Source organism: Triturus cristatus, chromosome 6, assembly GCF_964204655.1.
Source record: "Triturus cristatus chromosome 6, aTriCri1.1, whole genome shotgun sequence".
Classification (NCBI taxonomy): Eukaryota; Metazoa; Chordata; class Amphibia; order Caudata; family Salamandridae; genus Triturus; species Triturus cristatus.
Genome location: NC_140589.1, coordinates 1301317249 through 1301389337, shown reverse-complemented (window position 1 = coordinate 1301389337; position 72089 = coordinate 1301317249).

The window sequence follows — 72089 nt, the reverse complement described above, 5'->3', positions numbered from 1 at the left end:
TCTAAATCTATATATCTAAATATATGTGTGTGTGTGTCTGTGTGTGTGTGTGTGTATATATATATATTCACTGAAAAAACCATAGGTTTCACACATGTTATAGTTAGCGGAAATTTTACTGATAAAAAACCAATGAAATTCCCCCGTTATAGTTAGTGCAGGAAACTATAACTCACGCGACCGCAATCCTCTGCTGATGCTAATACTGTATTTAGACACTTATTTGCCCATGTCTTCTTCCATAAATTTTTAGCTATACATATATTACAAATATTTTTTTTTCATAAAGACACATATGTCATCAGCAGAAGATTGCGGTCGCGTGAGTTATAGTTTCCTGCACTAACTATAACGGGGGAATTTCATTGGTTTTTTATCAGTAAAATTTCCGCTAACTATAACATGTGTGAAACCTATGGTTTTTTCAGTGAATTTGCAAGGTTTTTTAAATGCTAATTCCTAACTATAACGTGTGTGAAACCTATGGTTTTTTCAGTGAATTTGTACGGTTTTTTAAATGCTAAGTTACTTTACGCCATTCGTGGCGTGCGCGCCCACTTAACGCAGTTCGTTCCGTGCGCGCACGGTGCGCTTTGCGCACCGCGCGCCCACTTTATGCAGTTAGTGCCGTGCACGCACGGTGGGCACGCGGTGCGCTACGCGCACCGCGTGCCCACGTTACGCTAGATGGGCCATGTACGCACATGGAGGACATATTATGCGCTTCCTTGTGATAGGTAATCTGTTGAAATTTTTTTGGGAAATGCTGTGCTCTTATATGCCATGCACAAATGGTGGCCTTCGGCCACCATTTGCACACGGGGTGGAGAGAGTGTTTTTTTTTTTTTTTAATAATTAATAATTATTTACCGTACGCGTACGGTAAGCGTACGGTAAGCGTAATCGGCGAAATTTTCGAAAAATAAAAAATTACCGTTTTTTGCCTTGGGGGATCTTTGAAGACTCAACTAACATGGTTATGTGCATGGGCGCTGTCTAACCAGCCCCTTTATATGTTTTTGGCATTTGTTTATCAGCTCCCCCCTCAGAGTGCGAGAGAGAAAATGGCGGCCGCCGCTTCCTGGTTTCGACCGATTCGAATGTTTACTAAGATCTAAGAGCCAATCAGAATCGCGCTCGCGCACGCCACCGTACGCGTACGGTAAGCGTACCGTAAGCGCACCGTAAGCTGGCTCAGATATATATATTGATTTAAAGGCTATTTTCTCAGAATCTACTGAACAGATTTACACCAAACCTACAAAAGGCACTTCCTTGACCTGAGGACTACCTCTCTGCCAAATTTCTAGTAATTCTGTTCAGCCGTTCGGGCTGTAGCTGTGTCTAAAGGTCCTATGGAAAAATGCATGGGAAAAACGCGTTTTGGGACCCCCCTTTTATCTCAGCCCCCGCTTGACGAATCCCCCCGAGACTTTCAGGGTAGGAGCGGAGCGTAGCGCCCCACCTATTTTGAAAAATTCACGAGGATTCGTCGACCGGCGCAAAAGTTATTCAAAATAGAATGTTGCGGATTTCCTATGGAAACGTGGTCCTAACTATAACTACCTACTGGCGACCGCCAGTAGGTAATATATATATATATATATATATATATATATATATATATATATATATATATATATATTTTCACACCAAGACTGCTTCCGCGAAGAAGAACTATATATAACGCGTCTGTGAACACTGCTGATTAAAAATACATGCTTTTCGTGAGAAACTACACACTAACATTTTTGAACTTTTGCAATTCCTAAAAAACAAAGAAAGAAAAAGGCCCTTTCTCTTACCTTCAGGAACCTTGAAAACGAGGCTAGATAGAGACAGTACCTGGCTGAAAAGTGCACATAACACTATGATAAACGGTATCTCCTGGGCCTTGTTGGAGCTCAACTAACCTCTAAGGCTGTGTTATTGTAAGAGTACAGTGTTTGCATTTTCTCTCTGCCATAATCTAAACAGATCGTCAGATCATCGGGATGCGTTCATTTGTTAATATGTTTTACCTTTTTACTTTCCTCATCTCGGGTCCAATGTTTCTAATCAGCGGCGCGGAGATTTATGGTCTCCCTCGTTTTGTGAGCCTGGTTGTTTGTGCAGGTGGGGTCTCCATTTTCAGTGTCTGGTCGCAGCAGTGATTTATCGGGGGCAGGGCCTGAGGCCTAAATTAGCACGAGATGCTTCCCCGAGTCACAGGGACTTTTCTCTCAAGTTGAAGTCGTTTCTCAGAGAGGAGTTCAAGCTCAAATGCAGATTGCTGCCCATAAAGTATAACCAATGCACTCCAATGATCCTGGAGTTCAATTTAAACAAGCACTGGCAAAGCTAAATAGGTTTGGCATTGGCTGGCAACATTTTGGCTTTGTCAATGCTTGTTTTGTGATTTTTTTTTGTAAAACATATATTATATGGGGAGGTGCTGAGCCCTCTCTGTTATATATAAAAAAAAAAAAATTGGCTAAAAGCAAAAATACGTTTTTTGGTCTCAAAAAGTGGTGCCATAATAGTTCCTGGCACTGTCTGGAAGTACTTAGTGTGCTGATGAGCTCCTTGTGAAAGAAGAAAAATTCTTCACTCACAGTGAACTTAGCCAATTAATGAAGTGTGCTGACTCTTTGCTCTGTGTTATATGCTGTGGTGTAGTGGGTGGGCAGAAAAATGTGATTGACACAACAGACCATTGGTTGAAGAGGGCTTGCTGGAAGCTGCTATAAATAGGTATTTTATATATAAAATGTTAGTAAAATCATAAACTAACGCCAGACCTAAAGATTTTGAAACCTGTGAGAGTGAAATTGATCTGTGTGTTCTGCAATGGGCCCTCAACTGCACAAGCTTTTTTCATGATATGTACCCCCTAGTTGGACCTATAATGAAATGGATTGGATTTTCAATCATGCCGCCACCTCTGGACTCTGGATCAGTTGGATGCTTTAATTGATCCTTCTCCAAACACCACCAAATCTGTTTTTGTTATCTCTCAGGATGTCGGAGGGGCTTGGTAAAAGGAAAGGGATTAAGAATGGGAATTGTGGGGAAGGAAATCCGAATGAATACAGAGATTGGATTAACACACTGGTTTTCCTAAATTCTCAATGCCCCCAACGAAACCTTATGAAATGGCACTTTCCTTAGGTGCCCTTCCTACTAACAATGCAGAGTAATGCCCCAAGGAAACAATTTCACGTCTCCATTCAGATTTGAAATATTTATACTTACAATGCACTGGTGTAACGAAACTTGAGGGCCCCCCCCTACAGAGTACGTGGAGGGGACCCCTCCAGACTCAATCAGGAGCTCTCTGGCCAAAGTACTGTGCTGAGGGGGCCCCTGGAACTTGGGGGCCCCCCTGCACAGCCGGGGCCTGTGTTACGCCACTGTGACAATGGCTTAGACGGGTATTGCCCAGGGCTTTAAGTGGGCCGGGTCCTGACGGTACTCAGCAACGGCAGTTCTTATAAGCAGGTGCTGAGACGGGTCCCTATAGGGCTCTCCATTTTTACCCTCACCATCAGGTGCCAAATAAATCTTAACTCTGCAGCAGTACCACCCTCACTGCCTTTGATGTAACGTCAAAGAGACCTGTTATGGTTCTTTCACAGTCTCATAATTTTAGAACTGAAGCAGTTTCTATATGCTATACAACAACGCCAAAGTTTGTTGCTTATTTATCTTACACTGCTAACAATCATTGACAAAGTCAACAGTCCTGGCTTGTTGTAGGTGTAATGTTACTTGTTGTTTTATATGTGTAGATGCAAGGACTTATGCAGCAAAATACCAGTGGGGCAGCACACTATGCTAAGCACAGATTTTTAGCATATGTGTTTTTACGCCACGCCCTTCATTACATCGGTCAAGCCCATGTCGCCCCCCCCCCCCCACAGTTTTTTCATCTCACTTAAAGCCCCGGTATTGCCTCATCAGCGGTCCCACCAGCTCCATCCAAAACTGTGATGTTTATTCTTGCTGACATGGTACTTCACTATATCTGTACTCTCCAGAGCAAGCTTCGCTCTGCTAAAACTTCTTCCAGGAATGCTACCAATTGCTGAGCAGTGCCATTTTATGCATGGTTCCCTTAAAGCGTGCCCAGCGCAAGATGGCTGCTGAGCACGCCGCCTTGGGACCTATAGCCCCGTAATCTTCGTACCCCCGAATACAATGCCACCAATGTTGGACCAGCCATTGGGCAAAATATTCCCTGCAACCACCTCTTTTTTGACCGGGACGAACTTTCCACTTCATTGTCACTCCTGCACAGGCTGTAGTCTCATTGCCCGACTTCCTGTCAGTGTCAACACCGGTTTATTCCAGTTCTTGACACAAGATAGCTGATGTAACAGAGCGAGAGTGGCTCTACCAATACTTGTAGTATAGTATGATAACATTAAAGTTGTGTGCACGCTTGATGGTTCTCATTAAATGACATTGCACATCATTGTAGCTAGAGCCGGGCTTGTTGCCCCACAAATAGTAAAACAGTTATGCTCTCATACTGCCCAACAAACATGCAAATGGTCGCCACTGACACTCATTACATCATTCGATTCATGCATACATCTTATAGAGTATCCAGAATATCTACCTGGATTTCACGACTGAGTGGGTGGATGCGCCCAGCTGGGGATAAACATCGAACATCTGCTCTTCCTTATGGCCAGCCTGGATCCTTAGCACTGGTTTTGCAAAGTAGAATCCTACTATAATCCTTGCTGATTACTGTCGCGTCTAAAGTGCTCCGAGGCAGGCGGATGCCCCGCAGAAACCGTAAAGAAGTAAGTAAACAAATACATTAAATACATTTGCAGAGAATCAAGGCATTTCAAATAAGAAAATGTTACTGAGGACCGTTTTTTTCAATCTATTGATTTTTTTAAAGCCTGTTTACCACTTTAAGCCCACTCCCTGGAGCTTTGGTGCCAGGGATTAGAGAAGGTTTGAAGAGGCGAGAGACGTAAGGGGCTCGTGGGTCAGACTGATTTGCGCTCGAAGCAATTCCAGACCCGTGCGTGGGTTGGGTGGACTGCAAGCATGTGTTTTTTGGTGTTTAGTGGGTGGCTCTACGCTGCTCCACCTGCAGATCCAGGCTATAAACAATGTGGAACAGGAAGAATTTGAGGCCTGGCCTGATGTTCATGAAGCTCTACTTTGTGTGGAGGCCCTGGGTGTGTGCCTTACACAGGAGGAGTCTTTTGGGCGCAGAGTCCTTCCCTCAAAGTGCTTGATTTCACCCAGTGGAGCCACGAGCTGCTATGGAAAGTGCGCCTGACTAGTTAATAAATATTTATTTGCCTTAAGATGCGCCAACATGTTGGATAGGCCATTTCACACCGCAAAGAGGAAGGTGAAGGGAGGAGGCAAGCAAATCTTTCTTATACTTTCTTATACATTTTGGGAAGCGTTTCATGTGTCCATATTATGTTGCATTACCCAGAAAAGAAATTTAAATTTGCGATAACAAGTCTGTTGATGAAATCGTTGACAGTAAAGGAAGTTGGGCATATCAGTATGGAGTATTAGAATATTATCTCATGAAATACATTGATTACAGTGAGCGCACAGCAGTATTGCCATTATTACATGAAACCTCGTTGTCAGTAATTATTGTCAGAAAAGCACAAATGCATGCTCTGTTAGCCGTTTTAGAAATGGATTCGCAAAAAAGCTCTTTTTGTATTCCAGAAAATGTGACATGAAACAAGCGTCCATGCTTTTCCCGGCCCCTAGGGAAGAACATGTTTAAAGTTAAAGTATAAAGTGTGTATAGATGCCATGTGTCAATATTATATCTTTTTTCTAAGTGGAAACACCCTGGGCATTAGAAAAACAGCAGAGGAACACCAATAATGTAAGCATAGCAGTGGGTAACATAGGCTCCTGCGAGTGTGGGGGGGGGGGCGGTTGAGCTCCAAGGGGCCCCCCACAGCACAGTACCCTGACCTGAGACCTCTTGACTGAGTATGGAAGTGGGCCCCATCCTGTACCTTGCAGGGGGGCCCCCTCAAGTTTCTTAACGCCACTGAAGCATAGTGTATGTTTCCAAACGTTGATGAACAAATGTTTTCTCCAGAGCCAAGCATAGGCCACATTATAAACCTTGCACAAATCTATGTGCACAGCAGTCATCTTTTGTACTACATTACAATGATACACAAAAGTTGCCTATTCTAAGAACTACGGGAATATTTTACACACCAAATACTTCAATAATTCTACTATTTTTTATCTGAAATTAGAATATTCAGTGTCCAGTTCATTAAAAAGGTCAAACATCTGTTTATATTTTGAAATGTGTATGCCCATGTAGACGTTGTTACCAGAATGCTCTGTTGTGAGGAAACGGCCATTAGTTGCGTGGCCTGCACAAGTAACGGGTCCACATTTGCCCTGCACTAAGAAACAAACAGTGCTTGACTCTCATGGTAACGAACCAGAGCAGTCCAACGCCTACTCAAGGGAGATGGTGTGGGTTAGTAAGCACCATTCGCCAGCCCACACCATTCAATAAATAATTGTCCAGTCTGTGCTTTTTCTTTGGAAAAGTAAAAAAAACCTTTATTACACACACTGCTCAATACTACAAAGTAATTTACAAATATACATAAGGTGGTGTAAATACCTTTGGTAACATTACATTTGACCCCATAAAGGGTCATAACCCCAATATTCACAGGACAGCATTTGACCATACATGGGGTGTCCATTTGCATAAGGTCAATGTTGTCCCCTATCAAAATTTAAATCATATGTTGTGGTAATTCGCCATTCCATCACTGACTTCAGTAACCATAATCCCTCTGCACGTATTAAGAATAGTCAAGCATTGCATTCACATGCCCACATTACCAGTCCTAAGGCATGACATCCCTGCATTATCAACAATAAAGAATGACATCCCCTTATGCACTTATAAGTAACCAGGCACTGCAATAAGGTGCTTGCACCACACGTAATAAACATTGCAGCCTATCAGGAATAAGATTTGCTATCAGCATTAGCAACCTTTTGAATAAAGGTTTGTCATTGACATCTTTGAGGAAAGCAATGGTTAATCTCACGGGGGCCCCTGCATCTGGGAGCTGCCACAACAGTAGAAACAGTGGGCTTTTGGTTGGCCCCGCAGGGCATTACCGGGCGCTCCCTCACGAGCGTGACTATGACATTAGCAGCTCCAACCATTTGCTATTGCTGTGCTGAGTGTCCTTTTTCCTCTTTTTTAGTCCTTTTTCTATGTGGTGGTTGCCCAGTCCCACCAGGGCACCCCACATGCGTTTTTAACATTAGGGCAGCCCTGCCGGCTACCCGCACGGACAGCATTTCCTTTACTGCCTGTTGAAGCCAGCAGCACTCCTCTCGCCCTGCCCACTCCTGTGAGAAGGCACTGGTTGTGGTTATGGCTGCCTGCTCCCCCCAAGAAATGGGCACAACCATTGGGGCAGGCCTACCAAGGGTGGAGAAGTATGGCAGCACTCCCCCGTCCTCTTCCTCATGGCCAGGGCTTGGAATTGGAGATTCCAGGCCCCTCTTCCTCCATTCTGGGTAGTGCGACTGAGCAGCGGTACAAATCTGGGCCCGGAGTTGGGGATCCTGGGCCCCTGGCTGGCCTCTCGGGGGTGTTATGGCGCTCCCTGCATTCTTGCAGTGGTGGGAAGCTTGGAGCTGGGGGTCCCAGGCCCCAATAGATGAAATCAGGTCTGAAATTGGGATCTCAAGTCCTTCAAGCTCTGGAGAGGGGGCCCACGCATGCGCCCTCTCAGGGTTCAATAGCAGAGACTGTTCCTCGTACCAACCCTCAGGCTCTGACCTACCCTGGGGGCATGAGATACTCCAGCAGCAGAGCCCAACTTGCTCCAGGTATCGCTGGGGAGGTCACTGGTCAAATACGCCTCCTTCTGATATCTCAGGCCCCATTGGGCCATTTTACATACTGCTGTGCTCATTTTATTCCTAATGGCAGCCCTAGTCACCTGGAAAATTCTCCTCAGGCCTCCTGGCCTCCAAGGTGGCGATCTCAGCAGGGAGCTGGTTGCACTGGCTCCCTGTGCCAGCCTGTCCACTCTTTCTCCTCTGATGCTTGTCTATTCCTGCAGAAGTCCAGTTCTTACACCCAGTTAGTCCTTAGGAGGTGTAAGAGGACCAGCTTTCATGGTCCTGAGGAGGACTCCACTGGCCCTGGGTGCAACTGTGGTCAGAATCCTTAGTCAAGATGGGCATCAGGGGGTTTCTCCTTCCAGTTGTCCATGGCTGCCGCCTCCATTCCTAGTGTCCAGCAGAAAAACACAACTAAGTGAGCTCTCCCTCTTGTGCATGATCATTTAAGTGGGGGCAGAATGTTCTAGAAGCCAAGCACCTCTGACCAATCCTGGGGTGCCATATGACCTCTCTGCACGTGTCCCAACCTTCCTGCACAGGCTGATGGGACAATTCAAAATGTCGTCACCCTGGAGTCAATGCCCACATTCTTTGGGGGCCTCAGCTCCTCCCCTTGCTGACATCAGTGTCAGGGTCTTTCCCACTTAAACCTCAACGGGAAGCCCACGACTGTGTTGAGATCCTTTGTTCAGTGGACATGGGATGACCCATCCCTGGTACAGTGTGATGGCTAATTAATGGATGCAGAGCCTTGAACCCCACCTGTTTCCTGCTCAGGAGCTGAGTGCAACACTGTTAATTGCTTGCCTTTGTGTGAGGTGGCCTTTGTTCCTGTTGCTGGTAAGTAATGTAATAAACTGGCAAGGAAAGTTGGACTGGATTTTGATCCTAAGCTGAGCCAGAGAAATATGGCAACCCTGGTTGACACATAAGCTGTACATATATCTTCTTGGAACTGTCATATTTGGGTTTGGAATACAGATGCCACCCCAATTCGATTCATCACTTTTCTCTGTAGGACAAAGGGAGGCGAAGTGGCACTCTGAGGCAGTCTTTCCCATAGGTATATAATGGAGTGTCACTGCAGATAAGACAATAAACCACCCTAACTTTCCCTATGAGTGTAAACTAACATTATGAGGCCTACCAGGTCAATATCTATACCTGCAGAGTCCTCTCTGTGCCAGGCTATCTGTGCTCAATTACTCAGATGCACGCAACATGAGTCTCACACTTACCCTTACAGCCCTTACCTGTGCACACATGTGTGTGCATACATGCTCACATGTAACCAGCTACGATGCCCGTAATTTTCTGCCTCACAGTGGCTTTATACTAAAAGGGAAAGACTGGCAGTAAGCAGGAGCAGTCCATTTACTGTGAGTTTACCATGGGTGTATCACCAGTTGTGAGGCTCGCCCATGGTAAGAATGCATAAAACCAGGTCATCAAAAAGCAAAAAATGTGGGCGGATTTGATGGGCAGAACCCATCACCATGCATCTATGTTGTGCAATCTCCACTTAAAATATGGGTGTTTATTTATAAATAATCTGAATTTGTTAAGGAAATATTTCACAATTAGCAAGATGAGGTTGACGCTTGGGTAAGGAAGAATGCAAATAGAGGCTGAAGAGTGACTACTGGGATGTTACTGGATCCCTGGAACAGGGGTCCACCTGAAGACATAAGCTGCCTCTTGATCACAGCTGCAGACTCCCCTGAAGCCTGAGGCCTGATTTAGAGTTTGGTGGACTGGTTACTCCATCACATAATTGGTGCCATAGTACAAGTGATTTATATGCTATGACACTTGTGTTAAGGTGGATGGGATATGCTCCATGTTTGTGACAGAGTAACCTGTCCACCAAATTCTAAATCGGCACCAAAGTCTTGTCAGGGGGCAGAATGAGAATGTCCCTAGTTATCTTCTGTTTGACACCACAAAACAATTTACTGGTGAGAATCAGTTTTCATAGCCATATTCCAAAGACTGGTCCTCTGTGTGATGAAGCATAGCATCAAGATTTGTAGACAGTTATGGACATGCATATCTTTTTCACGCATACAGAAATTATCTAAGAGCATCCATATTCACGTCGCTATGCATCAACCTGTCATAGAGGCACGTGCTTTCATATATGAAATGGAGCACTGCCATAGGCTGAGCTGGGTGTATCCTCATTGTTTGTATTTGATGCAGGCTGGGATAGTGCACCATATAACAAACAAAATGTGCTCTCACTAATTCAAGGTGTAAACTCGCAATACACTGATTGGAGAGTAGTACTGAAAGCTGAACTAGCTGTTTGAAACCCCAGAGCCCTTTTTCAATGCAGATGGCCCGTTGGAATTTAAGAAGTGGGCAGGGGTCCACCCACAGGTGGTTACGAGGTTTAATTTCACCCACTTGCAAGTGATGCCACTAGGTCTCTCGGGCAGGGGGGTGGGGTGCAAAAACTCTGCATCGTTTTATATGTAGTGCACCCCCTGTCAGTAATATGGCACTTAGGCAAAGGCATGCGATAATTTACATGGGGCCCTGCCCAAATGCAAATGAGCAATAACTTCAAATGCAATTCAAATTACTGAAAAGGCTGCACAATTATCTGTGGAGCATTCTGTAATACAGTAGTGCCCTGGGGGGGCACAAGCAAAGGAGGCACAAGTACCCATGGCACCCACAGGGCACCTCCATAATACAGCCCCAGAATGTTTGTCAGATTTAAGCCATGTGCACTTCTAGGATATTATTTAACTACATTACCACATTATCTGTAATAATATGTTTGCCATCACAAATCGAATATTCAGGAGATGCTGTCCCCTCCAATTATTGTACAGGTGCTCAGTGCCAGGTGGGGAACAGATTTCTGTGTGTGGCTTTTATGTTAGGTGGAGTTGTATCATCATATACACCCTGCACCTCTTCCCACGTTTTACTGATGTGGTTACCAACTGATCTCTGGTACCAAAGACATTGGGGATCATACTTTGTAGAATGTGCCACAAGTGAAAATGCAGCCTAATACATCAGAAACCGGTTCATTGGCCACTGATGGATGCTAAACATTGATCAAAATTGGGATGCACAAGTGCCTACCCAACTCCGCTTACTTCTCCACAGAATCAGGACTTACTGTAGCTGACTAGAAGAGCCAAGCTCTCAGCAGACCAACCGGTACAGAGGAAGAGCACTCTCCATCAGAGTAACTAACAATTGGAATGCTACTACCAACATGAGCCAGACAGGTTCCAGTCACAATAAATATACAGCTGTTAATAGGGTAAGAGAGCAGGTGAAGATGCGCCCGAGAGGCCTACTTAGTGTAGTACACTACATATGGGGGTATATTCACAAGAACGTGTGATAACTACCGCAAGAGTAGCGTAACGCAACTTTCAATATCGCAGCCTATCGCGGGAAAATAACCCTGTGCCAACGTGGAATTCACAACAAGGCGGTACCGTGCGATAGACACCAGATAACGCGTCAAATGTCAGCGTCAAAATCGACGCCACGCCGCAAAAATGCGAAACGCGAACCCGAAAAATCATGCAATGAGGACAATCGCGGTACACAAATCAGCGAAGACCAGCCACAGGCCTGCAAATCCCACGCGCCTGACGGGAAAAAGCTACATAAAAGCAAGAAAAAAAAGCCAAAAAGACATTTCAAACTGCGTAGCAACATGGATGCACCCGGACCGAGTGCAGAGGACAAGCCGAACACCACAAGCCCCACGGAGGACCAGCCAGGAACCCCACGTTTGTGGAAGGGCAAGGACAAGAGGAAGACGGGGTTCAGTCTGCAGGAAGGCTGGATCCTTGTCATGGAGGTGATCGAACATCATCAACAACTGTTCGGCACCTCCACTGCGGCACTGGAAACCCAAACCGAAATATGGCAGGCCATCGTAACCAACGTCAATGCAGTCGGAGTGTCCAGGAGGTCACTGGAGGAGGTCAAGAGGCGCTGGCATGATCTGAAAAGGCAGACCAAACATAAGCTTGCCGACAACAGGCAACTGCTACTGGAGGTGGGCCTCCTCAGACACAAGAGGTCCTGGATGAGCTGGAGCAAATGGTGGCCACAGTCAGCAGTGAGGAGACGGTGGCAGGATTGGTGTGCCTGTACACAGCACGATACGACCTGACCCAACAGCAACAGGGTGAGTAACGACCAGGGATGGGGGATGGGGGGAGATGGGCACAATGGCACACATGCACAAGTATGCGTAGCACACTGTACACCCACAATGACCGTGGAACATGTCCCTGATTGCCTTGGCACACTGCAGCACACATAGAAACGCCAAGTATGCCCCCATCCACAATGTGCACAGAGGGGCCCCCACTATCACCAATATCACCACCGACCCATGCACATGTGCCGAATCCAGCAAAGCAGCGGCTCTGTGTCCCACACTGACTATGCAAGTAACACTGCATGTCCAATAGCACGGCAGCAGCCAAAAAAACCCCGAAATTTCATGGCCCCCGAATCGACATGGAGTTAGCCCACTGCGGGTCACATCCATAAAGGAGCAGGTCACACTCTGACATATCCATGTGCACCCACAACCCATGCCTTACAATACACGCAGCAGACGAACAATGCACCAGGCCACAAAATCTGTCCGAGAGCACATATGACCCAAGTCAAAAGCAAATCAGGCCCCCAAAAGCACACAATTTAAAGGCACTCCACCTCAAAGGGAGAAGGCCACATGAAATCAGAGCTGCAGGGGCAACTCCCCCACAATGCAGCACACACACATAGCAATCACAGGACATCAGCAATGACGGCAATGTGGTTCAATGTGCAAACCCACAGGACAGAGTCCACAACAGGTTCCGCTCGTGGGTAGTAACAGTCCACTCACATCTGTCATTGCCTGACACAGTGTGATGATAATGAACGGGTACCACCACACATCTGTCATGTATTGGGAAAACACACTGACTGCCATCGAATAGCCAGCGCCCCCAAAACATTCGTAATGTACATTGGCATGCAGTCTGAATATAAACATACGCAAATCAACAACATACATGTGAAACCCTGTTAACCTGCATCTCCCCTTAACATTGCAGAGGGACAATCAACACTTACTGCAGAGCAGAACACAAACCCCATCATTGATGATGTAGAGGACAACCTGCACATATGTCAAGATACCCTCCAATGGATACTGGAGAGCCTCTGCACCCCACCCCCAGGAGCAGGGCAGGCCAGCTGCCTCGAGGTGACACCACCACCTGCACAGATAAAACAGCAGGAAACACACACCACCCCGGCTGTCTCCCAGGACCCCACGACCAATACATAGAGCATATTTTGCACAAACCAACTGTTTTTAATTTGTTTTATGCACTACAGGTCTTATTGTTTACGGGGCATCCTATTTTAACTATTTAGAGTTTCAGAGTTTTGAAGCGGGGGCATTGAAACACAGTGGAGCGAGTGACAGGAAGGGCCGCCATCTTGGTAGTAACACAGGTCAGCGGACCAGTCGCCCGGATTCGCGCATAAAACATAAGCTGGTGCGAGCGCCTAAGGCAAGCCCGTCTGCGCCCGTCCGCACCCGCTCAGCGCCCAGCACCATGGACCCTGGATGTTTCAGTACAGGATCTCTGCCTGTTCTCAGGTATGACAGCGCAATGTTGCTAAAGCTGAGAGGGGCTTCTAATACAAAGGACTGCCCTTGCATACTCCCAATCACCCTACCGTTAGTTGCTCCTTAGATCCGTCCTGGTTGTGGATCTAGTTTACCTAGGATCCTAAACCTATCGATCTCTAATAAGAAGGAGAAGAGGAGAGGGACTGGAATTAAGGAGACTCGATCTATGAAATGCATCCTGGTTAATGCGAGATCTCTAGTCAAGCACAGTTTAGAATGTGCCAGACTCATTGAGGACCATGAGGTTAAGGTGGCCTTCATTACGGAGACCTGGACTGACGCCGCTTTAGGGCCGCACATTGTGAAGGCCACCCCCCCAAGGAATTTTTATGCCATACACTGGATAGGCCGATAAGGAAAGGCGGAGGTTTGGCAGTGATTTATCATCATTCTATCAAGGCAGCCTTCCAGCCAATTCCTATCGATACCTGTGAGGCATTATTCTTCAATTTTACCCTCACCCATCACCACTCCTTTAAGGGGTGTCTACTATATAGGCCGCCTGGAGCTAGAAATTCTTTCCTAACTTCCCTGGGTACCCTATTGGAAGAAGGGACGCTCGCAGAGGCCTTTACAATTTTAGGAGACTTTAACTTTCACTTAGAACTGACAGAGGAAACGGACACTATGGCTCTGAACGACCTGATGCTGACTGTAGACCTGAGGCAGCAGGTAGAAGGTGCCACGCACAGGGGAGGGCATACCCTGGGCGGGATCTTTTCCAACCAACATAATCTCCATTTCCAGGGCATCCTCCCCCTGGTATGGTCGGACCACTCCGCAGTCCAATTTGAGATTCTGTTGCCGGAGTCATATTAGAAAAGCACAGGTCCTAAGGAGTGTATAAGAATAAGAGCCTGGAACAAGGTGGATGGAACCACCTTTAATGAATTGTTATCTTTCTCTGCAACGCAACCGTCTTCCGAAGTGGAAGAGGCCTGTCAAAATAACACAGGCTGGTTGCAGCAGGCCTGTGATAGACTAGCTCCAAGTAAAGTCTTGTGTCCCACGAGAACACACCCCTCCGCCCCCTGGGATTCGGAAGAGCTCAGGAACCAAAAGCTTATCTGTAAGCAGTTTGAAAGAAATTACAAGGAAATTGAGAAAAAACCTTACAAAGCCAGCTTGTTGTCCTATAAATAGGCAATTGTGGCAGCTAAACAGAAATATTTTGCAGCACAGATTACAGAATCTAAAAATTCAGTCAAAGAACTGTTTAAGACGGTTGCCACGCTGGCCTCGCCCAAGCCAGTGGTAGTCCAGCCCAGCCAAGTGCTCTGAGAGGAACTGGCTAAATTCTTCCTGTCCAAGGTGGAAGCTATCTTCACGGTATTTAGCAGTATAAGCATTGGCAACATAGACGGGATTAGGGAGACTCCCACGTCAAATGGGGCTCATTGCCCGATGTTTGATACATTTTTGCCAGTATTTCCTTGTGACATCCAAAAGCTCCTTTTGGAAGTTAATTCGGGATCTCCTTTTGATCCCTGCCCCGCCAAGGTGGCTAAACTGGCCCCGGGTCCGATAGCGGATTCTTTAACGGCCATATTTAATTCAATGTTTGAATCTGGACATTTCCCCAGACAGTGGAAATTGGCCTCCATTTTGCCCCTCTTAAAAAAAACAAATCTTTCCGCTAATGACCCAAATAGTTTTCGTCCTATTTCCAGACTCCCCTTACCGGCGAAACTGGTGGAGAAAATTATGAATAGACAACTTAGTCACTTTCTGGATGAGACTCAAGTGCTTGACCCCACTTGTTAGAAATGGGATTTCTGGTTGGCTAGGGCTTGCGCCAAAGCCAGGCAGAAACCACCACTCTAGTCAGGGCTGGGGAGTTACACGCCAAAGATAACCCCTGCTCAACCCCTTGGTAGCTTGGCACGAGCAGTCAGGCTTATCCCGGAGGCAATGTGTAAAGCGTTTGCGCGCGCACACAGCAACAACACCCAAGGCCCACCACAAAAGAAACTCCACACAAGGTATTATATAAAAATAGCCTTTGTATTATACCAAAACACATTAGATAATATTCACACAATTTACACTGTGCCAACTGGCCCTGGGCGGAATTTTACAAGGGATTATTTACACGGGACAGGGCCACATGGACCACTGTCGGAATCAGCACAAATCACCAATTGTACATGTAGAAAGGTAGAACAAATAATAAATGTAGCGCACAACCAGTAACCACTGGTAACAGGTAATTACCACCTACGCAACCCTAACCACCTTAGGAAAATATTACGCAGGGAATCATGAACACATCAGCATAACCTATCCTAGGTAAAACCCTCTCCTACGCATAGGTACAGCTAGAAATAAACATAGCATAAAGGAAATGCATATTGCGCAAACGCACACAGGTAAAGACAATCATGTACCCTAGGTGAGGGCACAACGCAAGAAAACTGTCCCCAGGCCAACTTGGCCTTTCAGGGGCTCAAACGCCCCTTGTCCAGCAGAGTCAGGGCTAGGCTGCGCAAGCCAAAGCGTAAAGGCCACAACCTAAACGTTGCAGCTGCCCACTAAGTGCTGGGCAGCTGGGGAACTGAGCTTGGGCACCACTGTGCCTTTAACACAAGTATGTCACCCGGGGGAGCCTCGTGGGCTCTAAACAAATGAGGGGGCCAACGTTGGAGTCTCACAGGGCTCTGGACATGCCTAATGCCCCCAAGTGTTGGAGCGTACTCGCGCTCTTAAACCAACAATGCAGTGCACGTTGGGGCCCTCTAGGCTCTTTACAAAGAATGCCCGCCTCGTTGGAGTCCCGCTCGGGGGACTCGTTAACAACCCATTTGCCCCGTAGTTGGAGCCTCCCCAGGCTCTTAAACAAATAATCTGCCCTGTAACGTTGGAGCCTTCTCGGGGCTCTCGGAATAATTGTGCCCGGTTAAGCGTCGGAGTCCCGCTCGGGGGAGTCAGCAAGAGGTCAGGCCCTCGTGGTGGAGCGACCCACCCTCCCTCACTCACCGGGGCTTCGACAGGACTCCTCTCCTCGGACCTCTCTGGGCTCTTCCTGATGCCGCGGTCTCGGCCTCCCTTCTTTCCTCGGGGAAGAGCGGGGTAGGCTCCTGTCCGCTTCCTCCACTCACAGCGCGGCTTCCTGGACGAGCCTCTGGTCACGTGGACGCACTCTCTCCCGCTGGGCCAATCCCAGCGCGGCGGAGAGATGACGTTGTGGAGACTCCGGGCCTGCGGCGGTGATTATTTTCCTCTCTCCTCACACCGAAGCGTGGGGTGGGCTCCCGCCTTCGTTTTAAGATCAAATACACGGGAATAAGCGGGGTGGACACCCGCCAACGAACACCACAATGCGGGGTGGGCACCCGCTGTAACTGGAGGCAACCAGCGGGGGAATCCCTACGTCGGGGTTCCCTCGGAACTATCGCAGCCCAGCGCTGCTGCTCCCAACTACGGCGCTCTTCTGTCCATCCAAATAAAGCGCTTCTCGGCCAGGGAAGACACCGCGCTCTTCCCAGGCAAGGCCCCAGAACAAAGTCTTCTAGGAGGGCAGGGGGGCAAGGGCTGGGCCCAGGGGCCAGCTCACAGGGCCCTCCAGGCAGGGGGGCAGTCCCCAGTGGCGGTCTCTCCTGGCGCCCAGCAACGGCCCCCCAGTTAGGATCAGCAAAGAACCAAAAGGTCCTGAAGGCATCCAGGGGGCAAAGCAGGGCCCAGGGGCCAGCACACAGGGCCCTCCAGCAGGGAGGTAGCCCCCATGGCGGTCCCTCCTGGGCCCCACCAGCAGCAGCAAGCCCCCATCTGTCAGGATCCAAAGGAGAACATTTTGTAAGGGGACACAGCCACTTTTAAGTTTAGAAAGCTTTATTAAATCTCATAAGCCAGGTAAAACATAATTACAGAGAGAAACAAAGGCAATGTAACAAAACAATAGAATAAAATTGAAATCATACAATATTAACAAATGCCAATAGAGAAATAGGGAATATACTTAGGGGAAAAGCATTTTTAAAAGGTTTTGATTAATGGGCAGGGAGGGTAGAGGAGAGAGGGGAAGAGAAGGAAGGGGAAGGAAGGGGAAAAGGCAAACATTGTACAGAGTAAACATCATGTAATTACTGTAAGCTAATAAATACATATATAAAATAGATGAAGCTGTATATTGATCATGAACAAAAAGAGAAATAAAATCAAGCTATTCAAAGGGCAATTTGAGAGAGAAAGTTAGTTAACGGCAACCATAACAAATCCTTTTTGATCAAAAGAGGTACAGTGGTGGCAAAAGCACGATCCAGCCGATGGTGGCGGCATAACAGGTTCCACCATGCATTGTATGAGATCTTTGAAGTGTCTTTCCAGTTGGTCGTAATTATCTGTAGAGAAATGGCTATATACAAGTCTATAAATTTACGCACATTACTAGGAACATTCCATATAGGAGCCACACCACCCAGGAAGATATGAACAATCTCAAAAGTGTGGTCAGTAGCTAATATTTCGTTTAATTTAGACCAAATACGGGACCAAAGGGATTTAACCAACGGGCAGTGAAAAAACATATGAAAAAAGTCACTATTGGCATAAGGGCAAGACCAACATTTTTTAGAGTCAATTAATTTGAAACTATATAAATCAGAAGGGGTAAAAAAAAGTTTATTGTAAAAAAAGTACAAAGTCTGTGTGGTGCTAGCAGAACGTGAAGCAGTGTGCAACTTCGACCACAAGGAATTCCAAACCTGAAGGGGAAACTCTTGGTCTAGATCCGTTTCCCAGGAAAGTTCAAGTTTAGACTTGGTTCTTTCAACAGGAGAACGGGAAAGTAATTTGTAGATAACAGCAGCTTTAAAAGGAATAGAGAAATCCGGCAAAGGGAAAGTGGTTGAGTCAGTAGTAGAGAGGGAAGCACTGTGAGAGATAAAGAGATCTAGAGAGTTTTTAAGCAAGGGATACTGAGAGGAGTGTGCATTGGAAAGATGAAAGGAGGCACGAATGTCAGAGAAGTCGCGCAGGGTATTATTGTTAAGTAAGGAATCGTAAGTAATAATGCCTTTATCAATCCACTCTTTCCAAAAAAGTGCTCTGTGGTTAATTTTAACGGATTTGTTATACCAAATTGGGATTGAGGAATGAAACTCCGACTGCGAGAGGGAAGAGAGAAAGACAGAAAGAGCAAGTGCTTTAGAGTGCTTGAAGGTAGGAGTGAGAAAACGTTGCGGAGGATGAGATAATCGGGTAGCCGTATCAAATGTGAAGGGTGAAAGCTGTGCAAGTTCTATAGCGCTCCAGGCTGTTAGAGGAGGGTCAGACAAATCAGATAGAAAAGGCCAGATTTGTTTCAAAGTAAAGGCCAAGTGAAATCGAGTGAGGTTGGGGAAATTAACTCCACCCAAATCTTTGGGTTGTTGGAGACGGGAGAGAGAAATCCTCGCCTTGCGTTTATTCCATAAGAATGCTGTAAAAATACGGTTGATTTAAAAAAAAAAATAAAGTGGAAGGGAGATTGGAAGCATTGAAAGGTAAAAATTGACAATAGGAAGAAGCATCATTTTAATAGTGGCTAGCCTCCCCCACCAGGATAAGAAAAGGGGGGACCAGCTTTCTATAAGGGAAGAGAGCTTTTTAACTATATCCTTCTGATTAAGCTTAACAGTTTCTCTAATGGTGTTAGCATAAAGAATTCCTAAACATTTAATATTACCAGAATTCCATTCAAAGCCAGAACCCTGGAACATATGAGGAAGGCAGAATTTGTTAAGTGGTAGAACCTCAGATTTATCTATATTGAGTTTATATCCAGAAACCAAAGAATATTCTTGTAACAAGGAAAAGAGTGAAGGTAGAGAAGTGGCCGGGTTAGAAATATAAAGCAAAATATCATCTGCATAGGCCGTAAACTTAATATCAATGTTCTGAAATATGAAACCAGTATATGATGATGAACGTCAAATTTTTTCCAAAAAGGGTTCTAACGCAAGAATAAAAAGAAGAGGAGAGAGAGGACAACCTTGTCTGGTGCCTCTATGCAGTGAAAAATAAGGGGATTGAGACCCATTAACCCAGATGGAAGTGGAGGGAGCAGAATATAACAATTGAACATAGTGAATGATGGGAGGACTAAAGCCATGCCACCTCAACGCACCAAACATAAAATCCCAGCAGACTCTGTCGAAAGCTTTCTCAGCATCTAATATAATGGCAGCGATTGGGGAATCCATCTTTGAGGCCAAGTGAATAATGTTGAGGAAAGTTCTCGAATTGTCAGTAATGGATCTACCTTTAACAAACCCGGATTGCTAAATGTTGGTGAGGTCAGGAATAATTTTATTAATACGAGAGGCCAAAACTTTAGCATAAATTTTACAGTCAGTATTAATTAAAGAAATAGGCCGATAATTTTTGCAGAGGGAGGGGTCTTTATCTTTTTTAGGGATTAAGCATAACATAGCCTGTGTGAAAGAACCTTGGGACTCTCCTTGAGCAACAAAGGAGTTAATCAAAGAAAATAAATGTGGTAACAGGATATCCTTAAAGTGGAGATAGAAACGAACCGTAAAACCATCTGGGCCCAGAGTTTTATCTTTGGGAAGAAGAGTAATAGCATTAAGTAGTTCTTTGTCTGAGAGAGGAACGTCCAGGGAGGAGAGATCCACAAAACTATCCGAGGACCTAGGGAGAGACTGAAAGAAGGAGTCAATTTGAGTGGGCGAGGGAACGGATTCGGGCGTATAAAGTGAGGAATAATATTGAACAAAACAATCGAGAATTTTATCGTCAGTATACTGAGGATACCCATGTGAGTCAGTAATAGCTATTATTTTAGATTTTTGTTTTTTAATTTTAAGGTAAGTAGCGAGAGACTTGCCAGCCTTATTGCGTCCCCCATACATTTTGGAATGAAAATTGAGAAGATTATTACACGCAGAGTCCCAAGAGTGATTGTTGTATTGCATTTTTGCTTTGATGAGGGAAGAGAGTGATTCTGAGGAATTATTGGTAAAGTAAAGATGCTCTAGGTCTTTGATTTGCTTAAGAATTTGGGCCGAATTTGATAAAGCTGTTTTCCTTTTCCGTGAAACAAAAGCAATAATAAAACCTCTAGCAGCAGCCTTGAAGGCATCCCAAATAGAGTGAAATTGAGAGGTAGAATGGAGATTATTTATAAAAAAATCCTTTGCAAAGGATGTAAATTGCTCAACAAACTGTGAATCTAGGAGGAGCGAATTATTGAAGCGCCAACGCCTGGAGATGGGAGTAGGTGAGGGAAAGTCCATGTCAGTAATAACAGGAGCGTGGTCAGATATAAGAATAGAGCCTATTTCTGAGTTGGTCATAAATTGGAGTGAATGCTGTGTGAGAAAAATATAATCTATACGGGAATGTGAAGAATGCACTGCAGAAAAAAAGGAAAATTCTAATGTGTCGGGATGAGAAAGTCTCCATGAGTCTATAAGACCTCTAGAGGAGATAGCCTTAAAAAAGGACTTTTGTATCTTATTGGGGACATATCTGGTGCGTGATTTACGATCTAAAAAGGGGTCCATGAGTTGGTTACAGTCACCACCCACAATCAACTTATCACTTGCATGAGAGGAAAGAAGCTTAGAAAAGTCCCTCCAGAAGGATAAATCTACACCGTTAGGGCCATAAACATTGCAGAAAGAAAATTGTGTATTATTAACAGTAACTTCTAAAAATAGCCACCTACCACAAGCGTCATGGAGCTCATTATGCAACTGAACAGATAATGACTTATGAAACAAAATAAGAACACCGTTTTTACTATTTACTGCTGGAGAGTAGAACGCCTCCCCAACCCATTGTCTACGCAGTGAAGACAAATCTTGAGAGTTAAGGTGGGTTTCTTGTAACAGTGCAACATGACATTTCAACCTTGCTAAATGAGATAAGACACGTTGTTTTTTGACAGGGACGAGAACACCTTTAACATTCCAGGAAATAACACAAAGACCGTTCATTTCTGGAGACAAAGTAAAGATAAGCAGAAAGGGGTATGGAATTTAAAACAGAGTAGAGAATGAAAAGCAAACTGAAAATAGAAGTTGAAAGAATGTGACACAGAATAGATAGCAAGAAGCAGAGAGATTAAAGCAGGTGACCACCACAGATAAGGTGATAAAGATATAAAAAGAAAACCAAGAAGTACCATAATCGGAAGTATAAAAAAATTAAATGTGGAGTGAATCAGATAGTGAAGATGTTGCCAAAAAATAGAGATGATAGGGATAAAAAGGAGTGAGGAAAAGAATGACAAGCAGCAAAGGGGGGAAGAAACGAAGAGGAAAAAGGGAAAAATAAAGAGGAGGGTACAGGGGTGCATAAACCCCCAGAAGGCATCCAGAGGAGGGTGGCGAAAAGCCAATAGACTTTAGCCACAGAAAACAATTGAACAAAAAACATTACTGTGAGAGGGGGGCGACGAAGAACAAGACAGCCGCACTAAGAGGAGACACCTAAGAGAACAGACTACCACAAAGATAGAAAAATGAAAAACGAAAGATTATAACTTACAAAACTAGAACTTATGTCAATCAAATAGAACAAGTGAAGGAACTTACCAAACATCTAGGGAAAGAAACAGCAACAGAAAGGGATAAACACTGTATACAGCAGGATGGAACAAAGGGTGACCTTGACAATAACACCACATGGGGAAATCCTGCAAAACAAAAGGAAAATCAAGGAGTGAACAAAAGAAGCACAAGAACTATACGACATATACCAGAATAAATTCAGAACAAGACATAGTAGTCATATACTTAAAAAAAAAAAAAAGATACAACTAGGGTTTGCTCAATTCCATGAGTTCTCCCTTGTGAGTATGAATAAACTTCCGCAAATCAGCAGGATCTTCAAAACTAAAAGTTCTCTCCTTATAGGTCACTTTGAAAAAACAAGGGTGAATTAAACCGTAGCGTGCATTCATAGATCTCAATGCAGGTCGGAGGTCCAAAAATTCCTTTCGACGGGAAGCCGTAGGTTTGGAAACATCCTGAGTAAAAAAGACCTTGTGCCCAGACCAAATCATTTGCTTATGTTGCTTAGCAGCCTGGAGAATCAACATAAGATCCGAGTAGAGGAGGAAATATGCTATAATTCCTCGAGGTTTGGACGCAGAAGATGTATTCCTAGGCCCCAGACGATGAGCACGTTGTATGTTAAAGTCTGAAGATTTCGGGAGGCCAACAATTTGAAGAACTTGAGACTTCAAGAATTGGATCATATCCGACCCCTCCGAACCTTTCGGAATACCATAAATGCGCAGGTTGTTGCGCCTATTGCGATTTTCCAAATCTTCCGCAACCTTCTTGAGCTGGCCAACCTCTTTGGTGAGAGTGTCAACTTTAGCAACAACACCCTGTGCATCACTGATCCTCTGCTCCACATCAGAAAGTCTCGTATCCAAACTAGACCATTTATCATCTAACCTCTGAAGTGTAGCAACAGTGTCTGTCATAAAAGGACGGATAAGGCGCAACTCTTCCATGATGTCCTCAAGAGTAAGAGGCAGTGGAGACTTATTTGGGGAAGGCGGGTCTTTTTTGGTACGCTTGACAGAAGAACTATTTGAGTCCTTCCTTCCCCCAGAGGAACCTCCATGAGATTTAGTTGAATGTGCGACCTCCATATTGATGGTGTCACAGCTAGTTATGACACGGAATAACAAATGGAGGAATGCAGGCAGGACAACAGTGATGTTGATGAGTCAGCAGTAAGAGGAAGTGTAGCGCAAAAAAAAAAAAGGAGCCGAGGATGACAGTTCCAAGGTACAGCACAGCGATGGATACTGGGGTGCTGGAAACACAACTGAAGAGAAGAGCGAAGAGAGTGGCGAAAAAGGAACCAGCAACACCAGCAGCCAAAATGCCAGAATTGACCCAGTAATATGGGGGTATGTCGTAATATTGAAGTAAGCTGGGGACATCGCTTGAGGTATGCGCACCTGACTCCCCTTACATTCGTTGCTGGAAGATTCGGTCTTAGGAAACCATAAAGGCATTAAAAGAGACCAACCGCTAACAAAAACTGGTGTACAAAGATGGCATAATGTGAACAAACGCAGCCTCCACTGTAGTGCCTCTGAAGTACAACAGGGAGCTGGCCAAAGGACTCAGTGGCAGCAAAAAAGAAAAAAAAAAACGCTGCATAAAAAACAAAATGGCGGTCGCCATCTGAGGGGAGCAGAAAATGCGCAAATAAAATGTCAGAAAGACCGCATTTCGGTCAAAAAACTTGCCAAGTCAGTCTCTGCGAGTTCCCACATCCGAATCCATCCTGGAAACGAAAATCCGTTGCGATAACGAGCTTCCTTCACGCTCGAATCGGCTCGTTCTATCGGAGCTCCTCACCCGGCGGCCATCTTGAATCGCCACGCCGCGCGCTCTCCCGACACAGCCCCTTTTTATACGCATAATACCTTTGTCTCAAGGTGCAGGGGAGGGGCAAACCAGATGCAACTGGTTCTTGAGCACTTTGTTTTGCTCAGCCCCTCTCCCTATTCACAGGCCAGGCCAGGGTCATCAGTCGCACCACAGGGGGTGGAGCCAGCATTGTGTGGAGAAAGCCCAGCCCTATTCAGGTCCCAGGTGTACTCCTCCCACCCATCTGGCTGCTGATCTCCCCATTCACCACTGGGTGACTCCTCCTGACTCTGGGGATTCCCTAGCCCGTCACATGACCTCAGCCAGCCAATCGCCAGACAAGTCACTCATCTCACACTGCACACAGAAATGCCCACTTCTAGAAGTGGCACTTCCACACTAGGTACATTGACGCCGCACACATCATCGCGCAGCATTTCATCACACGAGTCCGCACATACCAAACTCGGCCCTGCACTCCCCACGCATCAGGAACTAACATGGTCACTCAGATTCCCTATGCATTCCTATGGGAGGGCAGGTCAGTCTCACTCAATGTAACCCAGAGCGCAAGCACTTTACACTGGGACACAGTGTTAAAGCGCCTAGAGGCCTAAATCCACTAATACACCATAGGGAAAAGGCTAGGATAAATGCAAAAAGTTCTAGGGGTGAACTTGCCAGAAGGGCCAAGTCCAACACCACTCAATATGGCTTTAGGCCAGGACACAGCACAGAGTCTGCACTTATCAAAGCCATGAAAGAGATCAGGGCAGCGGTGGATAAGGGAGGGAGGGCGGCATTGATTTTGTTGGACTTGTCTGCGGCTTTCGATACGGTTCACCACACGATTCTGCTGAGCCACTTAAATGCGTGTGGTATTCGCGGGAAAGCTTGGGATCTTTTAAGATCCTTCCTGGCAGATAGAAAACAAATTGTGGCCCTGGGGGACTTCCAGTCTAAACCCTTTACATTACGTTGTGGGGTCCCTCAGGGATCCTCCCTCAGCCCAACCCTTTTTAACATTTATGTTAGTGCATTGGCCCCAGTTATAGACGCCTTTGGTTGTGGCCTCACGTCATATGCGGATGATACACAAATTGTGGTATCTCTGACACCAGAGGGAGAGGCTGGTACGGAAGGACGTTTTCGGAAGTGCATGCTAGCAGTGGGCAGTTGGATGGCCAAGAATTGCCTTAACCTGAATTCGGAAAAAACAGAGGTGATATTGTTTGGCAATAGTACAAATTTTTGGACTCCCTCCTGGTGGCCAGACTCAATGGGCACTCTCCCCGTCCCAACTAGAAAGGTAAAAAACCTGGGCATAATACTTGACGATAGACTGACTTTAGGGCCTCAAGTGAATGTGGTAGTATCCAAAACTATCTATATCATCAACATGTTTTGAGCTCATGGCAGCCAAACTTGATGCCATATGTGGGTGTCTGAGTCCCATCATGGAACATATACAGTCCCTATCGGACACCCCCTGTCCACACCATGCTCCGCCAAAGACCTTGGCTGACCTCGCTGGTGCCATGAATCGGACACAAGCACTGTGTGGGCAGACAGGCACCAGCCATGACAGCACAGAGTTGGGACAGATGGAGACCATGGAGCAGATGCAGGCTGGAAGGATGTCTGACACGGATGGACACCAGCGAGTAGTAGCTGGGGACTTCAATGCTCTGCAGTACTTCATCTTGCCATTGCTGCCACTGAGTCGTTCCCAGATGACTGCAGCTGGAACATCAACACACACAGCTCTGACTGATGTGTCCATGGCACACAGTGATGCTGCCCCATCACCTTCGCAGTCTGATGTGTCAGTGGAACACAGTGATGCAGCCATCATCCTGCCATACACACTGGACACACCGGACACAGAACCCGAATCAGGGGAGTAAGAAGGGGCTGTGAACTACTTTGTGGGGAAGGAGGCAGTAGCAGCCATCACCACCGTATGGCCTGTCCCTGCCTGATCATGACCTATGCATCATGGCCTGGGAAACACCTCATAGTGACCCCCAGAACACTCTGTGACTTTCACCCGAACCCCTACACGGACTGCCATTTCTTCACCGCTGGCCAATTACACAGCTATCCTGCTGCGGACTGCACTCTCCCTCTTCCCAATCACTGTGCAATCCCCAAAGGACTCTGGTTGGCACGCCACTGGGCTTCCATTAGATGTGGGCTTGGATGCCCATGTACAGGCCCAGGTCCCGCAATCACCTGAATGTGAATAAAACATTCTAAATCACACAGATGTGTCATCACTATGTTCACTCATGTGTGGAGGTATGGCTGGATGTAGGTATAATGATTGCACATGAAGGTACACCCTGGTAACTGACATCTATGCGCATGTGTATCCCTGAGACACATGGCCAATTGGATGACTGTGAAGGTGAGTACTAGCTGTGTCCCCATTGCACATCAACAACAATCTCACAGCCCCCGACGTCAGCACATGTCCATGTATTGAATAGGGCTGTGTGTAGGACTGACCCAAACGAAAGCAGGCCAGGAGTGGTGTCCTACAGCACATGTGACACCAGAAGTTCACGTTGCATACCTACTCACACACATCTGTGCGGACACATTCTGTTGTGATATATGACATTGCTCCACATGGTCAGGGGTTGGATACCATGCTCACATTGCTGAAGTCATGTAAGTGCACATGGCGTCCAGCACCTATCCAATAACAAGGTCTGGCTCACAGAGGTGGAGCTTGCCAAAGGGACCCTCCCCCATTGCACATGTTTCAGTCAGTTCCTCCCTGTGTAGGGACGATGCTCATTGTGGCGCAAGAGTGGACAATCCAAACAACACACCTCACAGTTAGACACCAGTGGAGTTGCATAGACTTTATCGGCATGTGTGGGTCAGTACGGAAGAGGCAAGGGCCATAACAGGCAGAGACATACTTAGGACACTTACACGCCGCATGGGTACATGTCGAAGTTCAGAAAATGTTGGGGCTAAAATAGGAATCATTCATCACGAATGGCAACGCTATCAGCCCACCTTGCCTTGCTGGATGAGTCATGTGTTGTTTGGTGTCTGCCCACTTCCCCGTGACTCACTGCCCATGGGATCTGCATAGTGCTCTGTCTCCAGAGTGCGCCGATTGTCTGCTCTGCTGACAGTGATCAGGTGTGAGGGTCCGACAGGTTCACATGTCGTGCTACATTGCCATGTGTGTGCTCTCCCCCAGCAGTGGGTCCGAATTGGCAAAGTTGCCAAACAACGCTGTGTTGCACCGGGCATGGACCTGCATCACCCTGAACAGGTGTGTGTACACACGCGTTGTTCCACGCACATGCATCCAGAGCCCGGACGAAGGCAGACGTATCCTCTGTTGTGGTGGGATGTGTGAGCTATTCCCATGATGCAACAAGTTGTTGGGACATGTGCTGTGGGTGCCAATCGGATGTGGAAGCAGGAACGTAGTTACTCGTCCATGAATGCCCGTGCAGCCTCATGTGCAATGTGTTCCAATAGTACGTCGTTGTCGTGTTCAAGGAACCCCAGGGTGAGCCAATCCATTAAGTGGTCCGGGCAGGTGTGCTCAGCCCATGCTGTTTCACCAATCCGCAACAATGCCCAAAAGGGGAGCGCCTCGATGTGGTCACTGTACACGAAGAATTGTGCAATCTCCCATGCACAAATACTCAGTATGTCAAGGCATCCCGTGCACGGCTGTCTAAGTTACACTCCTGTTCGTGATCCAACAGGGGGCGCAGACACAAGTCATAGTTCAATTCATCAACAGTTGTGCTGGAGAGGCAGACATCCATGGGACACTCGAATGTGTATGTTCGGCAGTGGAACCAGCGCTGGATGCATGTGACGTAGGCAATGCGGAAGCTGAGCCGGTAACTGATCTGCAGCACTGCCAGTGGCACTGCGCCCAGTAAATGCAGCATACGTGCACGGTACTGTTCCACGTGACGGGGGTTGTGAATGTGCCTGGTATGGCCTGCCATTGCGTTGGTGTATCTCGTGGAACGGGCACTCTTCTGAACTGCGGCAGTTGTGTGGAGGATATGCCACAGCTCTGAGCAATGATTTGGTTGTGTGCAAAATTGGGGAGAGTGGGTTGCTGTTTCCGTGAGTGTCAAGGGCATGCCATGCGGGGGTACTACAGGCAGGGTCTTCTGTGTGTGGGGTGTGGATGAGTCAGATAGGTCATTTGGGGAATGCGTGATGTGGGAGTCGTCCCCGTCTGCCATGGCATCTCTCTCAGGGTGTTCCAGGCGTGTTCTGGACTAAGGTCAGAGGTGCAGGTGTCCTCCCACCTCTTGCATTGGAACAAAGGAGCTTTCATCCCTGATGTTTGTCTGACTACTACTTGCGTTTTCGGAATGTGATGTGGCTTTGGCGCTGAGATTGGGACAGGGCCTTGGGCTCATGGTGTACGGATGGCGATACACACATACATATTGGCATGTGGAGGCAGATGCCCGAAGGGCCTTGCGCTGCTTGTGCAATCTCACTCCATCTCTCTCCCTCGCTCTCTCCCTCTCTTTCCTTTGTTGGGCGCATGGCACACCTTCTTCTCTTGGATTTGGTCTTCCAGGCTGTGTGCTACAGATTGTCCAGTGAGGAGTCCTATGGGTTGTCTGGGCTTTTATTTGTATGGTGTTTTGTGCTGGCGATTGCATTGAGTCTCCATTTCCTGGCCACGCATGTCTGTTGATTTTCCTGCTTGTGCGACATCAGGCAAAATGTTTGTATTGGGATTCGTGGTGTTGGTGTGCAGTTTCTTGGTCCGGGGTTGGTCCCGGGGGGGGGGGGGTGTTGCGGGCCTGGGTGTGGTATTGGAGGGTGTTGTGGCCTTCTTGTGTGTCCGGGCCTCATGATGGGTGGCTCCATGGCTTTTGTTGCCCTTCGGGTGTGGCCCTGGGTTGGTCTCCCTTTTGTGGTGCAGGCTGCCGTCCGACTTTACACCATGTCAGAGCAGGTGTAGATTTCCTGGTGCTAACGCACCTTATCGCCTGTTTTGTGTTTTTATCGCAGTTCTGTCTGGTTGTTGAAAATGTTGAGGTGTGATGTTGTCGCGGATTTTGGCACGGGAACGCCCACTCTGCATCTCATTAGCGATAGTTGCGGTGAGCCTCTGTGGCGAAGTTTTTTACGTCTGCTATCGCTAGTAAACTTGTGCTGTGGGCTATTTACACAGGCTTGAGAATGGGGAAGTATTTTTATCATGACTTTGGCTGCGATTAAGTGACGTTAGTTCGACGATAGTTTCTTGTGAATATGCCCCATGGTTTCTTAGTCAATCAATCAATATAGAAGCACCGCTATTCAACCAGTGATCCCTTCAGATGCCTTCTGTTATTAGGAAGTTCTGCATGCGCCGAGACACCCCAGGGTATTCGTGCGCAATAAAAATCTCAAAAACATAAACATAAACATGAGACCTTTTTGTCTGGTTATATAGCAAAGCCCCATATAGATATGGTTCCAGGTGAGTCCTGCAGCTAGAACGTGCAGTATAACAACATTGACGAGACAGTAACCTGCATGCATTTCTGACTCTCAGCCAACAAAATGTTACATATGACGGAAAATATTATTTTGCTTAGTTTTTGAATCACTGCTGTGTTTCTACTTGCATATAGGAGTATGCCAAGATCTGCCATTTTCATTTTGTTGCGACTTTTGCCCCTGCTGCAAAATCTCATTCGATTAAACTTCTGTTGTGCAGGTTCATTTTAGCAGCCTAGATTTTTAGAACTTAGTTCCCATTTAGTAAACCAGTCGCTAATGCAAGTATATGGGTGATGCATTTTTGTTTTTGAGATTTTCTGACTTTGTAGTCACCAAGCTGTTTGTAAGCATAACACAATGATAACATTGCGGTTTGACAGGAACCTTCTTCTGACTCTTTCTTACTTGTTGCCACATCTTCTCTACAATTGCAAGCAGTTTATCTCCAAATAGTGTCCATGCTAAGATAAGCCACATTGATTGATTAATTAATTCATTCATTTATGAATGTATTTATTTCTATGTTTGTTGTATTTCTTAAGAACGTGATTACCAAAAAGGTGCTGAGAACAAGGATGCGTCCATACACCCCTGACAGAACATTCAATTAGAGTTTGAAAGGTACGTTTTAAGTTTTTATGACTAGGGCCCCTATTCACAAATTGCATTTTGTAGTGTATAAAGCAGTATTACAGCACAACAACACAATCAGTTATTTGCTGCAAAATGGAATTCACAAACCTACGGGTGTAAACCTTCAACTTAACCGCTCCTATCTTTTCGATGGGGAGACACCACATCTGTAAGTTTTCTACTTAGTAATAAATGTGGGATGGACGAGGGGGAGTGGCAGGAAAAAAGTGCATATTTACAACTACATGTAAGTGGATTGGGGATGAGGCGGAGGGAATTACTGATGGTTAAGGAGGGATACAATGAGAGACATGCACCCACCAAGACATGCAACGCCCATTGGGCTCAAAGGGCTTCAGCCCCCCCGTCTTGTGTGTCAGCCTGGGCTGAGACAGCTTCCCGGGCACACACACAGCCGCACCCGAGTACATCACAGGTCTTTAAATGACCATTTACTTGTTAACGAGGCTTGTTGTTCTTTTACCCCTTCTTAGAGGCCCCGCATCTTCACCCTGCCAATTGCTGGAAGAATTAGCCATCCCCTGAAATTTTTATTAACCCCCTCCCCCGAAATTTCACTCTAGTTGCGCCTCTACACCCACCCATACGAGAGTAAGCCTGTTGCTATTCTCAAACTGCACTTCTAAAGTTACTGCAGCCAAATAAGACCCAAAACACTAGGAAACATACTCCAGCTCAGTGATGGAGTAAGTCTAGCTTAACACATGGCCAGCCACTGGTCCTGCAACAACCTCACATAGAACTTAATGGAGATAGGGACTTCAAGTCAAGCCTAAAAAATCTTTATTCACCATATATGCCGTAAAACATACTTAAAAACAAATGTAAAGTTCAATGAACATTGTACATGTATCACATAAATATCCAGAGCTTAATAAACTGAAGTTCATCACAGCAGTATGGTGTCAGGAAGTTATGCCATTAGATGGAGATTCGTCTTATATTCCAAACAAATCTCCCACCAATATTTCAGCGCATAACACTAAAAAATACAAAGTAAAAACATTTATACCTAAAAAAAATTATAAAGTGCAATAAAGTGGAATAGTTTCACGCAACAGTACCATTTTATCTAAATTCACCTTAAGTTACAGCTATCAAATTCCTTATTCTAATGGATCTTTGAATGCAACTTACAATTGAAATAAATGTATGTTTTGAATAAAGTCCTTGTAAAAATTAAAATGCAAATCTATGGTTTCCAAGACTATAAATGCAAAATAGACGTACTAAAAATTGTTTCCTCTGTGCCCTATAAAATCCTCAGAAAAGAGTCAAATGATTGTTGATTGTACAGAACAATTGTCACATGGACAGCAGGGCAAATCCTTCTTCCATAAACTCTACTCCGGAAAAGTCATTGAAACATGTACAGTGCAGAGCCTAAATCGTGGTTATAGAAACCTGTGGTACAACGTATTTAGAAAAATATGATACAGTTCAATGTTAATGGTCGTAGAAAATGTGACATAAGCGCACACAGTGGGTTTACTAACTTCTAATAACATCCTAGCCTCACTACATTTTTCTAAAAATAAGGATTTCACGTTTCTTTAGGGTGAAAATTGTCTGAGTAAGGGGAGGAAAAAACCCTCCTGTTTCTTTATCCAATATAATCCCCCTTTTCCATATTTCAACTAGGGGATTCGATAATCATGCTCCAGGACTAAGCAGTCAGAAATAATCATACTATTGACTGTAGTTTCTTGCATAACCAAATAGGGCCTCATTATGATGTTGGGCGAAAAGCCATCCGACAGCTCGTCTGAGGCTTTGTGCCGACATCAGAGGTTTCCGTCCGACTGCTGTATTATGATACTGGTGGTCAAAGGGAAAGCCGTGGGGGAATTCTGCTCCACTTCCAATGGGCTCATGGAGCTGGTCTGAGCGGCGGTCGGAATTGTAATCCCCCAAATGGCAGCGGAGCCAGCCTCGGCTCCATCATCGGATTACAATTTCGCTTTCCGTCGGCCCTTTCATGAAGGTCCGCCTACCATGAAAAAGGCAGGTGCAAAGTGACTTTAGGGCCTCTAGCAGGGCACCCTACCCTCCTGGGCCTCAGCTATGGGTCTTGGAGGGCACCTGTTGTGTTCCCACAAACATCCATGCACTGTGTGACAGGCACAACATGGTGCCTGCCACAAGGTGCATGCATGTTTGAAAACATACATTTTTCTGTTGCAGCTTGTGCTGTGGCCCCATTTCCGGCCACCGCAGATGCTGCAATGGAAAATGCATGCTTCCGACTGCCCATAGGGTGGTCGCTTCCTAATTTGGCAGGTGAAACCGCCGACTAATAGTCGGGCGGATTCCATCCCGCTATGGTGTCGTTGGAACACTTGCAATAGCAATGTACTAACTTTTATAACTTGTTATCATCCCTCTAAGAGGTTTCAAACCCAGTATGCTAGACAGCCTAAAATGGTACATACCAAAGTATCGGAAAAAATATATGATTAACATTAATATCGTAAATAAATATACAATAATATCAATGGTTTTAATATAGAGTTTAAAGTAGTAACTGTTAAATATTATTTAATATATACATTTAATATATTATAAATTAAATTATTCCACTTATATTTAATACTATATATAAATATATACTTATATAAGCACACAAACATATATATATTATTCACAAGATGCCCAAGCTTTTGACAGGTCACTCGACATCACCCCTGCCATCCGGCACTTAATACAGCTCACCGTGGTTAACCCGTTTGTATATTTCTTTTCGCCGACGCGTTTCAGGGCACTGCGGCCCCTTCTTCATGGGCAGCTCACAAACATCACTGAGGCTCACAATGAATCCTTTGTCGGTTTTTATTCACATCACATGTCCCTGCAACAGCCCCTCCCAATTAGTGCTGCCGCAGTGTCTTTTGGGGCATGTAGTCACCACATTGCAAGTATTATTTCCTTTAAGTAAGTTCAGTGACTGTTCGTCGTTAGGAGCAATTATGTCCTTAAGTAGGCAGGGAACCACAGTGATCAGCTGTTGGGGCGATGTGCTGACGGTGAAGAACAGTTCCTCTCCCAGCCTCTCCATGTACGAGATGGTGCCCCATCCACGGCAGGGACAGGCCGTGCAAAACATTAATCACAAGATGCCCAAGCTTTTGACAGGTCACTCGACATCACCCCTGCCATCCGGCACTTAATACAGCTCACCGTGGTTAACCCGTTTGTATATTTCTTTTCGCCGACGCGTTTCAGGGCACTGCGGCCCCTTCTTCATGGGCAGCTCACAAACATCACTGAGGCTCACAATGAATCCTTTGTCGGTTTTTATTCACATCACATGTCCCTGCAACAGCCCCTCCCAATTAGTGCTGCCGCAGTGTCTTTTGGGGCATGTAGTCACCGCATTGCAAGTATTATTTCCTTTAAGTAAGTTCAGTGACTGTTCGTCGTTAGGAGCAATTATGTCCTTAAGTAGGCAGGGAACCACAGTGATCGGCTGTTGGGGCGATGTGCTGACGGTGAAGAACAGTTCCTCTCCCAGCCTCTCCATGTACGAGATGGTGCCCCATCCACGGCAGGGACCGGCCGTGCAAAACATTAATCACAAGATGCCCAAGCTTTTGACAGGTCACTCGACATCACCCCTGCCATCCGGCACTTAATACAGCTCACCGTGGTTAACCCGTTTGTATATTTCTTTTCGCCGACGCGTTTCAGGGCACTGCGGCCCCTTCACCGTCAGCACATCGCCCCAACAGCCGATCACTGTGGTTCCCTGCCTACTTAAGGACATAATTGCTCCTAACGACGAACAGTCACTGAACTTACTTAAAGGAAATAATACTTGCAATGCGGTGACTACATGCCCCAAAAGACACTGCGGCAGCACTAATTGGGAGGGGCTGTTGCAGGGACATGTGATGTGAATAAAAACCGACAAAGGATTCATTGTGAGCCTCAGTGATGTTTGTGAGCTGCCCATGAAGAAGGGGCCGCAGTGCCCTGAAACGCGTCGGCGAAAAGAAATATACAAACGGGTTAACCACGGTGAGCTGTATTAAGTGCCGGATGGCAGGGGTGATGTCGAGTGACCTGTCAAAAGCTTGGGCATCTTGTGATTAATGTTTTGCACGGCCGGTCCCTGCCGTGGATGGGGCACCATCTCGTACATGGAGAGGCTGGGAGAGGAGCTGTTCTTCACCGTCAGCACATCGCCCCAACAGCCGATCACTGTGGTTCCCTGCCTACTTAAGGACATAATTGCTCCTAACGACGAACAGTCACTGAACTTACTTAAAGGAAATAATACTTGCAATGCGGTGACTACATGCCGCAAAAGACACTGCGGCAGCACTAATTGGGAGGGGCTGTTGCAGGGACATGTGATGTGAATAAAAACCGACAAAGGATTCATTGTGAGCCTCAGTGATGTTTGTGAGCTGCCCATGAAGAAGGGGCCGCAGTGCCCTGAAACGCGTCGGCGAAAAGAAATATACAAACGGGTTAACCACGGTGAGCTGTATTAAGTGCCGGATGGCAGGGGTGATGTCGAGTGACCTGTCAAAAGCTTGGGCATCTTGTGATTAATGTTTTGCACGGCCGGTCCCTGCCGTGGATGGGGCACCATCTCGTACATGGAGAGGCTGGGAGAGGAACTGTTCTTCACCGTCAGCACATCGCCCCAACAGCCGATCACTGTGGTTCCCTGCCTACTTAAGGACATAATTGCTCCTAACGACGAACAGTCACTGAACTTACTTAAAGGAAATAATACTTGCAATGCGGTGACTACATGCCCCAAAAGACACTGCGGCAGCACTAATTGGGAGGGGCTGTTGCAGGGACATGTGATGTGAATAAAAACAGACAAAGGATTCATTGTGAGCCTCAGTGATGTTTGTGAGCTGCCCATGAAGAAGGGGCCGCAGTGCCCTGAAACGCGTCGGCGAAAAGAAATATACAAACGGGTTAACCACGGTGAGCTGTATTAAGTGCCGGATGGCAGGGGTGATGTCGAGTGACCTGTCAAAAGCTTGGGCATCTTGTGATAAACATATATATATATATATTATATATATATAGATATATATATATAGATATATGTATTGTGTTTTATGTATATCTATATACATATATAGATTCCAAAAACCGGAGTTCCATTATATATACATAATTCATTAACAAAAATGTCATTAATTAATTTAGGTAATAAACAAAATATAAAAAATGTTAAACCCAAAAAAACACATTTACAAAAATACTGTAAAAATTTAAATAAACATTAAAATAAATTTGCCGCGTCACCAACTACTCGGGATTGGAACTATGTTCCAAAATGGTCCATCTCTTGATGGCTTCAAGTCTGCTTGCTGTTATAGCACAGATCAGTTAAGTGATCAAGCAAGGGAAGGAAAGGGTGGGGACAGCGGGGAAGAAGACCTGAAATGACAGGAAACAGCAACAGAGTCCCTATAAGTAAAGGACTGTAACCTTCCTAAACTACATTTATCATAGTTATGTAAACAATAACTACATGTAAAGTAAAGAAAAGTTAGCGGTTCAGATGAGCCCACAAGGAGTACTGAGTCTCTGTTAACCAGTACAGTATTGTAACCAGGAACCTTCTTGAAAGAATCCACTATGATTACACTGTACTCCACACAAAGGAAACAGTACCACAATTTGTACAATAAAACAATTCCATTGAGACAGTAAACATTACTCCATGTAATTACTTATCCAATGGTCAGAACCTACCCGTGTGTTAAAAGTGCCTCACTTCACAGAGGTTGTAAGAGGCTGCAGAGAAACGCTCTTCCACAATCCCCTGTTATAATGTAAGGCCTAAGCATAGACAAAAATGATATATAGATTGCGTAGTGATCCTAATCGTGAAATTACACAAACTCAACCCTCTCTTTCGCCTCTTTTGTAACAAAAACGATCAATTAAAGCCACCAGCATTATACTCATCATGCCTTGGTGAGTTAAATCCCCCATAGTAGCAGGATTGTCTTACTGTGAGCTCCGCCACAAAATATGACAAGGACAACACATTGGAAAAACAAACAAAATTTCTGAAGCTAGACAGGCACTAGACATATCTGCACCTTGCGATACCAAAGTACTGTGCTAGCTCTTATGTTCGAAGTTTCGTTCAAGAATAATAGTACAGCCCAACACTCCTCTCCGCATGAACCAACGTAATGTGAATTCGCCAACGAAGGAAGTAGTGAGCTAGCGAGTTTGATCGGCTTGCCCGGTTTGAACCTCCTCCTCGTAAATACAGCAAGTAGTCAGGAATAGTTAAGTATATTATAAGGGAGCACCGGTATCCCTACCACCTGGTAAAAGACTACAAACGCACTATAGAAACAAGCAGTGAAAGTTATCGTTGAATTTTACCGCTTCGGCTGAGCCGATTCCACACTCAGGGTGAATTTGGACAACTAAAGAATCCAGTGTAGGAAATGGTGGTGCCACTGCACCGTTACCGGACCCCCAAGTTTCAATCAGCTGCGCCTCACGTAGCATCCCTAATGCACCCAGATTAATCGGCAGTGCTGTGGGAAAGCAGATGTGTTTTTGACCATTTCTGCTCTGTCTGACGGCAATGTGCTTTGGCAAAAGATTGCGGGATTTGTAGTTCGCCGCGTCTCGTCAAACGTTTCCTTTCAGGGGGGGGGGGGGGGGGGTAGAGAGATCACCCTTAGCACACGGAGAAATGGTAAGACAGGGTTCTTAAAAGCAGGGAATATGACAAAATTAATTAAAAGTAAAAACAATTAGTATAGAATACATAAAAAACAAACAATTAATGCCATAAAATCTATTTAACCAATATTAGGAAAACCATTGGAGTCTAAAAACATTATATATACTATTCCCACTCTAGTTAAAGAAACTGTAGGGAAAGTGTTGGACTTCAGATGGGTTAGATTTAGTTTCCCTACTCCAGTCACCTCAATAGTAGGGGATGTGTTGGACTTTGGAAGGGTTAGATTTACTATTCCTACTATAGTCAGTATTACAGTAGGGAAAGCGTTGTACTTCGGAGGGGTTACATTTACTATTTCCTCTACAGTTTAAGCAATAGATGGGAAATTTTTGGACCTTGGAAGGGTGAAATATACTATTCCCACTTCAGACTCAACAACAGTATGGAAAGTACTGGACTTCAAAGGGGCCTCATGTACTATTTCCACTCTCAACAGCGCAACAGTAGGGAAAGTGTCTGATTTCAGAGGGGTTAAATTTACTATTCCCACTCCAAACAGAACAACAGTAGGGAAAGTGTTGGACTTGTAGTATGATTTACCATTCCTTCTCCAATCTGCACAACAGTAGGGAAGGTGTTGGACTTTAAAGGGGTTATATTACTATTCACACTCCAGACAGCTCAACAGTAGGGAAAGTGTTTTACTGCAAAAAGGTTAATTTGACTATTGCCACTGCCTTCTAAACCAAGAGTAAGGAAAGTACTAAAATGCACACATTACATGAGTCACCACACGAATGTAGAAAAAATATGAAACTCTTAATATAAAAATTATGAATTAACATAAAAAAATATATAGTATTAAAAAACAAAAAACAGTTAATCAATTTACATATTTACTATTCAATAAAATAATTACCAATTAATTCATAATTGTTATTCAATCATTAATTAATTAACTTCCCACCCTACACCCCTGCAAACCTAGCAACCCTCACCTAAAATATACCTAAAATACATAAGTATTCCAGAATTTATACATTTACAATTCAAATAAATAATTAATTTACAAATAATAACTGTTAGTTAAATATTTATTACATAATGAACTTTTATATTTATACCCCTCCAAACATAGCAGCCCCAAACTAAAATGTAATTGAAATAAATCAGAATTCCATAATTTACATAATTTAATTTACAATTAATAATTAATTGGTAATTAACTAGCATTTATTTAAGTTCACACCCTATTACCCTACAAACCTAGCATCCTGTGGCTAAAACATGTCAGTATTCCATATTTTGCATAATCAAAAAATATTAAACAATTAATTAACAATCAATCATAAATTGTTTATTAATTATTACTTAATTGTTTTCCCACCCTATACCCCTACAAACCTAGCAGACTGCAGCTAAAATCAAAGTAAAATACATAAGCCTTCCATAAATTACATGTTTGAAAGCCAATTAAATAATTATTTAACAATTATTAATTATTTGTGAATTAATTATTACTTAATTAATGCCACCCTATATGACTACAAGCCCAACAGCTGCCAATAACATATAACAAAAATATTTACATAATAAAGGTCATTCAATTAATTAAATAAATTGTACTAAACAACCCACTCCAAAATAAAATTACTATTAATCATTAAATAAAAAATCGAAATCACTTACATTTACAAGCAATATTAAAAAAAAGTTAAGAACATTTATATAAACAATAGTAACACAGAAAACGTATATGTCAACTAAAACACATGAAAATAGCTATATTTATGAACATGATATTAAAAACCTTGATATTCTTAAAACGATATTACTTACCTCAAGAAACGATATTCTTGCAAACAATATTTGTGCATCACAATATTTGTCTGTGGCGTTATTTAATTTGCAATATTTCTGTCTGCCGATATTTTATACACAATATATTGTCTAAACACCCCAGGACCTTGGTGGTTCATTCGCTGCAGCAGCCCTAAGGATGTTGGTCACAAACGGAGCCCAGAGCTAAATGTTATCTTTATACAGATCCACAGGTACTCCATCAGGCCCGACGCCTTCCCTTTAGATCTGTGATGATGGTGGTTTTGTTCTCCGCCACATCAAAATTTACTGGAATGACAGGCCTATCGATGCACGCTTAAGACTGCTAGCAGCTAAATGCTCTGGTGTTTTGGGAGAATAAACATGACTGAAATGCTCCTCCAACTTAGAAGCTGTTATCAGAGCCGTTAGACTGGGGACTTAGCCAGCCCTAAGACATGGGGTGTTCACCTCCCTCCAGAATGTGCTACTATCGTGCAGAGCGCTAGCGAGCTGTACTGAAGTACGTGCTCCTTTCCTAATAGTGGACATCCTAGCTTCCGGAACCTTTGTATAATCTAATCTACACGTATGCACTTCTAGTGGAATGCAAGGATTTATCTTTAACACAGCCTTTACGTTTTTATGAGCAGCAGAGCATGCTATGTAACTTCTTCTCAGGGCAACCAGCAGAGCCTGTAATCAACCTCTTGGAAGTTTGGCATATATAACAAATGGTTCCCATAACAGCTCACAGGTGTCTCCAATTGGCGAACTGTTTTCCCCTGTCTGTTAGCAACATTCCTCACGGGGCAAGTCTTAAATTTTTCCCACTATGCATCCTTTTTATTCTTACCTGGTGGAGAACCAGAGACCAGTGCATCTGGAGTAGAATCAATGAGCAGACAACCATCATAAATGCATTGATTCACCTGAGCCCTGACAGATTTATCACCATTTGTTTCCATGCAAGATAACAGATTGGAATAGGACGGTTCTGAAATTATATGCTTCACCATCGCCATCCTTTCTTCAACCGTATTTATTTCGTTAGTCTTAACTCCCTTGGTGCTGTAAGAACATTTGAAATGGAGGAGGGAGCAGCACTGGACTTACAGCTGGAAATTGTTGAGGCTTCTTTTTTGCCTTATGAACAAGTTACTTACCTTTGGTAATGATATATCTGTAGGAAACATAGGTTACTTATAGATTCCTTACCTTAGAATAACCCCCAGGCGTCTGGGGACTGGATCCGGAAGGTTTTTCGTCAGCAGTACCCCAGCGCATCGGAAGGTGGCGTCGATCGTCTCTGCGTTCGTCATCAGCATCGTGGTTGCCGGTATGACGTCGCGGTAGCTACATAGACGCCACCCTCCAGCGCTGATGTCAGTTCTGTACATGACTTTCCACGCCAGAAGTGCAGAGCCATGCAAGACACTGACCACTAGTGCATAAAACTAGGGCCCTGAAAGGATGTCCTCAATCCTAGAAGTCAGTTCGCAGAATGGGGAGGATGGGATAGGGCGGTAAGGATTCTATAACTAACCTATGTTTCTTACAGATATATCATTACCGAAGGTAAGTAAATTGTTCATCTGAAAGAAACAGTTAGTTATAGATTCCTTACCTTAGAATAGATACCCCAGCAATGCCAACCGCGGAGTTGGGTCTGCAAACTAAGTTCACACCAGAAAGTCTTGGAGAACAGAACGGCCAAAGAAGCTGTCTCTCCGGACTTGGCTGTCCAGGCAGTAGTATTTGGTGAACATGTGCAGCGATGCCCACGTAGCTGTCTGACAGATGTCATTAAGGAATACTCCCCGTCCCAAAGCAGTGCTAGCTGCCGTCACCCTGGTGGAATGGGCACGCAGTCCCACTGGAGGCTCCTTCTTTGCCAAAGAATAGCAGGCTTTGATGCACAGAATGACCCACCTGGAGATGGTGCATTTGTGCACGGCCCAACTTTCTTAGTGCCCACGTAACCAACAAAGAGCTGGTCGTCCACCCGGAATTGTTTTGTGCGATCCAAGTAGAAGGAAGGCGCACTTTTTGGATCCAGCCGCTGGAGCCTCTCTTCCTCTTTTAAAGGATGCAGAGGCGGAAAGAAGGTGGGCAAAGTGATGGTTTGGTCCACGTGGAAAGAAGTAACCACCTTGAGAAGAAAGGATGGTCTAGTTCTAAGGACGACCTTGTCCGGATGGACAGCCAGAAAGTGAGGCATGGAAGAAAGAGCTTGTAGCTCACTCACCCTTCGTGCAAAGGTGATGGCCGCCAGAAAGGCAGTTTTCAAAGTAAGAAGCCTGAGAGGACAGTTATGGAGCAGCTCAAAGGGAGTGCACATAAGATAGGTAAGCACCAAGTTCAAGTCCCTCTAGGGCATTACGAATTGAACCGGAGAAAAGAGATGAGTAATGCCCTTAAGGATCTATTTACAACAGGGGACTTGAAAAGAGAAGGCTGATCAGGAAGACTAAGGAAGGCTGAAATGGCCGAGAGGTAGCCTTTGAGAGTGCCCAAAGTATAGCCCTGCTGGGCCAAAGAAAGGAGGAACAAGAGAACCTCATAAAGAGGGGCAGAAAGGGGATCCACAGCCTTTGCTGGGCACCATGACACAAATTTGTTCCATCAGCAGGCGTATACCGTCTTAGTGAAGGGATTTCTGGCTGCCAAGATAACATCGCAGACTTTGGGAGGCAGGTCAAACGACGTCAACTGCCGCTGCTCAATCTCCATTCAAGGAGGCTGGACTGGTTTGGGTGGAGGACCGTCCCCTGCTGCTGCGACAGTGGATCCTCCCGCAGAGGGAGTCAGATCGGAGGATCGATGGCCATGTTGAGCAGCTCCGGATATCAGACTCTTCGTGCCCAATCCGGAGCCACAAGAATGACTTGAGCTCGGTCGCGCTTGATCTTCTTCAGCACTCTGGGCAGAAGTGGTAAAGGCGGAAAGGCGTTTAGAAGACCGCAACTCCACTCGCGACAAAAAGCGTCACCTAGCGAGTGCCGCCTTGGAATTTCCAACTAGCAGAACTGATGACATTGTGCGTTCTCTTCGGTGGCGAATAGATCTAACCAAGACTCTCCCCACTGCTGAAAGAGACCTTGCACCACCTCCGAGTGAAGACGCCATTCGTTATCCATCATGCACCTGCGGCTGAGTTCGATCGCCCTGATATGCCCTGATGTTCCAGCCATGTCCAGAGGCGGGGGCCTCCTGACTTAGGGTCCACGACCCCACCCCACCTTGTTTGTTGCAGTACCACATGGCGGTGGTGTTATCTGTGAACACCTGCACCACTCTTCCATGGACAGAGGGAAGGAATGCTTTGAGTGCAAGACGAATCGCCCGAAGCTCCAGAAGGTTGATGTGGAGCCTGGACTCCGCCGGAGACCAGAGGCCTCTGATCTCCGCCTCCCCATGTGGCCGCCCCATTCCAGAAGTGATGCATCGGTCACCACTGTGAACTCTGGTTGGGGAAGGGAGCGGGATCTGCCGCAGGCCCAATCCTAGTTTGTGAGCCACCACTGCGATGGGCGTGCAGTGCCCTCCGAGATCTGGATGCAATGGGACAGATTCCCCTGATGTTGTGCACACTGGAACTTCAGGTTTCACTGCAGAGCCTGCATATGCCATCTGGCATGATCCACAAGCAGGATGCAGGAGGCCATCAGGCCCAGCAGCCTGAAGGTCATCCTGACCGAAACCCGGGATAGAGGCTGAAAGATCGGAATCATAGCCCGAATATCCCGGACTCGCTGTGCGGGAGTATAAACCCCAAACTGCGTTGTGTCCAGAACTGCGCCGATGAAGAGGAGCTTCCGAGAGGGGGTCAGGTGTGACTTTGGCACGTTGACGGAGAACCCCAGCGAATGCAGGAGGTTGGCCATAGTCTGGAGGTGGGAGAAAACAGCCTGGGGCAAGCCCGCCTTCAACAGCCAGTCGTCGAGATAGGGGAAGACCTGAAACCCTGATCTGCGCAGAGGAGCTGCGACCACCGCCATCACTTTCGTGAACACCCGAGGGGTGCTGGTAAGGCCAAAGGGGAGCACAGTAAACTGAAAATGCTTGTGGCCTACCGTGAACCGTAGGTAACGCCTGTGGGCTGGCAGGACGGGCATGTGGAAATAGGTGTCCTGCAAGTCCAACGCTACCATCCAGTCTCCAGGGATGAAGGCAGGCAAGACCTGAGCAAGTGTCAACATTTTGAACTTCTCCTTCCGGAGGAAGCGGTTGACGTTCCTGAGATCCAAGATAGGACGCAGGCCTTTATCCTTCTTGGGCACCAGAAAGTAGTGGGAATAGCAACCACAACCTACTTCTGGGGCAGGAACGTGCTCGATGGCTCCCTTGGCCATGAGTGATCCTCAGAAATGCGATAGTACTGAGGTGGCATGGATGGGGGGTAGTCTCGAAAGGGAGGGAGTAGCCTCTTCGAACTATTTGCAAAACCCACCGGTCTGACATGATGGTGCCCCAGAGGGGTAGGTGATGGTGGATCCTGCTGCCCTCTGGCGTTTGGTGGCCCTGAAAGGTCAGACTAGGAGGGTTTGGAGGCTGTTGCAGAGGAGGCTGTGGTGGACTGGCCTGCCCGCTGGCCCCCAGAACCACGGTGCTGGTTCTCACGTCCCTGGCTGCGCTGAGTCTGAACAGCTTGGCTGTAGCTCTGGGCGGGACATGGCGGGGCACCCCTTCCGTAGCCACGAAAGGGGCGAAATGCAGACTGCGCAGGGTGGGTGGTGGAGAGGCCCAAGGACCAGTCCTTAAACCGCTCCAGCGCGTTGTCTGCCTTGTCGCCGAAAAGGCGACCACCATCAAAGGGCATGTCCATAAGAGTGGATTGGACATCCACGGAAAAACCAGTTGAACGCAACCAGGCATAGCGACGAAGGGCTACTGATGTGGAAATCGTCCTGCCAAGTGTGTCTGCGGTATCCAGCCCACAGCAGATGGTAAACTTCGCTGCGTCTTTCCCCTCTGCAACTGCACGGGAGAGCACGGCCCGGGCCTCCTCCGGGCACTGAGGCAGAACTTGCGCAACCGTGTCCCACCCGGAGTGGGTATAACGGCCCAACAGACATGCAGTGTTTACCGACCGCAGTCCTAAGCTGGAGGAAGAAAATATCTTCTTCCAAAGATGGTCCAGCTTTTTGGATTCCCTATCAGGTGGAGCGGTAGGGAATGCACCCTTGGAGGTAGAGGCTTGGACCACCAAGCTCTCCTGGGGCTGGGCGGTGGCATCGGGCAATCATCCTGTCCACAGGAGCCCCTGTGTTGGGCCTGGACCAGGTGCCCAAAAGAATGTCCGTGAGGGCTTCATTAAACGTCAGCAGGGGCTCCGAAGAGCTTGCTGACGGCTGAAGGACCTCTGTCAGGAGGTTAGTCCTGACTGCTACCGTAGGTAGCTCGAGATGGAGAGCCTCGGCAACCCTACGCAACACCACTACATATGACGCTCCCTCCTCCGTAGCTATGGTAGGAGGAGACAACATGCCAAAGTCTGGTGAGGTATCCAGGCTGCTGGCTTCCCCCATTTGCTCTCTCCAGTCCTGTTCATACACCAACTGGTCAGTTAAAGGGTCCCCAGACCTCTTCCGGTCCTCCTCACCCTCTCCTGGCTGCCAATCTGGTCTCAAAGAGCCAGGGTGGAACAGGGGCACAAAAGTTCCCCCTGGCGCCGGTCGACGCCGGTCCTGCTTCGTGTCTACTTTGAGGTGGAGGCTGTGGTTGACGTCGGCTGGGGACACAGCCAAAGCGTAACAAGGTCCACCGGCGCAGATCCGGATCCAGGCCTGGATCCAAGGGGACCCTGCGGCACCAGGACCAGAGCTGCTGGTGTCGAAGGCCCAGGGCCCCAGCCGAGTCCGCAGTGCCCGAAGGTGCGCCAGCGGAGTTGGACTGCCCACAGATGTCGCTTCGCTTCGTAAAATTGACGAAGCTGGGCAGGGGTTGCTCCGGGTCCCGGGAAGGGAGGGAAGCCCGGAGTCAGCCCTTCGGGCTCCGCATGCGGAGCCGCAGGAGGGGCACCACCCACATCCCTTGTCGGGTCGGCCGACGGACGGGTAGAAGTCAAAGAGCGACGATGCTTCTTCGACTTCTTCTTCTGCTTTGACTTACCTGACCCTGAGTGTGAAGACTTAGATGAAGAATGGTGTTGGCTCCGCGACCGGTCCCTCGACCTCCTACTCGAACTCCTCCTCGACCGGGACCTCGAACGATGCTGAGCTGACTGCTGGGCCTCAAGTAGCTTTTGGGACCACTCCCGCAAAGACTTCAGGCCATGGTCCAGCAGTCGGAGCACGACTTGGGGTCGTGGTCGCGCTGTAGAAGTGGACCTCAGCTAGGCCTACCAGTGCAAGGGGTTCGCCCTTCTCTTCACAGAGTCCTCAGACCAATAGGAAGAAGTTGGCACAGAAACTGGAATAGAAAATACAAAGTTTAATAAACCTTATGAGGTGGAACTACATTCAAACAGCACCCTTCGGTATTGAGTGAAGTAACACACTGAACAGAAAGAGCATGGTCCTTTTATACCCACACAGGGGCTGAAAAAAGGTGGTACAAGTATACATGAGAAGAGTTATCCACATAGATGGTCATACAGAAATGCACAGTCAACAGTAAAGGAAGAGCTAGCAGTTGCTGACTCTGGTAGAAGCTACAGACTAAAAACAGATGCATGGACAGTTAGACTCTTCTGCACATGTGCAGAGTAGCAGAGTCTAAGTATAGCCAGTCCTTTAAACAGAGCACAAGGGAAAATAACAGTGAAGAAGGAAACAGCTCTTGGTGAGCACATGGCAGGCAAAATGGCTGCCAGAAATACAAATGGATTCTACAAAATGGACAAGATAGCCTCTAAATAAGAGATGGATTCCGCTAATGCTAATCCAATCACAGCCAATTTACAACAGATGACCCTTTTAGCATTAGCTGAAGACATCTGTTCCTCTGGGGTAATCTAAATATGCATCCCGTACATCTATTAGCATTATTTCGGCCACTTCTCTATTCAACATTTGTTGGGCCTTTGTCTCTGCAATATTCCTTTTGACAGGTATACAGACAGAAATGCAAATAGAGCAAAGCATTGGACCACATTGGATACATACACAGCATGTAAAAAGTATCGAAATAATTATACACAGGATAGTTAGTAACTTCCAGCCCCAAGCAGAAACGAGAGTCCAAAACCATCCAGCCAGAGTCCAAGTAACAGTCTCTGGATGAATTTCTGCAGCAATCTTATGCAGCTTTGATATTGCGTCATATACTGAAGGCGAGTGATCCGGTATGAATACACAACAGCTGCTACCGATAATGCCACATGCACCACCTCGATCAGCCAGAACCACATCTAGGACCATTCGGTTCTGGAGAGCTACAATCCTTGCAATTTGCAGCTCCTCCGTAATGTTCCCGAGTGCCATAGCTGTCTGATTGGTAACAGCTTCCACAACTCTAGTTAATCGTCTTACTTTCCTACTGTTTAATGCAGCACCCACAAAGGAGAACAAACCTAAATTAAAATCGACATATTGTTGCAGAGTGGAATCAGTTTGGTCTACTTCGTCAACACTTATTATCCTTTTGTATCTATTCCTAGAGATATCGTCGAATAATTTAAGGTCCCGGTGGTAGGATGCAGGTGCCAGAAACACAGGGGACAATAGAAAGGACACATAGCACACGCCTGATCACCCAGCAGGTAGTTGATAATATCCGTGGCTGCCACAGATAAAATAAGTATTGTGTGAGGCTATGAAAGTGCTATTGTTTATACCTTCAATAGACAGAATTACAATACATTCACTTTTCCCCACTGGAATTCTTCCAATACTGCTTACACATAAATCTGCTTTAGCTCTAGTAACAGAAATCACAAATTGTTTATTACTGGTAAAAGTTCTCATATTTGTGAAGATATATGGCGTTGAAATATTGTCCGGTTGATACTCTTCCCATTCCCATTTGGTCCCTTTGGCTTGAGGATAACCATCTTTATCTTGATAGCATACTTTATTGAGGCGAAAAAGAAGCCCGCCTACTGTGCGTCTTCCAGATGCAAACAAAAGCGCATACCAAGCTTGACAAGAACCATTATGAGAAAAGGGAAGAGGAATAAAAGGTGTTCCTCCTTTCCTTTGATGTGCAGGTATCATCCCACACACCCAACAGTTGGTAGTATTTGTGGCATTATGAGTATGATGCAACATCTGGATAAAGGTATTATTTAAGTAGGATTGTCGATGCTTCTGCTCATGGTAGGGAAGCGTAAAGTAGTGGTGTTCAACTGATACTGGAGTAGTAGCGATCAAAAGTTCTCGAGCAGGAGCCACTTTCTCAACGAACCAGGTTATTACTGCTACAGCCACCATAGCAACAACAAACCCTATAGCACAAATGATCTTTCTCTTAGCAACAGTTGATCTCATTGTGGACATGATCAGTTTATTGTTGAAAACAATCATTGGAGCTCTTATCCCTGGGCAGCCGTTGATTTCTTCACCGAGGGTCAAGACGGGTGTCGCTACACTATACAGAACTGATCCTCCCCCCTTGCCACATCGGCATTCCGTTTCACTAACCCAGGGAGGTTGCTCAACCAGTCTATTTCAGCAATGTAGGCTCTTTCCGTTGTCTCAGTTGGTATCGGGATACCCCAGGAATTGTGTGGTCCGGGAAGACTTCCTCAGGTTCGTCAGGTGATATGGCTTGGCCTTTCTCTGTATCCAGGATGTCCCGATTGTCGATCAAAGCAACAGGATCCGCCAAGGTAGACGGCACTTTCTTGCAGTGGGTGGAGTGCACCCAGTTCCTCCTGTTCGTCACTCGAACCGCAGTTCTCGTTGAAAGGAGCACCTGCTCCGGGCCGCGCCACCTCGGTTCCAAGCTGCTCGACCTCTGGAACGATCGGATCATCACCTGGTCTCCAGGCCGAAGTCCATGGCCTTCACCTGCAGACCTATCAGGAAGAGCTTCTCGAACCTGTTGATGAATAGAGACCAAACTGTCAGTCAATTGTGATAGGTAGTCACTCATCAATACACATGGCACATCATGTATGGGACGTGGTTTAGGAATTCCCCAAATGTTCATAGGCCTCCCAAATACCACCTCATAAGGTGTAAGACCAGACCGCGAATGTGGCACTGATCTAATGGACAACAGTGCCAAAGGTAATGCGTCTGGCCAATTCAAGGATGTGGAGGCTAGTTTTTTGGCCAGTTTTAATTTAAGTGTGGCGTTATACCTCTCCACTAACCCTGCTGATTGTGGATGAAAAGCAGCGTGAAACTTCTGCTTTATCCCTAACCCCTTCAGGACATATTCGACAACTTGCCCAATAAAATGGGGTCCGTTATCACTCCATAAAAGTTTACAAACACCAAATCTAGGGAAAAACTCCTTCAAAAGCACCTTTGCTGTAGTGAGAGCTGTATTGTCCTTCGTACGGTATGCCTCTATCCATTTACTAAAGGCACATACCACTACCAAAACATACTTTAAGTTATTAAAGCGCTCAAGCTGGATGTAATCCATTTGCAAAACTTCAAAAGGTGCAGTTGGCGTAGCAAACCCTCCTGTAGGAGTTCGTGTCCCTTTACCAGGATTATGCTGAAGACAAATCAGACAAGACTGCACCATCTTTTTAGCTGTACCGGCAATTTCTGGATGCTCCCAAACTTGCGTGAGCAATTTCGTTATCGAGGAGGCTCCAACATGTGCCGGCCCATGTGCCATATGAATCATAGGTTGTAAATAAGCTGTCGGCAATCTCCACTTGCTCATCTCTTTATTCCTCCAACAGCCCTCATCATCCAATGTTCCCTCCTTAGACCATTGCTCAATTTCTTCTGCAGAAGCAGATCTCTGCATATCTAGCACTTCCTGTCTGGTATTATGCCAGCGTTCGGCCTGTGACTTCACTACGTACATAGACGTGGTGCTTCGCTGCATGGCAGTTCCACGTGCTGTTTGGTCTGCAAAAGCATTGCCTTGTCCTATCTTATCAATTATTTACTTATGTGCGCTGCATTTAACAATTGCTATCCTCTTCGGGTATGTTAAAGCAGTCAAGAGATTATGTACTAATTCTCCATGCATTATTTGCACCCCGCGGGATGTAAGAAAGCCCCTCTCCTTCCAGAGTAGCCCAAAATCATGAGCCACTCCGAAAGCATAGCGGCTGTCTGTATAAATGTTCACAGATAAGTCAGTACTAAGTTCACACGCTCGTGTCAACGCTATTAGCTCAGCTGCCTGAGCTGACTTCTGTGGAATACGAACTGTCTCAACTACCGTCTGAAGTGTTGTAATTGCATATGCAGCTGACGTTGTACCATCTGGTAACTTCAAACAGGACCCATCAACCCATAGTTCCCCATCAACACTTGAAAGGGGCGTGTCTTGCAAATCGACACAACCCTTTGTCTGTTCCTCAGTAAGGAATATACAATCATGAGACTCCTGTGACTGAGACTGAGTCGCCGGGTATGGCAACAAAGTGGCTGGGTTTAGTATCGCACATCTCTTTAGTGTAATGCGAGGGGCCAACAATGTCACTTCGTATCCTGTCAGACGAGCACTAGTTAAATGCTGCGTCTTCGTCTGATTTAAAAGGGCATCAACCGCATGGGGTACTAGCACCAACAGCTTATGTGACAAAACTATCCCTTCACTCTGACGTATTGACACAGCTGTTGCTGCAACTGAACGGAAGCATCCAGGTAACGCACGAGCAACAGGATCAAGTACTGCTGAAAAATATGCACAGGGGCGCTGTTTGTCACCGTTTGTCTGTACTAAAACTGACAATGCGCATCCATCTTTCTTGTGTACATATAATGTAAAAGGCTTCGTATAATCTGGAGTACCTAACACTGGTGCTGAACAAAGAGCTTGTCGTAACTGTCGGAAAGCAGTCTCACATTCATCTGTCCATGGGAGGGGCATTGGAGTATATTTGGTCAAAAGTGCTAGCAAGGGTTTAACAATGTGTGAAAATCCTAATATCCATTGCCTACAAAAAGAAGTAAGACCAATGAATGCACGGACATCTTTCTGAGTACGGGGCACTGGTGTGTCTAAAATAGCTTGAATGCGATCTGTTGTGAGTGCACGGCCCTCCTTAGACAGAAGGTGACCTAAGTAGGTCACCTTCGGTCTACAATATTGCAATTTCTTTCGTGATACTTTGTGATGATGGGAAGCAAGAAAAGACAGCAAGGACAAAGTACATTTTTCACACTGCTCAGGGGTGTCGGCTGCCAACAAGATGTCATCGACATATTGTATGAGAGCCACTCCTTCAGGCAAAATGAAAGAATCAAGTTGTCTTTTTAATGCTTGACTGTAAATACTAGGACTCTCAGTATAGCCTTGAGGAACTCTACAGAATCTATACGATCGATTATTCAAAGTGAAACCGAACAAATATCGGCTATCAGGATGAATAGGGATCGAAAAGAAAGCATTCTTCAAGTCTATCACAGAAAATGTAGTCGCTGTCGGGGGAACCACAGTAAGAAGTGTCGTTATGTCAGAAACCACGCGGTATTGTGGTACTACAATCTTATTAACTTCTCGCAAATCAATAATAAATCTGTAAACCCTAGTGTCAGTATCTTTTTTCAGAATAGGAAGAATCAGACTATTACAAACATTGTAAGGAACTTCCTCAACAACCCCCACTTCAATGAGATCATGGACAATACGTATGAGTGCTTCTTCACCTTCCTGTGAAATTTTATATTGAGGCAAACGTGGCAGCACAGCGCCCTCCTTGACACTAATGTGTACTGGTGGAATAACCATTTGCCCTACATCAGTGTCTGAAGTAGCCCACAAAGTACTAGGGAGTGAAGCTAATGCAATATCCTCTTTAACAAGACAAGCTCTCTCCATCACAGGATGGTTGTCATTCAAGATAACACGTACACCTTCTGGAGAACATCGTATCGTAGCCCTGAAATACTTAAGCATATCAAGACCTACAATATTGTCTGGTGTATTTTGGGAAAGCAAAAATGGACATGGAGCAGTAAATGTATCCACATGGAATGCAAGTGGTTGCGACAATGGGCTAAGGGAAGGGGTTCCATCGAAGCCTATCGATGTAATGGTTAAGCCAGACAGGGGAGCCCTTGGAACCAATTGTTTAGACAAGGCGCTACGAGTAGCTCCTGTATCAACCAGAAACTGATCAGTGGAGCCCAAAACATTTGCTGTAACATAGGGACCCCTCTGATCTACTGGAACTTCAACTGATTCCTTACCCCATCCTAGGCAATCCTATGCATAAGTAGAATCTTAAGAATCAGATGGCATATAGTCAGACATTTGATTCCTTCTATCAAAAGTGTTGAACCCATCCTGCCCACGTATATTAGCATCAAACCTAGCACGATCACCTGTGCTTCCTCTAGGCCGTGAATATCCTGGACGATTTCTCATTTGTCCCCTACCACGTGTACACTGCTGAGCACGCCGTGCTGGACAATCGGAAATCCAGTGCCCGAATTTCTTACAGTACGCGCACTGGTCAGCAGACAAATTCGAACGAGTATAAAAAGGGAAAGACGAACCATAAGATCCACGTCCACCTCTATCACTACCTCATAAGGCGGACCATAAGCCTGAGCCAACATAACCTTTGTTTTTAATTCTTTAGTCTTCTTATCCTCATTACCCTTTGCTTCTAATTCCTGGCGTTCATAATACTGAGCCATAGTCAAGAGAGAAACCGGGGAAGAGGTAGTCCATGAACTCTCACTGGCCTTTAGGCGACTAGCTATTCCTGGCAACAGGTTTGCGGCATATTTATCGACAAACAGATGTCTGCTTGTGTCATCTGTCAATGACTGGCCACTAAAATCGTGGAATGCTTCTTCAAAGCGTGTAAAGAAATCCGAGACCAGTTCATCTGCCTTTTGCTTACAAGATGCTAAAACAGTCTAATCTATCTTTTTAGGGGGAATAATCGTTTTTAACTTAACTAATATAGCTGCGGGAAGATCTAAAATTAACTGACATGGCTTCTGTGCGGGTTCCCTTTCTACATCCATTTGTTCTAAGTCTCTCCATAACGCCCCAAAAGCTGCACGATCATCAATTTTACGAACAGTTCTCCACATATCAGGTGGTAATATCAATCCGAAAAATAAATCAATATCAGGCAAAGTCATAGTGCAAGAGCTAATAGCACCCTCAACTTCCTCATAAAAAGCGGCTGGATTTTTCCGCGGATCAGGCAATGCAGTTTTAAGTGCCATAACATCCGTCCTATTCCAAGGACTGTAAACCCAATTATAAATAAAATAACCCTTCGCATCAATAGAGGCCTTATCATCACTTGTACCCTGTCCTTTAGGAGGAACATAGAAAGGCGCGGGCTCCCGCATAGGTTTCGCATGAACTATCATAGTCGAGGCGCTAGGTGGCGCACGGCGGAAGGGCTGCCTCTGGGTGAAGCTCCCGCTGCCCAGCGCTGAAATCCTGAAGTAATCCTCCCTGAACGTCGTAAATCCTGCCACAACTGGTCTCGGTGGGTGCAGTGCTGTTTTTGCCACCGATTACGACCCTCGTGGATCTGGGCGACCCGGCGTCTGCTGGGTGTAAGGCTGCTGTTGCTGCCGCCGACTGGCGTGGGACCCTCGCTGGTGCCGGAGCCGGGTTGTGGCCGCTACGCGAGGCCGGTGCTGCACGCGTGGGCGGAGAGGCCCGGCTTCGTCCTCTGGGACCCGGATAATCGGACCTGCATCGGAGGCACTGAGGGTCTGCGGAACCCTTCCTGAAGCCTGTACCCGGTGGTACTACAGTCGTCGTGACACTGGGCGAGCTGCATACACACTGCGGACATTGGAGGTGAGGACGCGAGTTTCCTGCCCGGGGACGGAGAACGGCGCGACGCAAACCCTCCCTGTCCCGCCCCGTTGTGACCGGCTGGCTCCTGCTGGACCTGGCGGCCTGCCTGTCCGGCCCGTGGCCGAGTGCTGGTGCCTAGAGGGAGAGGCTGATGCTGCGCTACCCCTGTCTGGAGGACGCTGGCGCTGGATCCGGGGGGCCCGCGTCGGCGCTCCCGAGGGAGTCCTGCCTGGACTGAGGCGGTTGCTGCTTGCCTGGGGGCACTGGACGGAGGGTCGCGCTCCTCCCTTGCTGGATCCTGACGGTACCGCGGCGGAGGTAGGAGGCCTGCTGTGCGATCTGGAGAGCCCTGACTTGTGTCGCCCTGGTCCCGCCTCCCCCTTGTTGGCTGCAGGCGGCTGTGGGCTCGGAGGTCATACTAGCTCCTAATATCCTGACGGCGGATGGCCTGCTGACGAAGTGCGTGGCCTGACCGAGTGATTGGGGCTGATTCCCGGCGCAGGGACCGGTGACGGACGCCGCCCTAGCGATACCGCGGGGAGGATCCGATTGCCCTGTGGTGGAGCTCATTGGGGTGCGGGCGGACTGCCTCATATTTCTGCGCCCCGGATACACTAGGTCGTGTGTTTCCGACTTCGCGCCTGCAGTGGTCTACCTGTAGGGACTGTCATGGGGAAGCCGGACAGCCGCCAGCCTCGCCTCACCTTTGAGGCAAAAAAGTCCACTAGATCCCAGCCCGGGGATGACGCGGGAGGGTCAGCCCAATCAGCCGCACCGCCGGTAGACGATGTCAAATCTATCCTACTGGACATGAGGCAGAGTCTGGCGACTATCGTGGACAAAATGGACTCTATGCAGTCACGTATGGACTCCATAGTCCACAAGGTGGATAGCCATGGTGAACGCCTCACAGAGACGGAGCGGCGTATTTCGGATTCAGAAGACCGAACGACACAATTATCGGCTACGGTGACACGTATGGATAAAGTCCTCCGAGTAATAGCCGCCAAGAACGAGGAGTTGGAGGCGCGTAGTCGCAGAAATAACATACGCATCATTGGCGTACCGGAATCAACCCACACGGGTAAGATGGAGGTTTATGTGGAGGGCTTGCTGCGAGCGGTGGTGGGCACGGACTCCCTCTCCCCTCAGTTCATTGTCGAGAGGGCGCATAGATCGCTGGCTTCGAAGCCGCCGCCGGGGGCTCCTCCCCGCCCCATCATCGCTCGCCTGCTGAACTTTCGAGACCGCGACGCAGCCCTTCGGACGGCGAGGGAACAGAGGACCCTATCCTACGATGGTAACACCTTCACTATATTCCCGGACTTCACCCCCGTGGTCCAAGAAGAACGAAAGAAGTTCATTGTAGTCAAACAAAAACTGCGTGCTGCACAAATTGACTATGCGCTATTATACCCAGCCCGCTTGCGCATCACACATCAGGGGAAACAGACCTTCTGCACGAGTCCTCAACAAGCAGAGGAATTCCTGAAACGTGTCAAGAAGCGTGAACTGGAGTGCCCCTCCACGCCGGCCCCGGACTGATGGTGCTGAGCCACCATTGTGCAACGCCGGGACCGGATGCTCAGTGACTGGTAGGTTGGTGCGCGTGAGAGCTGATGCGAAACTTGATATGATGGCCTGCGAGCCTGCCTGAACTGTATTGGGGGGCAGTCATCGGAGTCCTGCTCCTACTCTCTGCGCGTCAGACTTTCAGGACATTACGCTTTGCTGGGCACCCTCTGTCCATGGAGAGGACTCGGTTATCTACTGGGTATGCTCTAATGGCTCAGGGGGATACAGTGTCTCCACCTAGATTGCGCCCTCAAGGGTATCACCCCATTGTTCTTTCACGGTTATATGTTGATCCCTTATGGCACTTGCTATGGGGGAGTTTTGTGGGGGGGTGGGGGGCAGGGGGTTGATCCAGATGGCATGATTGGGATGCTGCTGTGGGTGGGGGGAGGAGGGGGGGTTGGGGATTTATGGTGTCTGATGGTTCTGACTGGCAGGGGGTGGCATTTGCATTGTTCTCTTTGCATCATTCAGGGGGCGGCGGGCGCATTGTGTTGTGCTATTTGAATATGGCGGTTAACAATGAGTGATCCGCCAACAGGTGGGGACTGTACTAGTCAGCTCACCTTCCTCACGTGGAATGTGAGGGGTTTGGGAAACCCTAGAAAGCGTAGGCAAATTCTGGCATACCTAGATAGACATCACATTGGGGTAGCATTCCTTCAGGAGACACACCTCGACCCTTCCAGGCCCTCGCTGTTTGCATCGCGTTGGGCCGGTCATCGTGCTTTTTCCTCATATTCCACCTATTCGCGAGGTGTTGCAATCCTTATTCGGAAACACGCCCCCTTTGCGTACATAGGAGAGCGCACCGACAGAGAGGGCAGGTACTGTATCATTTGGGGACGTCTGGGTATGGATACGCTAACTTTAGCATGTTATTATGGCCCCAACTCGGAAGATCCGCATTGCCTCCAGACGCTTTGGACTGAGATTTTAAGCATTGGCTCCACGTATCTAGTGTGGGGGGGAGACTTCAACACAGTTGCTGACCCCACACAGGACAGAGCGAACCCTGGCCCTCAACACTACTCCCGCTCCCAGGCGTATGTCCATGGCCTCCTCACTGATCGCCATCTGTTAGACGCGTGGCGCCATAGACACCCTGCGACCCTTGAGGGTACACATTGGTCAGCTGCACATTCCACTTGGGCACGATTGGATTACATCCTGGTTTCTCCTGGGCTTGCTCCCAGGCTCTGTTGGGTAAAACACCTAGCTCGCACTTACTCCGATCATGCCCCTGTCTCGATGGGTATGAACTTAGTAGACCTGGTTGGCTCTCCAATGGCGTGGAGATTGCAGCCTAATGTCCTGCTAGACGAAGTCTTCCGGTCTGAACTAGCGCAGGAAATTGAGAGCTTCTTCCAACGCAATGGTGGGACGGTGGATAGTGTGGCGGTAGTTTGGGAGGCCTTTAGGTCACCATTCGGGGGATGTGCATTTCCAAGGGGGGGGGCATACTCAGAGACCTACGTAACACCCTTCGTAAATTAGAATCCGACCTTAGGGATCTGGAATCCCGCCCCACGTTCGCCAGTGATGCTGAAGCGCAAGCCAAATTTCGAGACCTGCTGTCTGACTACACGGCAACTGCTGACAGAGAGGTTAGATTCAGGGGGAAATACTTTCAGGCCCGACGGTATGGGGAGGGTGAACGGCCGGGTAAATTCTTAGCTTGGGCGACGCGGCCGCCTCGCTTTAATAATCATGTCCTCGAACTACGGGGACGCTCGGGAGACCTCCACAGAGATACCCGGTCCATAATGCATGCGTTTGTTACTCACTACACTGACTTATATTCCTCCGCTCACACACGCCCACCGGAGCTGGGCCACTATTTGGGAGAGATCACACTGGGATGGCTCTCTGACGCGCAGAGAAAGTTCCTTATGGCTCCATTGGGCCTTGACGAAATCCGGGAGTCTATAATGCAAATGGCCTCGGGAAAGGCCCCCGGCCTTGATGGCTTCCCGATAGAATTCTATAAAACTTATATTGATATTCTTGCGCCGGTATTGAAAGTGGTGTTTGATGAGGCCCATACGCTGGGAGTGCTTCCGCCTTCTATGAGAGAGGCACTGATCACCTCCCTCTTAAAGCCGGGTAAACCGGCAGCCTCCCCGGATTCTTATCGCCCATTGTCCCTCCTTAATTGCGACGCAAAGATCCTTTCCAAAACTTTGGCTAATCGTTTGACGCTCCTTATGGAAGGACTGGTTCTCCCGGACCAATCGGGATTTATACCTGGTAGGGCGACGTCGCACAACTTGCACACGCTATTCGCTACTTTACAGAATGTGGATCCCGATTTACAGATGGTGGCGGTCTTTTTGGACGCCACAAAAGCATTTGACTCCTTGGAATGGGATTACCTGGTGGCTGCGCTGTCCCACATGGGCTTTCCTCTGGTATTCCTGGGGTGGATAGCTATCCTTTATGGTAGTCCGTGCACTAGGGTCTTAGTCAATGGCAGGAATGGAGTCCTTCCGGATTGACAGAGGGACCAGACAGGGGTGCCCTCTCTCCCCACTTTTATTCGCACTGGCGATTGAGCCACTTGCCTCGAGGCTGCGGCAGCACCATCAGAACAGGGCGCTGTTCTGCGAGCAGCGACAGATTCTGCTGTCGCTGTATGCAGATGACATTACCCTATATGTTCGGGACCCTCAGAATAATCTGAACCCTCTGCTTCGGGAATTTTTAGTCTTCGGGGAGGTGTCGGGCGTACGGATCAACTGGTCTAAGTCCCAGATTTTCCATCTGACAGATGGTTCCCGGAAATTCTCGCTTGACTACCCCATAGAATGGAGCGACTCCGAAGTCAAGTATCTTGGCATTAAGGTCTCTCGAGATAGGGAGGAGCTGATGCGATTAAACTATGGTACGACGCTGCTGCATGTCTCCTCTTGCGTTGACCGCTGGCTTGCGCTCCCATTATCGATGGCTGGGCGTGCCGCTCTGATCAAGATGGTGGTGCTTCCCAAGCTCCTGTATTTGTTCCTGAATATTCCTTTTCCTCCGGGGAGACATTTCTTCTCCCGGTTGCGTTCAGAATTGATACGGCTAGTGTGGGGGGGGGGAAGAGACCTAGATTGAAATGGGCTGTGATGACCTCCCCTTACTCCCGTGGGGGCTTTGATATTCCAGATTTGGAACTATACTATTACTGTGCCCAGGCGCATTATGCGTATTACTGGTTCCGTCCCATTGCCTTCATGCCCCAACTTGCTGCTGAGGACTGGCTTGCGGCGCCTTTGCCCCTCCTGGCTTATTGCATAGTGTGCTCCCACATACCAACGCTAATTACAACGCCCTCCAGGGTACGGTGGGTGCGTGGTTGGAGATATCAAAGCGAGTGGGGAGCTCGTTTCTGTACTCGCCTCTCCTCCCCATTGCTTACCACCCTCAGCTCCCCCTTTTACAGGAGAGGCTGTTTCAAAACTTGATTCGCAAATTGGGGATTCTGACTTAGGGTGATCTGTTCACAGGTGGGCAGTTTCGTGACAGAGATCACTTCTTTGTAGGCTACGCACCCACCCCTCTGGAGCTTTTCACTTACTTTAGACTGAGGCATGGCATGAAGGCCATACTGCGAACGTTCCCAGCTGAGCCCGAGATTCTCGCTCCCCTACATAAGCTCCTACAGGCAACCTCACCCTCCCATTTAGTCTCGATACTATACCATGCGGTTCGCTCGGATGCGCCTGTTGCTGTTTCGAGGGCTCGTGGGGAATGGGAGCGGGAGTTGGGGCTGGAGCTCGGTGAGGACAGGTGGGCCTACTGTTGCTTGCAGACGGAGCAAATCTCGGCGAGTAGTAGGCATCGGATCATTCATTTTAAATTTCTGAACCGCCTCTACTGCACTCCGGTGACCAAGCACAAATTTCGACTGCAGGATTCTGATAATTGCGAGAGATGTCACGCCCCTCAGGCAGACTTCCTCCACCTCTCCTGGACATGCCCTGCTATTCAGAGCTACTGGGGACAGGTGTACTCTGCTATTGCGCAAATGATAGAACTTCCTCTTGCGCCTGAGCCGGTACAGGCGCTACTGGGATATACCAAACAGATTCCGCGCTCATGTCGTCGATTTGTCACGATGGCGCTTTTATTAGCGAAACGGCGTATTGCTTGCCGCTGGGGACGGGGACGGGCCCCGAAATTCAAGGAGTGGCTCAAAGATCTTATCTATTGTCAAGAGCAAGTACTGATATACTCCGAGCTGCTTCCCGCCCGGTCCCGCCCTGCCGACATCTGGGGGCCATTGCAGAGTTATCTGTTGAAGTATCCGGAGGTTCTGGCGGAGGGCGCCCCCCCTCTGGCTGCTGATGACCCTACTTCCAGTACCCACGATTGGCATCCTGCATAGGGTGGGAGGTGTACTGCTATGGCACTATAGGTGCACCTGCTGTGTTTCTCCTGTTCCCCTGTGTGTGGCCTTGGGAGTGACGAGATTCTGATATTCTGTTCCATGTAGCTTGTTTTTTGTTTATGTGATGCGGGTGCGGGTGCGAGATTTCTGGGAGGGGGCCATGCCTTGGAAGGGATTGGAAAGACTGACACGATCGGCTTGGGGGCTCCCAGGCCGATTCTGGATAACTACAATGTACATTATTCCCCTACCTGATGTCCCCATTATTTGTGTAAGCCACTGGCCATACGCACTATTGTGTAACGGGACTCGCTCGCCCCCTGAGGAAGAGGTAAATATGATGCTCATGTGACGATTACTCCACATTGCCATTTGAACCTGCGTATGTTTTTCTTTCTTTATGTATGTGAAATTGAACCATAAAATCTCAATAAACAAAGTTTAAAAAAAAACTTAAAAAAAAAAAACTATCATAGTCTTATCTGTTCCGGAGGTAAAAGCTTGTGCCATGCCGGTCTGAGATGTCTGTGCAGCTACGTCTGCAGCCTTTTTCTCCTCTCCCAAACGGACTGCATCAACATGCAGTTTAACCAAACGCCTGATTATATCAGCCACCTGGGAGAAAACAAAAAGACCATCACGCATTTGCTTATAATTATCTGCTATATCGTCAGGCTCTAACTCCTCAGAATATTTCCTAAACAGCTCAAGGACCTCTGCACAAACACCTCAGTAAAATACAGCTGCTCCCTTTCATACCACCCTCTCATACTATCTAGAAGTTCAGAGGCGGGGGCAGTGCTATGAACTGCTTTACGAGCAGCAGATCGGAGCTGGGACGAACGCGCAGCAGTCAACATAGAACAAGTTTCTCGTGCCTTATCTTCCTCCGAACTAGAGTCCTCATCTGACTCATGAGGGGCGGACGGAACAGTATACGGAGGTGGAGGGCGATCTAATAATAAGGAATCATCTTGTGGTTTATTAAGTATAGGATAAAGGGGCCGCCGAACAGCGTATTGGCCAGTTACCTGTAAATTGAGCTCCCTATCTTCTCTCTCTTTTAACTCTTTTATTTCTTTGTTCTTCAGCTCTAATGCTTTCACATAAATGTTCTTTCGCTGTTCTTTTTCAATCAAAGCTTGCTCACGCTTCATTCGTTCATGCACTTCTTTCTCCCACATTCGTACACAATCAAACATATCTTGCCTAGTCTTTCGCTTACACAGACATTGTTCCACATACTCAATCTTTTGTAAATCAAATGACCCATACATAGGCCAACGCAACTCAGGATCCTTACGAGTGTATTTATTCCATAATGTGCTGTACATTATAGAAGAAAGACCATGCTTAATATACATATCCCTATTAGGCGTCCCCTCCGGGGGTGCCGGTTGTGCTTCATCGAGTCTCAAATTGGTACCACTACAAAAGCAACACATCCTACGAAGTGTGCTAAAAACAGGCATGCCAAAAATAGTGCAGAATATGCAGTATTATAATCAAAGTAGCACTTAAGGTACCTTTAGTACGATGTGCCGTTCAAATCAATTCAGATAGAGAAAATTCTCCTCATTACCTGCCTATATAGGTTGCAACTTATATATATATATATATATATATATATATATATATATATATATATATATATATATATATATATATATATATATATATATATATATATATATATATATCATAACAAACCAAGTTGGCCAACACAGAATGCGCAATCCAAAAGCCACAGTAAGTGTTACTAAACTACCTTACCAATCCCAGGCATCAAAACCAACAGCAAGCGCCGCAGAGGGACACCTACCAATCACTTGGTGTCCAGGTTCCAACTGCCAAGTTCTAAAATCGACCAAATGGTCACTGCACGGCGGGTCAACAGAAGAGATCTCAGTCGAGGACCGGCACCACCTGGATGGTCAGATCAGAAAGAAAGGAAAAACACCGTGGTTGCCAAGACTCGGGTCTCATCGGGCAGCGATCGCGTCCAGAGCGAGATTCCAATCCTTCGTCGCGACCAATCCTTTGGGCATCCGAGTCGCCGATGAGCCCCACTGGTTGGGCGCCAATTTGTAGAAGTGGACCTCAGCTAGGCCTACCAGTGCAAGGGGTTCGCCCTTCTCTGCACAGAGTCCTCAGACCAATAGGAAGAAGGTGGCACAGAAACTGGAATAGAAAATACAAAGTTTAATAAACCTCATGAGGTGGAACTACATTCAAACAGCACCCTTCGGTATTGAGTGAAGTAGCACACTGAACAGAAAGAGCATGGTTTTTTTATACCCACACAGGGGCTGAAAAAAGGCGGTACAAGTATACATGAGAAGAGTTATGCACATAGATGGTCATACAGAAATGCACAGTCAACAGTAAAGGAGGAGCTAGCAGTTGCTGACTCTGGTAGAAACAACCTGACAGCTACAGACTAAAAACAGATGCATGGACAGTTAGACTCTTCTGCGCATGTGCAGAGTAGCAGAGTCTAAGTATAGCCAGTCCTTTAAACAGAGCACAAGGGAAAATAACAGTGAAGAAGGAAACAGCTCTTGGTGAGCACATGGCAGGCAAAATGGCAGCCAGAAATACAAATGGATTCCACAAAATGGACAAGATAGCCTCTAAATACGAGATGGATTCAGCTAATGCTAATCCAATCGCAGCCAATTTACAACAGCGCTCCAGGCATTAGAGGCACATGAGGTGCGGATCCGTCACCAACATCAGTTGGTTATAGGAACCGCAGGCCTTGAAGTCCGGCATCCCTCATGCACCAGGAGTCAATGGACTCAAAAAAGAAATCTACAAAAGTAGAGAAAAAATCTGTCAAAAAGTGACAGGCGGTACCGCTCTCTTCGGATCTGCGCTTGCTGGTGCGGAAAAAGAAAGAACTGACGTCAGCGCCCTAGGGCAGCATCTATGTAGCTACCGCGAAATCATCCCGTCGACCATGACGCTGACGACGAACGTGGAGTCGATCGTTGCCACCTTCCGATGCGCAGGGGTACTGCTGACGAAAAACTTTCCGGATCCAGTCTGATGCCTGGGGGTAATTCTAAGGTAAGGAATCTATAACTAACTGTTTCTTCCAGATTTGAATCACAGAAAAAACAAAACCAAGAGCTGTGGACCAGCCTCCTCTGGGTTCTGACCATGTCCAGCGCACATCCCACGCTGTGCGAGAACATGCCGTTATTTTAGGTGATTTGACCCCACCTCTTCTCCCCTAAAGCGAGTCCACAGGAGTCTCACTTTTGGGAAAAAGAGGTAGGACAAAGCACCAGAGAAGTCCTGAGCTTGTCAAAGCAGTATCCTACACTGCAGGAGAATGCACCAGTTTTTGAGGTGCTTACGCCCTACCACCTCTCTCCAACAGTGAAACCAAAGAAGTCTGGTTCTTGAAGTTTTGTGCTTGGTAAAACAATATCCTATGCTGCAGAAGAACACATCATTTTTTTTAGGCTCTTTGGCCCCACCTCCTCTCCCCAGCAGCAAGACCACAGGAGTCTGGTCCTTGAACCTTGGGCGGCAAAACAGTAACTCTGTAATTCTTTCTCCTCAAGTAGAAATATTATTTTATATTCTTTCCCCTTTTTAGGCCATTCTCATAATTTTTGTTTATTTCCCATAATTGCCTATCTTCATCAGAAAGAAATCATCCCTTCGTTTAGTCCTCTAAAGTGGTATATCGCATATAAATACTTTAAATTTAGTGTTAACAAAATTGTAAATAAAAATTTCTAGATTGGCAGGGTGTTGGAGTTACGGAATTGGTATGATTATACTAATAGGGTTTGTTTTGAGTGTAGTGGGGTTAAGCTTTAGTAGGATTGTTCTGCTGGGTTTGTTTTTGTGGATGCATTCAGGTTAGGTGTTAGGATTATGAGAATTAGGTTACATTTTGTGAGAGGGTTGGCATTTTGTAGGTGAATAAATTGTGCTAATGATGTATATACACTTAAGGGAGTTAGGGAATGGGCAGGTTTGTGCCACTTGATCTTGTTCCTAATTTTACGTTGGGGCCACAGAGAAGGTGGAATTGCGAATTGGGTTTGATTATTCATGGAGTGTCGTTAGTAGGGAGTGGGTAGGATCAATCTTGATGAATGACTAAACATTTTGTGAAAAACGTATTTTCTGATTTTATTAGCAAAGTGTTATTTTGTAGCCATCGCACAAATAATCCTAATATCCTCCTTTATTAAAGTCTTTATTTGTTTATTTAATTATTTATGGAGTTTTATATAGGGCAGACATTGCCCAAGTGCATTAGAGCACTTTACATAAGAAATTATAAGTTACAAGAAGAAACTGTGCCAGCCACGATAAGATAACAGCTGTGAGTTGAAAATATGGGTGGAGAAAAGCTGGACGATAAGCTAAATTAACCCTACATGGTGCAACACATTAGCCCCAGGTAATGACAGAAGCAAAGGGTAGTGTTTAATGATCAAGAATTGTGGCATGGTGAAGGAAGTGTGAAGTTGACAATAACAGAGCAGTAGAGGAAAGACAGCGTGGGCTACGGACCAAGTGTGAAAGGAGGCAGGAGAAGAACCAATTAGATGACGCATGAGAAAGATGGCAGACAGAGGTCAGGGGAGAGCCCTAGAATCGAATTCAAATTGTGCTAAGGAAGGAGCCAAGAGGAAGATAGACTTCAAAAGGAGCATGTTGACGTAAGCCTGATTAAGGGTATCTTTGGAAGAGAAGAATTTTCAGTTTACTGTTGAATGAAGATAGTGAGGTATTGATTTGTAACCCCATGACATAGAGTCACAAATTCTAATTAGCACTGCCTTAAAAGGATTGTACCATTACACATTTCTTAGTAAAGGCCATGTGTTCTAGAAGCAGTGTTTAAATACTATCTGAGGACCTGAGCTCGTCAGGTATTATAGAGGTGTGTAGAACCTTATGACTGAAGAAGGATGTCTCATATAACGTACTGGCTTTACAATGAAGCCATTGAAGAGTAAAACATATTTGTGTATTGTGGTCTTTGGGTTTCAGAGATGCAGCACATTGCAGGATGTAACACTGTTTTCAATGGGTGACAAGATGCACTTTGTGAAGTTTGTTCAAAATAGAGTTGTCATAGTCAATCCTTTACAACACAAGAGATAGGACCGGAATATAGCGATATTCGTAGGAGATAACTTAGGAAATCCCTATGAGCAATCATAGTTGAAAACTTGCACTCTTGTCCATTGAGACGATTGTGTCTAAAGATTACGTTTTTAAATTCAAAATGACATCAGGTATTTAGCACAATAACTAAGGGTATGTTTGCAACTAAGGGCACCATGGTAATTAGTCCTGGATTGAACTAGTAATGATGACAGAGATGATGAGACAAGGAGCAATTGTTTTATATGAAGGAGTTTTAAATAGTGGGTGATCGTCCTATCTTGGACAGATTTTACAGTTTGGGCAAGATGTGAGTCACCTTTGGATGGAGGAATCGTAAGCTAGCTGTGTGTTTTGTACTTACTGATTATATAGTATCACAGAGTACTCAAGCAGGACTGAGCAGTTGACTTGAAGTGTAGGTGCTGACCAGAGCCCTGGTGGGCTAAGAAGGTCTTCATTGTTGAGATGGTCATTCAGTGCTAGTGCAGCAAAGTTATTATGGTCACAGTGTTTGTGGCACAAAGCTATGTTAAAGTGCTTTTAGGTTGACTGAATGATTAAAAATAAGCCAAAAAGAGATTAGACAATGATTAGACCAATTAACAGGGATCGGGTATTCCACTTTAAGGATGAACATTTTTTAAGCTAATAAGGCTCAGTGTGGAACCTATAGTATGTGTGTTTGAGGCAGTGTTGTACAAGATAAATTCCAGAAAGGAATGAAGAGAGCAGATTAACTACAACATAATTAGGATTACCCAAGTGAAGATTAAAATTCCATAAAAACATATTTGCATCAGAGTGAAATATTTGGTTGGTAATATGGTTGGTAATATGCTCCATAGAGCCCTCAATAAAGGTTGTATTGTCACTGGGAGGGTGATAGATAGCATTAAGATTGACGTGGTGACAATTCTGCAGGAGCGATATATGAGTGACAAGTTCCTATACCCTTCAAGTCACTGGCTGCACCCAAAAATGTCAAAGTGCCAGCAGTGAACCAGGGGAAGAAGGGAAGAAAACAGAGGGAGAGTGTCGACCAACGTTCCCAGTTCAAGCACAGGACCCAGTAGTTAGAGTATGCCCTAAAGAGAAAGAGTGTAGCTATCTAACAGAGAGTGTAAAGACAGTGAGCATGTACAATTATACAAGTGAGAACATCTCTTACTAACCATCTCGTAAATTCCCTTCTTCATTTTCATTCTTTGCACAACTAGGTGGTTGATGAAACAAATGTCTGTTAAAAAGAGAAATAGAGCGGTGGTATTTTAAGACAAAACAAGACAAAGGTATAGGGAATAAAAGTAGGTACTAAAGAGATTAAGGACACTCACCTATGTCTTTCTGGTGATATACCCTTAAAGAGCTTCAGCACCATGTGAAAACCCTCCTCCTAAGAGCCGCATAAAATAAGTGAATAATAGAGAACTAGAACTAAAACAACCTGTAGACTTTCCTTAAGACTTGGAATAAAGAAAATGTAATGCTGTCCCTTTTATTTGCAGGAACTGAGGTCAAAGACAAAAAGGAGCAGATCTCCACAGAGGAGGGAAACAATCTCAGATATGTATAACACCATAATATAACACCGCAATATGTTCAAGATAGAGCTTAGGAAGCATGTATACCCTATTACCATAAAGCTGAGAAACTAGTTGTTTCTTGTATGTCTTGTTTTTTCTATTAGGTTACATTTTGAGCACCTTGCACACATGGCCGTCAGGAACATGTAGCTGCTACCAGGAGTTGACAAGGGATGCCAGGATCACCGCCGCAACCAGGGTCAATGCAGGAGCACCAGGAACTTACCGTCACCACCAGGAGTCGACGTGGGATGCCTGAATCACCGCCGCAACCCAGGGTCAATGCAGGAGCACCAGGAAGTTACCGTTGCCACTAGAAGTTGACGTGGGTTGCCCGACAGTACACCCCCTTACACCCCCTCCTACTGGCTTGGGTTTTCTAGGATAGCATCTGTGGAAGAGGCGCAACAAATGAGATGCATGAACATGACTCGCTGGTTCCCAAGTGCGATCCTCAACCCCATAACCCTTAAAGTGTATGAGGAATCGCAATTGTTTTCACACTCTTCAGGAGTCAATGATAGCTTCCACTTCATATTCAAGGTCATCACTGACTACCTCTGGAGGTGAGTGAACAGGTAATTTTGTACCCACTGTTACTGGCTTTAATAAGGAAACATGGAAAACAGGCAGTATCTTCAAGGTAGTGGGAAGATCTAATTTCATGGCGACTGGATTGATAATCTTGCTTATTGAGTAGGGGCCAATAAAACAGGGTTTTAACTTACAAGACCCCTTTACTACAATGATCTTGGTAGACAGCCATACTTTATCTCCAACTGCGTATTTTGGTTCTGCCCGACTCTGGAGATCCGCCTCCTTCTTGTACGAAGCTTTAGCTCTTTCCAGGTAAGCAATAGCTGTTTTCTGTATATCCCGCAAGTTTCGTACAAAATCCAAGGCTGCGGGAACGGGGTTAGAAAAAGAAGGGGGGCAACAGGAGTTGAGGATGGAAACCATAGTTACAGTAGAAAGGAGAGTAGTTAGTAGAAGAATGACAGCTATTATTGTAGGAAAACTCAGCCATCCAAATGTATCCCAATCTGATGTGGAATGCAGGAGCAGACAACGCAGATATTGTTCTAAGCACTGATTGACCCTTTCAGTCTGGCCATCAGTTTGAGGGTGATGGCCAGAAGAATACCGGACACCAATCTGCAATAGTGTTCCTATACTTTTCCAGAAGTGCGAGACGAATTAAGAATCTCTATCGGACATCAAAACAGAAGGAAGACCATGTAACTTAACTATGTGCTGTACAAACAAAGAGGCCAGTTTCTTCAAAGTAGGGATTGACTTTAATGGAATGAAATGGGCCATCTTGGTTAATAGATCCACAACTACAAAGAGGGTTGTATTCCCCTGTTAGGTTCTTGGTAAATCAGTAATAAAGTCAATTGAAATTGTGTGTCAAGGACTAGGAGGAAGGGGTAATGGGTTTAGCAGGCCTACAGGAGATTGATGGGAAGCCTTCCCCGGGGCACATACATGGCATGTCTGAATATAATGCTTGGTATCCTCAGCCATATTGGGCCACCAAAAATGCCTGTGTAAGAGGTCTAATGTTTTTGTCTAACCTGGATGCCAAGAGAGGGGATGTGCATGGCACCACTCTAATGCATGTTGTTGTATAGTTTGTGTAGGTATCACCAAACCCCCTTGGATCCATAGCAGATTGTGAATCATAGTGGCATTATGTGTTTGTCTTTTGAGCTGCTGTAACTGCCTTCATATATTCTTCTTCTGAGCAAATGGCACCTGTAATACGTTCTCTGGCTATTAATGGATGGGAGGCCAGTCACAAATTCCTCAAACTCATTGTGTAATCGAGATAGGGTATCTGGTTTGCCGTTTTTCTCTCCAGCCTGGAAGTGTACGATAAAGTCAAATTCACTAAAATAGTGTGTCCACCGTAGCTATCTCATTGATAGGGCTTTAGATGATTTCAAGAATTGCAAATTACAGTTGCCTGTCAATACAGCAACTCTGTGGAGTGCCCCTAATAAATACTGACACCGCACTTCAGAAGCCTTCTTAATGGCCAATAGTTCTTTATCACTGATTGCACGGTTTTGTTCAGTGGGAGTGAGTTTATATGAATAGTAAGCTACCGGATGCAGTTGTCCAGAACTTGGATCTGCTTGGGACAGAACCCCTCCAACTGCCATCTGGGAGGCGTCTACCTCTACAATAACAGGATAAGATCGAATAGGGTGTCTTAATATAGGTGCCTGAGTAAAGGCTTTTTTTAACTTACAGAAAGTCTTCTCAGCTGCTGGGGTCCATTAAAAAGAAACTCCCTTTTTCAAATAATCGGGTGATAGGAGAGGCTAAATCAGAAAAGTTCTCAATAAAATGCCTATAAAAATTGGCGAATCTGAGAAAACATTGTATTTCTCTGACCGTTCGTGGAGATTGCCAGCGAGTTAAAGCCACTACTTTCTGAAGATCCATACTAATACTGTGAGGGGACAAAACAAACCCCAAAAAACACACTTATAAAGTATGGAACTGACATTTGCAATACAAATGGTTATTTCAAAGTCTTTCAAGCCCACTCCTAACATGTCCTTCGTGTTCTTTTTCAGAAGAGGAGTAAATTAAAATGTCATCGATATATGCAATAACCTAGCATGTCTTTTAGTACTTCGTTGATAAAAAATGATTGGAAGGCAGACAGAACATTACACAGGCTAAAGGACATTACCAAGTACTCATAAAGACCAAATTTCGTACAAAATGCTGTTTTGCCACTCCTCCCCCTCCTTGGCCATCACTACACAGTAAGCTCCTCGCAAGTCTAACTCAGTAAAGATTTTAGCATGTTTGACCTGATCGAGTAGAGAAGGAATTAATGATAAAGGGTGAATCCAAGGTTTGGAGTGGTGCACCACCAAGTACAAACAAAGTTGTTTTTCAATGAGTCTTAAAGTCTTTTGGTAGATTATCAAACACAGTCCTTTATTACAAAAAGGTTTGATTTTCAGGTAATTGTCAGCCAACACGTTTCGTTCATAACAATGAACTTCTTCAGGGCATAAGAATAAGTGTCGTCTCGTACGCAATATGAGCGTGTGCGGTGGGCTGCCTGGGCCTCCTTGATAAGGGCTCGCGGTCTTTGTGATAAGAGATCTGCTGCTTTCTGCTCCGTCCAGTGGACGAAGACCGCGAGCCCTTATCAAGGAGGCCCAGGCAGCACACCGCACACGCTCATATTGCGTACGAGACGACACTTATTCTTATGCCCTGAAGAAGTTCATTGTTATGAACGAAACGCGTTGGCTGACAATTACCTGAAAATCAAACCTTTTTGTAATAAAGGACTGTGTTTGATAATCTACTAAAAGACTTTAAGACTCATTGAAAAACAACTTTGTTTGTACTTGGTGGTGCACCACTCCAAACCTTGGATTCAGCATCTCTCTGCATCGCAGTTAGCACCAAACAACAGCAGGTGCTGGAGTGGTCAATGCACACCCTTTCTATACAAATTGCTGATCTTCATACTAAGGGTACACAATAGGATAGTGCGGTCACTGTGTCCGCCGTTGTCTGTTACTGTATACTATTAATGATAAAGGGTATCTGTTTTTTATGGTTATGTCGGTAAGAGCTCTATTGTCAACACCACACTGAAGACCCACTTCTCGTTTCAGTATAAAAAAATAGAGGTGAGGAGGCAGGTGATCGAGAAGGTCAAATAAATCCAATACGTAACATCTCATTCAGATACTCGCGAAGGTATATGTTTTCCTTCTCTGTTTGGGCATAAATTCTGCTACATGGTATACGGACTCCTGCTACCAAATCGATTCTACATTCATATGATCTATGTGGTGGGAGTGTGATTGCCTTTCCATTGTAAAAAAACCCTTTCAAGTCCCGATAGCAAGAAGGCAAGGCAGGAATTTCAGCAGCATCAAACACTGCAACCTTCCTGGGGTACTCTTGGGGTTGTCGACAAGAAGTGGTACAATATGTTGATGTAAAAGATATCGATAAATCTGTCCAATCAATAAGAGGGTTATGCTGACGTAGCCATGGACGGCCGAGTAAGACAGGAAATTGAGGTGACTGAATTAGGTCAAAAGAGATTGTTTCATAATGGGTTTCTTGTGCAACAAGAGCAATCTCAATAGTGGCATACTTTATAGGGCCTGATTTAAGGTTGCTGCCATCAATAGTTTTAACATGCTCTCAAGAGGTTTTACTAACAATAGTAATTTCCTTACTCTTTGCCCTGTTAAAATCCATGAAGTTGCCAATGGCTCCTGAGTCTAACATCACCCGCATATCTAAAGACTTTTGCCCCCACTTCAATTGAGATGCAAGAAAAAAGTGATGAGGCAGAGAATTATTTTGTATTGCATGTTGTGAGACAATTAACCCGGATCCACCTGAAATCTCTGTCTCTTAAGACTTTGAGTTTAGGAGTTTACCGGTCCTCCATTTTTCTTTGGCTTCACATTACAGTCTCTAAGGAAATGTCCTTGCTTCCCGCAATACAAGCATAGTTTCTTCTCACCCATTCTCTTTTTGCTTCTTCACTGAGGGGACTTCTTATGCTACTTATCTGCATAGGTTCTGGTTCCTCTGTTGTTTCAATTTCCTATCTTCTTTCTTTGTAAATTACAGTGCATAGTTCTGGGTAACCCTCCTCTCTTTTTCTCGCGCTATTTCAATGATCTAATTTCACCACTAAATCAATGAGGGCATTACAAGACTCGAGGGGGTCTACTACCCGAACTAGAAGATCTTTTAATTCATCCATGAGTCCCGTATAAAATAAGGCACTGCGTTTTGACTCTGGTCATCCAGACTCTGCTACCAGTCTATTAAAGTTGGTGATGTACATCTTCAGATCTTTTGTTCCTTGTTTTAAGTTTAATAATTCTGCTTCTCCGGACTGCATGAAGGAGTGCCTGTAAAACAGTTTCCTCAATTCTTCCTTAAATGCCGTGTAATTGTACAATACTGGGTCATTTCTTTCTATCAAAGGGATAGACCAAATCACTGCAGTACCCCCCAGATAAGACAACACAAATGCCGGCTTGGCCTGCTCGGAGGGAAAACAAGAGGGCTTACATCTAAAAAGTAGATGGAATTGACTGATAAAGGTGGAATATTTGGAAGGGTCTCCCATGAACCGTTGTGGAGGGGACAATGGAATGGTGGGTAGAACCGTCACCTGTATTACTGGGGCGCTGTTACTTGAGGAGGAGGGAGGAGACAGGAATTTATCTCTTGTATTATCGGCAAAGCCCCCCAAACCAGACTCTGCTCTCATTCCCTGCTGTAATGAATCTCCTCTTAAGGCCAGAGCCTGAGTTTCTTTCTGCAGGTTACCAATCATGTGTGCTAAATGAGTAAGAGAAACTTGGAATTCCTCCATATTGCTCAACGGAAAATAAACCGTGGGCTTCGCGTTCTGTCAATTGTACTTACAATTCTGCGGAGACGATATGTAGATGACAAGTGCCCACGTCATTTCTAGTCACTGGCTTCACCCAACAAGTGCTAGCAATAAACCAGGGGAAGAAGGGAAGAAAACCGAGGGAGCGTGTCAACCAACGTTCCCAGTTCAAGCACAGGACCCAGTAGTAAGAGGATGCCCTAAAGAGAAAAATGAAGAGTGTAAATATCTAACAGAGAGTGTAAAGACAGTGAGCATGTACAATTATACAAGTAAGAACGTCTCTTACTAACTACTTCGTAAATTAGCTTCTTCCAATTATTCCTCACACAGCTGGGTGGTTGAGGAAACATATATGTCTGTTAAAAGAAGAAATAGGGTGGTGGTATTACAGTCAAACTAATGGTATAGGGAAGAAAAGTAGGTAATAATGAGTTTATGGACACCCACCTATGTCTTTCTTGTGATATACCCTGGAAGAGCTTTAGCACCATATAAAAACCCTTCTCCTAACAGCCGCATCAACTAAGTGAAAAATAGAAAACTAGAACTAAAACAACCTATAGGCTTTCCTTAAGTCTTAGAATAAAGAAAATGTAATGTTGTCCCTTTTATTTGCAGAAACTGAGGTTAAAGACAAAAAGGAGCAGATCTCCACAGAGGAGGGCAACAATCTCAGATAAGTATAACACCTTATGTGAGGCTGCTGGATTCACTGTGGACATTGCTAAGTTAGCATAGGTTGGCTGCCATGCTGCTGCTGTTGCACGCGTTACCAAAAGACTTTGTTTTCGCAAAACCTCTGCTTGTGCGTGTTCACATAAGAACTGTCTGCGTTTCACGTTTCTGGCTGTACTCTGTGGTTTTCGTCTGCACATGATGTTCAAGGTCGAAAAACAATGTCCTTTGTTACTCTGCTGTGGTCAATCCCCCGCAATTAGAAATAACACGAAAACACAGCTGCACTGCTGAAAATCGAGTGCTTTTAATATAATATTTGCATGCATGCATGTTAGACACACTCAGAGAAAACCTTTCCAGAGAGAACAGCCGTGCTTGTCCAGAGATATAAACCTTTGCATCTAGACTTGGAGGTATGGGGTCCCCCTGACAAAGCCCAGAGGTCTTTTTTTTTTTAATAATAAACTAGTTCCTAGCACGGGGAGGGTGGTAAGGCACAGTAGGCCGTTTTCCACTAGTTCAATACAATGATATCCCCGTTTATTTGCTATGGAATTGTAACAATGCTGACTACATTGTGTTTATGCATTATGCTGATAGTACTGGCACGTGTACTGCATTTTAGAGCATGTTAGTTAAAATAAACATTTTAAACTATACCGTGTCTCTGATTACTCATGTTGTGGACAAGTATGAATGAGTGAGCGAAAGAGTGTTCTTGCTCCTGAGAGAGTCGGAGTGACATGTTCTAGGATGTCTAATCATTGGTAGCTTGGCTGTAGTACGGAGAATGAATGAGACACTATAGCTAGTCGGATTGGGGTTCTGGACACTAAGGTGGGTAGTTGGTACACCACTATACACTGAGGT